Source organism: Lactuca serriola, chromosome 3 (genome assembly GCF_051521515.1).
Source record: "Lactuca serriola cultivar US96UC23 chromosome 3, Lser_US96UC23_V15, whole genome shotgun sequence".
NCBI classification, from domain to species: domain Eukaryota; kingdom Viridiplantae; phylum Streptophyta; class Magnoliopsida; order Asterales; family Asteraceae; genus Lactuca; species Lactuca serriola.
In genome coordinates this window covers 125,901,408-125,973,496 of record NC_136410.1, presented here as the reverse complement: position 1 = coordinate 125,973,496, position 72,089 = coordinate 125,901,408, and the positions used below count along the sequence as shown (strand labels likewise).

General features: G+C 38.9%; 1 protein-coding gene across 1 annotated transcript; it reads left to right on the top strand.

Moving 5' to 3' along the window:
- The first annotated feature begins 42,300 nt into the window (after positions 1-42,300).
- On the top strand, positions 42,301-43,622 carry LOC145095693 (uncharacterized). The gene is made up of 2 exons (XM_079033532.1): positions 42,301-42,612; positions 43,185-43,622. The coding sequence occupies exons 1-2, from the start codon at positions 42,301-42,303 to the stop codon at positions 43,620-43,622; spliced, it is 750 nt and encodes a 249-aa protein (XP_078889658.1).
- Positions 43,623-72,089: the final 28,467 nt, after the last annotated feature.

Sequence of the window (72,089 nt, the reverse complement as noted above, 5' to 3'; positions counted from 1 at the left end):
CAAGGCTAGGATCCAACACAATACTCTACAACCTAGAAGAGGGATGCCGTAATCTAATTGCAGAATATTTGAAGGTAGGTAAATGACGATTTACCAATTTCCACCATGAAAAACGAAAAAGAAATTTAAGTTTTAAATTAATTTAAACTCCTAGATCTTTTGAGATTCATTGAACCTTTCAATGGCATGTTTAATCTCGATTATGCTTTTCATTTGTGAATGGGATGCCGAGGATCACAAATAAGGTGTGAATAACCATGCGAATGTACGTGGTGCACCCAATGTTACTATCACCTATTCAATGTGTCGGTTAACCACACACACTCCATTGATCTATGTAAAACATCGAGTCACCCTTCGCTACCAATTTCATCCCCAAATTAGTGTGCCGGTTAACCACACACGCTCCACTAACGTTTGACAAGGGTACGAAGTGTAATTCCATGGATTAGCATACAATTTCACATTTTGCCTAAAGTAACTATGATTTGGGAATTTGTAAAAACATTTAGTTACTTTGTACATCATTATACTTATAATGGAAGGTTTTTGTCCTATACTACATGTTCGGCTAACGACCCTCCACTAGTCAAGAGTGCGGTGGGTAAGAGTGGATACCCATTTAATCGTCATTTTATTGGCAATTTCCTTAATCACCCCTTATAGACCAGCTTCATGAATGAGGCCTACTAACGGTAAGACTGACTCTTTACTCATATATATATATATATATATATATATATATATATATATATATATATATATATATATATATATATATATATATATATATATATATTATAGGGTATATTTTACACATTTAAAGTACTAAGTGGTCTAATTTAATTAATTATACTTTTAATTTAATTAAATGTAAACCAAAACTTTATGGATTTATTAACTCTCTTTTAATTATACATTTTAATTAATTAACAAAACCATAAGGGTGTAATTTGAACTTTTCAAAATACTAGGGTTTTAGAATTTAACATTTCAAAATTAAACTTTTAATCAACTTTTAAATTCTAAAACTTGAGGGCAAGTTTTGAACTTTTCAAAACATTAGGGATTAGAATTTAGATATTCCGAAATTAAACTTTTAATCAAAATTTAAATTCGAAAAATTGAGGGCAAGTTTTGAAACATTTCAAAACTATCTAGATCAAATTACAAATAATTAAATTAATCAAATAATTTGAATTATCTAACTTTGACCTAATTTAATTTTTCACAAGATAATTCAAATCAAAATTACAAATAATCAATCCTTATCTAATAAAACAAATAATTATCATAATTTTGACAATTATCTATTAATTTGATTAGAGTATCTATTATCATAACAAAAAATCTTATTTTTATTTGAATAAAGCAATTTACGGTAATTATCCTAAGCAAATTAAGGCAAAAATCTCGAAATTGTGCTGTCAGACTGAATTCACGAGGTGAACACACTGTGTTCACGACATGAGTCTGGTTTTATTCGAAAATCTGCTGACAGACTGAATTCACGAGGTGAACACACCGTGTTCACAACGTGAATCAGGTCAGATTCAAAATTCACAATTTTTTAGCTTTGAAAACATAATTTTGCATCTAATACAATAGAAACACACCCTAGGCTCTGATACGACTGTTGGGTTTTGAGCAATACATCATTCCTATGGTGTACATGCAAACCCTAATAGCTTTTGGATCTAGTTTGTCTAATGAACATGCAATTGAATATCCAAATCTATAAACCCTAGATCTATCATATAAGAACTGAAATAAGGATTACCTTTAATTGTTATATAGCAATAACAATCTAATCCTTGGCTTTAGAAAGCTTACTGCCGCAAGTGTTGCACCTCTAATGGAGTCACAAACACCACTAAGCAACAAGATGAAGAAGAGAAGATAAAAGAGGCTCCAAAACGTCAAGGAAACCCTAAGGATTCAGTCACACGTTTTTGGGGCTTAGGGGCTCCTTAAATAGGTAGGCAATTAGGGTTATCTAACAAGGAAACCCTAATTTGACTGCTTAAGCCCTAAGCAGCCCATGGACCCCTTCTGGAACATGCCTTGGACGATTTCTAATGGGCTTCCCCATACAATCCGTCCAACCTATTATTCCAAGGTGATCCAAAGCCCAATTGCAATTATCTTATAATTACAATTCCGGTCCCCTAAGTTTAATTAATCTCTTTTACCCATAAAATTAATTCTTGACTAATATTAATAAAACAATTTGATTTCTCCTTTAATATATTAATCTCATAATATATTAATAAATCATAATTAAACCTTATCTCCTTAATTCATCCTACAAGTTGCTATGGTGAAGACAACCCAAAAGGACCATGCTCATAATCGGGTCAAGTACATACCAAAATAGTTATGGACTTAGACACTAATCCAACACACACAACACCACAACTCTTGGAATAACTTTGAGAGAAGTACACTATCACTCAAAATCGGCTAGCCCTCTTGTTCTACACATAGTAGTAGTGCCGATTTTGCTAGCCATGGGGTCCTTTTATAGTTGTGTCACAAGTAGGGTTACACATGTAAACCCTAATTGACATGGCTTTCCATATTCCATGATCCATGGGCTTATAACCTCCATGGACTATCCATGGAGCACCTTATGGGTTTTAGCCCAATTCAATAAACGATGGATCCTTATCCCACTATAAAATAACGAATTATTTACACAATCAACCTCGTATATTTAATTAGTCTACTTTTGATCACCAAATTAATTCTTGATCCATACTAATTAAATTCTATTATTAATATATTAGAACTTATAATATATTAATAAACTATAAGTGTCATTTCTCTCATTTAGTCTATCCAAGTATTGCAATGCCATGCAACCCAAAATGGACCATGCTAACCGAGTCAAGTACATTCCAGAAATAGTTATGAACTTAGACACCTAATCCAACAGTCTCCCACTTGGATAAGTCTAATAACTATAACTACAAGAATGACTTCAGGACCCGATCAGCAATCATAGCTCTTTCAAGGTCTCGCGGAACTGAGACGATGATGATACGCCATTTAAGATAAATGATCATATAATCCTCTGTTCTAGATATCAGCTGGACAAATACATGGAACAATGTCTTACTTCTTGTGCAACAGTTTGTTTCCCGATTTCCGATTTGTTTGACATTGAACTTAATCGAACACATCAACTTAGTTCTGACCATTCCCAATACATAGGTCAACACAAAATCATCGAGGGGCCCAGATATCGCTTCTAATCCAAGAAGGAACAGATAAACTTCGACTCATAGGCTTGTTCTACTACTTGCTGAATCATACACAAAGGCACGTTTTATAGCATCGAGTTACCAATGCGTTTCATACAATCAATGTATAACCAACTCATATCTCTAGGTTTGAAGACTTCTATGATATTACAGTCTCACGGTCACTAGAGATAAATTCCATGAAGTGATACAAGTGAGCGTGGGTTGAATCCAATACTTAGAACTTATGAGCACTCATGAGTGTTGTAGCAACTCTTGATATGTCCAACATCTCAAACATCTACAAGCCAACTTCATTACAGTCTTGATTCATACATACTTCCAACATATGACCGATTGGGGATGGTTTGAATAACTTAGTCATTCAGGAAGAATGACCTAGTTATTCTGGAAGTCAAAATAGGCAAAGTGAAGGAGATATATAATAAAACAAAATTTTATTTATATATTAAAATGCGGATAAAGATTTTTCCTTACAATGCAACTTTAAATGAAAACTATGCTATTGCATATTTCCTAGCAATCTATCATAACTCCTAAGTAGTATCTCAAGAATCTGATCTTCGAACCATGCGATTGAAATCCATCTTCGCGATCAGATTCATCATACTTGTCCTTTAAGTTTCCTTCCCTTTTCTTGATCTTTCCAAACATCAAAATGTAAACGAGTCACATTTTGTATTAATAATTATCAATTAGGAACTTTACGGAGTAAGATAGTGGACTTACCTGAAGCAGAGTCAAACTTTTTGAATCTTCCTTCTCTCCGATCTTTCAGGTAGCCAGTGCAGCTTTGTAACCAACGCCCCTTCCTTTGGCAATAGAAACATATGGACTCTTTGGTAATGGTACATGGGACTATCTCAGACTTAGCCTTTCTCTTTACCATTTGGTCAACTGAGTTGACTATGGCCGATCCCTTTCCATTGGGAAGAGAAAGCTTTTCTGGATATTCAATGTTACCATTGTCAATGTACATGAAAGTTTGGGAAGTTAATCTTCCATTCAAATTTGGTTTATAGGTGCTCCAAATTATTGTTGATTCAGCAGTATCAAGCAAATAGGTAAGATCATCAAGGGTCATGTCATAGTATGTTACATAGTAGTCCTTAAAGAACTCACTATGTGATTTAGAAAGTGATTGAAGAACATAGTCAACAACCAACTTCCTCAAGACTTTGACACCCAACTCTCCCAGCTTGTCAATATGTGACTTTATCTCCTAGATCTTTTAAGAACTTGTGGGTTAGGGAGAATAACTGGAGGAGGTAGGAGAAGAGAATAGTGATTTCCATGATCCAACCACGGGACATTATCTTCATTAGGAATGCATGTTTCAAGAGATTTAGGAAGATCATAGTTGTAATCCAGGCTATAAAATATTTGAAGGTAGGCGAATGACGATTCACCAATTTCCACCATGAAAAACGAAATAATTTATTAGGTTTTAATTGGATTTGAAACTCCTAGATCTTTTGAGATTAATTGAACTTTTCAATGGAATGTTTCAATCTCGACTGTGCCATCTCAAGTTCTATGAATGGGATGTCGAGGATCACAAAACAAGGTGTGAATAACCATGCAAATATACTTGGTAACCTTAATATTTATCACTTAATCGATGTGCTGGTTAACCACACACGCTCCAACGATTCTATGATAAACATTAAGTTACCCTTTGCCTACCTTGTTAAATTCATGCTAGTGTGTCGGTTAACCACACGTGCTCCACTACCGACTTAAGCAAAGTGCAAAGTGTAATTTCATGGGTTAGCACCAAATTCACATTTTCCTAAAGTAATTAAGATTGGGAATTTATAAAAGGTTTAGTTACTTTATATTTATCATTATACTTATAATGAAGGGAGAATTATAGTCCTTGTCCTACACGTTCGACTAACGACCCTCCACCAGTCAAGGAACCGGTGGGTGAGAGTGGACACCCATTAAACTGCTATTTTATAGGTAATAACTGTATACCCCCTTATAGACCGGCTTCGTGAATGAGGCCTACTAAAGGTAAAACATATATATATTATTAATGTATAATATTAAAAAGTATAAGGGTTGAATTTTAACTTTTAAAGTTCTTGGGGTTGGAAGTAAAGTTTTTTAAAGTGACTTTACATGTTCCAAAACTTGAGGGAAAATTTTGTAACTTTCAAAACTTTTCAACTTCATAACATGTGAGTTAATGGTTTATTAAAATGAAAGACTCTTCATTTTATGTAACCTATGTGTTCATTAATGGAATTTAAAAGGAAGACTTTTGGTAATCCACAACTTGAGGACAAATTATGGATTCCATTAAAACACATCAACATCAAAAATTAAACCGTCAAACTATTTGAAAATAATTCCTATGATCTTGTAAACTCATATGAACATTCATATCAACAATTTCAAGAATCATAAAAAACACATACAAAACTTGAAATTTTGATAATAGCCATTGTAAATGGATTAGCATAACCGTTACTCCATCTAAAAAAAATTTTATAAGACCAAAATAGTTTAGGGTAATGTTTCTAGTCCATTTCCGACAGCAAAACTCAAAAATATGCATTCAGAGCCTACTACTCTTCGAGTGCAAGAACCTACTCGACAAGTAGGACGGAATAACACATGAACTCGGCGAGTTCACTCAGCAGAATGCAAAAATGTTGAGTTTTTTCAACAATTTGCATCAAGTATCAAGAAAACAAGCCTAGGCTCTGATACCACTGAAGGGTTTTGAGCATTCTAACACTCCTAAGGTGTACATGCAACCCTATAAACCTTGGATCTATGTTTTACTAAGATACATGAAAAATTGATTTTCCAAGGTTCTTAACCTAACTAGCATGACATGGGGGAACTTTGAAACATAAAAGCTAGTAGAAGAACATACATTTCTTGTTGCTTGGATTCCTTGTGAACCTTGTGATCCTAGCACCTCAAATGAGATGCCTCAAATGTTTCACACAACATCACAACTTTTGGAATAACTTTGAGAGAAGTACACTATCACTCAAAATCGGCTAGCCCTCTTGTTCTACACATAGTAGTAGTGTCGATTTTGCTAGCCATGGGGTCCTTTTATATTTGTGTCACAAGTAGGGTTACACATGTAAACCCTAATTGACATGGCTTTCCATATTCCATGATCCATGGGTTTATAACCTCCATGGAGCACCTTATAGTTTTAGCCCATTTCAATAAACCATGGATCATTAGCCCACTATAAAAGAATGGGTGATTTACACAATCAACCCCCTGTATTTAATTAGTCTCCATGTGATCACCAAATTAATTCTAAATTAATTCTTGATCAATAGTAATTAAATACTATTATTAATATATTAGAACTTATAATATATTAATAAACCATAAGTGTCCTTTCTCTCATTTAGTTTATCCAAGTGTTGCAATGCCATGCAACCCAAAATGGACCATGCTAACCGGGTCAAGTACATTCCAGAAATTGTTATGAACTTAGACACCTAATCAACAATATATATATATATATATATATATATATATATATATATATATATATATATATATATATATATATATATATATATATATATATAGGTGTTAGGGGTGAGGAGTGGTTAATGATCATAAGGCTAGGAGAGAGAGAAAAGAGCATAACTGTGTGTAAGTGTGTGAGTCTTGTGTAAGGGAACTTCATTCACATCATCAATTAAAACAAGATTCATATTATTCTTCTTCTCCTTCTTCCTCATTAGATTTGGCATCATCCGCTTGATTGGGATTCCGCACCATCAAGAGGATCTGATTGATACACAAGCGAATTGGGGACTTAAAAGTGGTATCAGAGCTTGGTTGTATCAATCAATTTGTCAGATCTGGAGCGTATTTGATATTATTTTTGAAGGATTTTTGCTTTTTTGGGTAGATCTTTGAAAAATAGTGGGGGTTTGCTCTTTGTGTTTTTCATAAAAACGAGTTTTTGATCGAGTTTTGGTGCAAAAAGAGGTGAAAAACGTTGTTTTTCACGTAATATGCAAAGTGTTCTCGGCCGAAGAAACATTTGCGGCTAGCGTTTCTTGGCGGTGGTTGTAATCATGAATTTGGGTTTCTCGGACGTTTACGGCTCAGTAGTGTTCCCGGTCAGCCTTGTTCTCGGTCAAGCAACACCTCGGCCCAGCAGCGTGTTCGGCCCAACGACGTTTCCGGCTTCTGAAGTTCTCGGCCTCGCACCTCGCACGTGTTCGGCCCAGCTCATGTTCTGATTTGGACATGCAGTAAATAAATCAAATGGGTTTTAGGGGTTGCAAGGATCGAACTCGCAACCTCTCGCATCATCAACCAGCGCCCCTTCCAACGAATCTTGCTTGCTAGATGTTATACACCTTCTGAATTTAATTCAAAAGGACTCAATTTTGAACCTAATTTCCCATTTTTAACATATTTTGCCCAAAAATCAATTTTTTAAATCTTAAAATTTCACTTTCAACCCTAAGTTTTTAACTTTTAATTTTTGACTTCCCAAATTGACTTTTGACCTAAATTTTGACTTTGACTTTTAAAGTTTGGCCTTTGACTTTCTCGTTTAACCTTCAAATTTTCAAATTTTCAAATTTTCAAATTTAGCTTTTTAGTTTGACTTTTCAAGTTTGACTTTTCAAGTTTGACTTTTAAGGTTGACTTTATCGGTTTATAGTCAAAGGGCATATTTTTTTAAACAATGAGTTCCTCAAAAATCCCGGTCACCGAAATTTCGTGTTCCCAAGCATGCATTAATAATGCTAAAAATTTACGTGAACACATTGATTTATTAAAAAGAGAAAATGGGAAACTTAAATATGAGGGGTACCAACTTAGGAAAGGCCTAAAACCATTAAAAGAACAACTAGAGGCCAAGACTAAGGACTTGGGAAATTACAGGTGATGGGATTAAAACAACTTTTAATCTATGAAGATCGATTAGATCTTGAACAAGTATATGAATATAAAGTAACAAGAACGCAATGATAAGAACAAAACAGCTTGAATCAAACGTGTCGAATGATTAAATAAAATCCTCAGAAGAGCTCGATTAAGAACATCAACTGTAGAGGATTAGAAGATTACAAGAACGATTAAAGAAAAATGTTGTACTCTGGATGAATCGCTATTTCGATAATCTCAGCAATCTTAACCTAATATGCATGCAAGCATTAAACTTATATACAATACATAAAAGGCTCTCGGTTGGACAGGCCCAAACCGGAGAATACAAGGCTAAACTAACGAGCCCAAAAGACGCAACATCAAATAAAACTTCAGCCCTACAATCTCCCCCTTTGCGTCAATTTGGAGCGAGACCTTCACTTCTTACTTGGGCCGGCAGCTGAAGCTGGTACCTTCTTCTTCACGGTGCTAAACAGACACTTGGTTATGGAGAGGATGGTCTGTCTAAACCGGATGTACCAATTGATCATATCATTGAAGTACTTGATGTCATCAGCCGAATTGTCCTTACACCGCTTGATGATTGATAAGACGTGTTCCAAGCAAACTGTGGTGTAAAGGTGTTTGTCAGCTAAAGCGAAGAGACATTTCTGTCCTTCGGCTCTAGTGAACATCACTGAGTTTCGCCTCGGATCTATCTTGCCCATTTGCATTTGATTCAGATCACTGGCCGATCCCACAGGTGCTACTTTCGGTTTCTTCTTAAAAACTGTGGCGACCTCCTGATCCATTAGGGCAACCTCCATGATGTAGCAAGCCAACATCCTTTTGACATGGTCTATGATGGGACCATATTTAGATTCATCTGTCAGCAGGATATTGTACAAGACTATCCAGTCATGAGGATTCAGATTCGGCAGATCCGCCAGGGAGATGATGTGGGCAGTTCTTGCAGATCCTCGGATGAGCTTGAACTTAACGTTTGTGAATCTCCCCACGGCATAAGGCTTCAGCACCCGAACATTAACAATCTTCTGGGCGCTCCAGGTGAGGTATTGAGGGCGAGCGGCCTCCAGGTAGAAGTCAATGAGCTCCCTGTCAAGCTCATCGTTCGGATGCGGGACTTCAAAAATGTTAGAGAAGACGTGGAAGATGAACGCCTTTCGAGTCAACGGCATATCAAACTGCGAATCGATAGAGTTGTTGCAGTCGAATGATATCACCGGTTCGAGCCATAGTATGCTTGGAGTCTCTATGGCCTCTTTTATCAAACGATCCCTGGTCCAGGCAGGAAAGAGCAACTTTCTGCTCTCAAGGAGATCGTGGGCTTCTTTTTGCTTTCGTTCGGCTTCTTCAGCCTAACGCGCCACATGACTGGCGTCGTCTTCAGCATTGCGACTGTTCTTTCTTTTTAACATGTCAGCAATGGTCTCCTTGTCTTCATCTTCATCTTCATCTCCTCCCTCTGCTATGTTTTTGCCCTTGTTCTTCACACCCGAACTCGAGCCATGACCAGTTGGGGGTGGTTCGGTTGTGTGATTCGCTTTGGAGGAAGGAGGTGGTTTCGATCCTTTCTTCTCATCTCCCCCTTGTTTCGGAATGGACACGAAACTCGGTAGGCCTTCAATTTTGCTTAAAAGGTCCATGGCCGGAGAGAGTTTTTCAGCGAGGGTACGCCTCACTGAGTGGTTAAGGATGGGGTCGTGTGCTTCCAAGATGTTTGATAGAGCTACGTGGACATCCGAAACACACGTCTTTATTACCTCCCTCTCGGATCGAAGAGCTTCCAATTGTTGCTGGGAGTTGGAAAGCTGCATGCTCTTGACCGTAAGGGTGGTAGTCTTACTCGCCAAGACGTCCATCAGAGAATTTTCTGCCGCAAGATCCTCTTGTAGCTTTGCCAGGCGGCCATCGATGGAGGCACGAAGTGCCGAGTTGTCGTCGCTAAGATGTTGTCTGAGAGTAGCGAACGATGACAGCTCCGTCGAGACAAACTTGGCCAATTATTGAACAACTGGTTCCAGAGTTGTCTTAGTGGCTTCGGCGCTCTCCTGCAAGGACTGCAGCAGGACAGAAGCGTCATTGAATAGTTTATCGACTTTTTCGGTCGCTGCCTCACAGGCGCGGGTGGAGGCGTCGATAGCAGCAGTTGCTGAGGCCACGGAATCATGTTGAGCCCTGGAGAAGGCGTCAACGATCTTCTGAAGGGCAGCTTCAGACAAAGATGACTGCTGGTTGGAAGAGGAGGCCAGAAGTTGATCAACCTTCTCGTTAAGCTCGCGAAGATGCTTCCGTGTCACTGGAGCATCATCCTCCTCATCACTCTGAACTTGAAACGGACTACAGTAGACCGAATCGAAGTTCATGTGATCACCACCAAGGTATTGATCACCGCCATCGGAGGCGTCTTCTGGAGATTGAGGTGGTGGTGAAGCTGGGGGTGTGATAGGTTTGGTTGGTTCAGGTTGAGTGGGTGGGGGGTTAGTTTCGGGTGGTGGTTGTGTATGGGTAGGATCGGTTGTATGTGTTTGAGTTTGTGGTGGTTTGGTTACAGGAGGGGTTTCGGTAACTGGTGGTGTTTCGGTTGATGTGGTGAATATGGGTGGAGGTATAGGGAATGAGGTTGGGGGAATAGTGGGGTTTATGGTGGGAATGGAAATAGGAATTGTGGGTGGAGGTGAAGGAACTGGGGATTGATGAAGTTCCATCTCTGGGGTTGGGGACCGAGGTGGTGTGTTGCCTCGTTGAGGAGATTCGTCTCCTTGTGATCCTTCAGAGTCCGAACTCCCACCTTCGGATTCTCTTGAAGAGGAGGGAATAACGAGCTTTCGCTTCTGTTGGGTCTTCCTCCTTTTCGGCTGTGGGGATGAAGCAGCCTTCGGTTGTTTTCGCTTCTTGGGAGAAGGTCCCTTTGGAGCTTTGGACACTTGCTTCCCCTTCTCTGCCTTTTTGCCCCTGGCCACCGGTTTATCGGCATCATGAATCGATCGCAGCATATCCGGTGTCAGTTCCCTCGGACCAGTTGGCCTAAACTCCTTGATCGTCCTGATCAGTCTGCTATCAGCGGGCACATCAGCATACATCGACTCCGGGATTGAGCCAATGAAAGAGAATTTTGATGCATCTGAGACGATGATCTTCTTGGTATGGAATGTACCAACAGAAGACATCGATGCACCGACAGCAGTGGGAACCTCAAACTTGTCCATGGCCCATCTTGTAATCAAGATCCAGAACCGGGCCAACGACACTTCAAAGTGTCGTGAAGATGAAGATAGGCTCTGGATGAGCTGTTGCCATAGGACCATTCCAAAGTCCAGATTAACCCTGTTGTAGATGGCATACATTATCGATAGAAATAGGCGACTAGCACCATCGGACCCTGAGCTCCTCTTTGACAAGCCCTTGAAAAGGACTGTAAATAAGCTATTCCACTGTGGCGGCAGGCAAGACTTCTTGAACTTGGCGACAGAGGTGAGAACCTCTGTGTATCCCATGTTGTAAAACATGTTGAACAGCATCCCAACCGGAATCGTGTCCAGATTGATTCTTGAAGGGTCAGCAGCAAACCCTAGCATTGTGCAGAACCGTTGTCGAGAAACGGAGGTTTTGTGTTCTGCAATTTCGAAAAATACCCGTTCTACGGCCTTATCGTAGTAAGCCGTCGCGTAGACCTGCGATAGGGCCACCATTGGTACAGTTTCAAGTCGGGATAGTGCAGGCGCAATCTGGGAGTATTTTAGGCATTCAATGACCGGCGACATGTAGGAATCGTACGCCAGTGGGTTAAGATCAATGACAAGACATTGTTAGGGTCGGATGGGGAGAATCTGTGAAGTTGCATGAACAGAAGAAGATTCAGCCATTGTTGCAGGTTTGGAGAAGAAGATGAACGGGAGAGTGTTTGGGAGTATTTGTGCTTTGGAAATAATAGAGGCAGTAAAGAGGTAAAAGGTGGTGTTGATGGCTTTTTATAGTGGGTGATAGGAGAGAGAAAAATCGTTTCAAATCTCTTATGGAAATACGAAGCGGGTTTTTTGAGTGACTGATTGGTGACAGTTGGGGCGAGCGAGGATCACGTAGGAGAGAGAGTGTCAGATTCCTAGGAGTACGCCGTCCAATAAGCACCGGTTCAGAGAAAGGAACCGTTTCCATTTCCACACGCGCCTCTAATGCCAGAGTGATGACGCTTCAATATCGCACACGCGTCCTTTAAGTGTCATAAAAAGCGCGGCCGTTTCAAATTCACGCGCCCTCCTTTGTACCGTCGTTTGAATTTCTATCCTTTTAACTCCCGCCGAGTCAGCAACTTTTTGTCTTATCCTCTTTTAAACGGCTGTTTACAATTAATGACCCACGTGGCTAATTTTTGACCACAACTTCATTAGTAACCATCCAGTAGTAATCCAGCCTGTAAAATAATTAGTAACGGAATTTTTGAAAATCTAGGATTTTCGTGCAAAGAGTGTAAAAGAAAAAGAAATAAAGCAACTCTTTTTAGGATAATCTGTGATGTCAATAATGACACGAAACTAATGATCCCGGGCAGGAATCTCTTCCTTCAAGGTCAGGAGAGACCTCAAAGTGTTAGTGTGGAATCCCGTTAAATTACGATCAAACATTTATTAATAAATGTTGAAAGGCTTCTTTTAATTAGGCTTATTAAGGGTGGTTTCGCTTTGATTCATCAATTCAATTCTTGATATAAGAACGAAAGTGAACAAAGTACTTGTGAGACCGGTGTAGTCTGTTGAACAAGTAGGTTGGAGTTGATTTTGTATTGGCTTTGATTAATATGAAATCTCATATGAAAATTTAAAACTGGATCCCTTGGGAAGAAATGTTATGGTGTGTAACAATTTCATGGGAATCACTCAAAAGAAAAATTGAGATTTCATGAGGGTACATTCGTCAATTCATTGGTGAAATCTTGATCAAATTAATTGGTCACCGTCAATTCGTTGGTGTTGAATTTTGGGTTTCACGCAGCTCGTAGTGGCACGAAACTAAGATCATAAACATAGATGTTGTGTAACCATAAACCTCAGTGGTAGTTTATGAGAGTCTCAAGGGTTACGTTGATGAAACGAATGTAATGGAGAAGGGTAATGGGGATGGTGTAAGAAAACATAGTACCTCTGCTGCGAAAATAAGGACCAAGCAGGAAACTCTTAACTCATGTGAGAAAAGAGTAAGGTAGCTCACGATTAGAATAAATATGTTAGCCTTATTGGAAAGACAAGGTTTGTGTATACCAGGTCATGAAGGCTATTATTCAAAATCTTATGAGGCTTGAGACACATACAGCAGCTTGCTTCTAGGGACACTTAAGTAAGTCATCAAATATATCCCCATAAACAAATGAGCACACACAAAAAAAATAAAATATTTGTGGAGTTTTGAAATTTAAAAAAAATAAAATTAAAATTTAAAAAAATAAGACTTAAAAATTATAAAGGAGTTAAAAAAAATACGATTTAAAAAAAACTTTGGAAAAAATTGAAAAACTGAACCCGAACGTTCGGTTGGGAAAAAGATGAAAAACCGAACCCGAGCGTTCGGTTGGTTTCGGTTCAGGAAAATTTTGAAAAACCGAACCCGAACCTTCGGTTGGTTTCGGTTCAGGAAAATTTTGGAAAACCGAACCCGAACCTTCGGTTGGTTTCGGTTCAGAAAAATTTTAAGAAACCAAGGAGTTTAGATATGCAATTTGGAAAAACTTTTTACACAAAGAAAAACAAATTTTGTACAAAGAAAATATACAACTCAGAAGAACTACATTTGAAGTAATGAGCGAGTCAGATAGTTGAACCGAACCCGAACGTTCGGTTGGTTTCGCTTCTTACGATTGAGTTTGAGAGGTAGTGTGGGGTACTGACTCTGATTCCATCATACCTAGCCCTTGCAATATTTTATTGAATGATGCTTCAGGAAGAGCTTTGGTAAAGACGTCAGCCAGTTGATCAGTGGTTCTTACGAAGTGAACTTCGACATTTCCATCTTCCACATGATCTTTGATGAAGTGATACCTCAGTGCTATGTGTTTGGTTTTAGAATGTTGCACTGGGTTATGACAGATCCTAATTGCACTTTCAGAGTCACAATATAGTGGGATCTTCTTCATATTGATTCCATAGTCTCGAAGTTGACTTTGGATCCAAATCACTTGGGATGTGCAGGATGCAGCGGCAATGTATTCCGCTTCGGCAGTAGACAGTGACACATACGTTTGTTTCTTGGATTGCCAGCTGACCAACTTCCCATCAAGAAATTGACAGCCACCAGTTGTGCTTTTACGGTCGAGTCCACATCCTCCAAGGTCAGCATCAGAATAGGCTTGAACGAAGAATCCTGAATTGGATGGATACCATAGACCTAAGGAGGTGGTTCGCAGGAGATAGCGTAGTATGTTCTTTACTGCCAGCATATGAGGTTCGCGTGGGTTAGCCTGAAATCGAGCACAATAACACACAGAAAACATGATATCGGGCCTGCTAGCAGTTAAATACATCAGAGAGCCTATCATTTGACGATAGAGCGTGATATCGACAGCCGGTTTGTCTAGAGATGGGGTAAGCTTGGTGCCGAATGCCATTGGGACTTTGACTTTTGAGTCTCCCATCATGCCAAAGTTCGCTAGGAGAGTCTTTGTCTAAGCTTCCTGATTGATAAAGATGCCTTCGGGTCCCTATCTTATGTTTAAACCAAGAAAAAAACTAATAGGACCCATTGAGCTCATTTCAAACTTAGTCTCCTTCAACTTTCTGAATTCAGCTGTTAAGCTGGGATTCGTGGAGCCAAAGATGATGTCATCGACATAAATTTGAACTATCATAAGGTGGTTACCTTCCTTTTTGCGAAAGAAGGTTGGGTCAACCGAACCTTGTTTGAATTTAGACATCTTTAAAAATTTTGTAAGCGTTTCATACCAGGCTCTCGGAGCTTGTTTGAGGCCGTACACAGCTTTATCCAGAATATAGCAATGATTTGGATACTTTTCGTTCACGAACCCAGGAGGTTGCTCCACATACACAGTTTCTTCGAGTTCTTCATTGAGAAATGCACACTTGACGTCCATTTGGAAAATCTCAAAGTTTTTGTGAGCAGCATAGGCCAGAAATATTCTAACAGATTCTAGCCTAGCTACTGGAGCGAATGTCTCTTCGTAATCTATTCCTTCCTCCTGACAGTATCCCTTGACCACCAGACGAGCCTTGTTCCTTATGACATTACCTTCCTTGTCCATTTTGTTCCTAAAAACCCATTTGAGACCAACAACCGAAGCATCTGGAGGCGTTGGAATGAGGCGCCAGACTTTATTCCTTTCAAACTCGTTCAGTTTGTCTTGCATTGCTTGAACCCAATCAGAGTGATCGAGGGCAGTGTTCACTGTCTTCGGTTCAACTTTTGATACGAATGAGTTAAACATACAAAACTCAACCTTTGAAAATAAGGATGTCTGTTTTGCCTTCAGTTGAGATCGGGTTAGAACTTTTTCAGATACATCACCAACTACTTGAGAGATGGGATGATCTCTGGTCCATTTGGTAAGAGGAGGGTAATGCGGATCGAAGGTTGGATCTAGTTCAGCGTTGATCATCTCTTTTGGCTCAGATTGGCTATCGTAATCAAGCGTCATATCATCATGCTCCCCCTCAATTGATAAGTCTTGAGAAACATGAGGTTCAGGGGTTTCTTGTGGTGCTGGACTTTCAGGCGTTGAAGTACCTTCGTTTGGAGGGGCATCTTCGGTTGGAGAGGCACCTTCGGTTGGTGAAGGACCTTCGGTTGAAGTTGTAGAGCGTGGCTCCCCCTGGACTTGTGAGCTTGGCTCCCCCTCGACATGAGAACTTGGCTCCCCCTCGACTGAAGCTTTGTTGGATGGAGATTCATCAGTGGGCGATTCTCCTTCATGCATTCTTCTTGCAGCATCTTCGACAATTTGCTTCATATGATCAACTTTGTTGTCAGCTGCACCTGCTTCTGAGAGAGAAGCTTTTTCCGGTTCGTCAAAGAGTTCCAGAAAATTCTCGTATAAATTGGCGATTGAGACTGTGACTTGTCCAGTTTGAGGAATGATTTCCCTGGCAGTGTCATCTATGGCCTGTAGCTTCTTGACATAGCTATCGTCGAAGGTCACATAGTATGTCTCTTCAATCCTTCTTGAACGTTTGTTTAGGACCCTGTACGCCTTGGATGTGAGTGAGTAACCCAGAAAGATTCCCTCGTCGGCTTTGACATCAAACTTGTTGCGGTGTTCTTTAGAGTTAAAGATGAAACACCTTGAGCCAAACACATGAAGAAATTTCACATTGGGTTTTCTGTTATTTATTATCTCATATGGTGTGAGCGTGAATCGCTTATTGAGATAGGACCTGTTCTGTGTATAACAAGCAGCAGAAATAGCGTCAGCCCAAAAATAAAGAGGTAAGGAAGCGAAACTTAGCATAGTTCGGGCAGCTTCACACAAGGATCGGTTTCGTCTTTCGACTATTCCGTTCTGTTGTGGTGTGTAGGGAGCTGAGAAATTGTGACTAATTCCCTTTTCTGCAAGAGACTCTTCAAACTCCCTATTCTTGAATTCAAGACCATTGTCGCTCCTGATGTTGCGAACGACCGTCTTGAGCTGGACTTCAATTTGCTTGATAAACACTTTCAGCTTTTGAGTCGCTTCAGATTTCAGCTTTAGAAAGAACACCCATGTAAATCGTGAAAAGTCATCAACGATAACAAGAATATACTTGCTACCACCGATGCTTTCGATAGATGAAGGACCACACAAATCGATATGAAGCAATTCGAGTGGTTCAACAACTTTTGTGTTGATTACAGATGGGTGACTTTGACGACTCTGCTTTCCCATTTCGCATGCAGCGCACAAATGCTCTCTGTCGAACTTGAGCAATGGAAGACCCCTAACGTGACCTCCAGTGACAAGTCGGTTGATATCTTTGAAATTGAGATGAGAGAGTCTTTTGTGCCACAACCAGCTTTCGTCGGATTGAGCTTTTGATAACAGACATATGGCTGGGTTTCCTTTGATGGGTTTCATGTTTAGAGGAAACATTTCCCCCTTTCGCTCTGACTTTAGAATCACTTTCTTTGTCTTTTTCTCTATGATTTCAGAACCTTCATCATCCAATGAGACTTTGAGACCTGTACCTCCAACAAGCTGAGATACACTGATGAGGTTGTGTTGGAGTCCTTCCACATAAGCCACCTTCCTTATTGTAAAGTCACCATTCGTTATCATCCCGTATCCCTTTATGGTGCCGAAAGAGTTATTTCCAAACTCAACGTTGCCACCATTTGCAAGAGATCTGTATTCCCTGAGCTCCTCTTTCCTCCCTGTCATGTGACGCGAGCAGCCACTATCGATGTACCATTCTTCGTCAAACTGCTCGTCACTTATAACCTGCCAAAATTAAGCAGATTTAGGAACCCAAAGTTTCTTGGGTCCATGTGAGCTTTTCATGGGAACGGGAATAGTAAGAGAGATTTCAACTAGATATGTTCGTTTTATTAGAGTTGTTTCATCTTTCCTTTTAATGGTAAAGACTTTTATTTTGTTAGCATTGGATGTGTTCGTTTTGGAATCTGGTTTGGATTCATCGACCTTCTGCTTTCCCTTCTGTTCAGCTGATGAATGAGGTTTTTGAGGAGAAGCGGGATTAGCTTTAGAGCAGGATGGAGATGAATTGGTGGAAGTAGAAGAATTAGAAGAACGAGAAGAGTTAGAATGAGAGGTTTTGGATGGAGAGGACTTCCTGGTTGGTGACTCTAGGTGACTCTTTTGCTTTTGATCATTGGAGGGACTGACCTTAGAGTCTTGTTCTCCTTTGACTTCAGAACTGAACCTCTGCGTTTGGTTGGAGTTGTTCTTGGAACCGAACCTTTTGTTTCAGTTGAAGTCCTTTTCAGAACCGAACCTTTGCCTTCGGTTGGTATGTTCTTGTGAACCGAGCCTTGGCTTTTGGTTGGTATTTTCTTGTGAACCGAACCTTGTCTTTCGGTTGGTATTTTCTTGTGAACCGAACCTTGGCTTTCGGTTGGTATTTTCTTGTGAACCGAACCTTGGCTTTCGGTTGTTGGAACTTTCAGGATTTCTTACAGGATTGTCTTCATACTTCAGATTCTTGTCTTTGTGTGAATAGTATGCATTCTGGAAGTGCCAGAATTGTTTCCTTTCAGAAAGGTTTTTCCTGTATCTTTGGTTCCTTTCTATCTTCTTATCCCTCATTTGCTTAGGTTGATGATGAACGTTCGCTTTCGTTTTTGTTGTCACCTTGGCTGGTTCCTTTTGAACTTCAGGATTTTAACTTTGAGCCGAGGGAGCAGAGGGAATATCCGAAGAAGATTCAGTTTGCACTGAGGAAGTGGAAGGATTATTTGATGAAGTTTCATTTTGAGCGGTTGGAGTAGAGGAAGTGTCTTCTCTCGCTAAGTGACCATTCTCCTAAGGAATATCTTTCGTACCACTGGTACTTGGCTCATTGAAGTTATCCGGCTTATTTAATGGTTCAGGGATGTATCTTCCTTTGCTCATCCAGGAGGTTCTTTCAGACAAGCCAACGGTTTCGTTTGCATTATCAATAGGAGCTTCCCAGAAGTACTCATCACAGCCATCAGCATTGTCTTCGTTAACAATAGCTGTGAGTTCAGCTGTTTGATGTTCGGTTACTCCAATCACCTTGTATACCTGATTCGGAGTGGTCCTGACCTTTTGATACACAACAGCTTTTTCTACTAATTTCAGGGACCTTTGTTGGGACAATCTAGCGAATTCCACAGAATTTTCAGAAATAAGATTTTTGTGGTTTTTAGTTTCGCTTTTAACAAATTCTGAGCAGTCGACCGTATCCTCTACATAAATTTCACTCATGTTTTCGTCCTCGTTAAGCTCAGATGCATTTTCAACATCGATTTTATTTTCTGAGCTTACGTTGACGTTTAGAGAGTCAAATTTTTGCATGGTTTCGGTTCTCAGTTTAAGTCTGTCATTTTCGTCCAAAAGATTTTTGATCATGTCCTTGTGGTCTTTGGATTTGATGAAGGACTCAATTTTGTCCAGTCCATACATATAGGTTGGGTTGACATCATCAGACGATATCACACTCTCACAATTGTAGGCTTCGGCATCGATTTCATCCTCCTTAAACTCTAGGAAGGGCAAAATCATGCGATGGATCTTTTGGCCTATCTCACAGTCTAAGTGAAGTTGAGTAATATTGGAATATAAACGTTTAGCAATTAAACAAAAAACATTTCGTTGTTTTAACAATTTTAAATTGTCTCTCTGCAAATAAATGTTTTCGTCTTTGACTTTAACTAATTCCGACTCTTTTAACTCAATCCACATTCGCCGCTCCTCACTCTTCGACGCCACCCTGCTTAATTGATCAGTCAGGTTGGAATTGGTGACTCGAGTTTGAGTTAAGCTACTATCTAAATGAGAAATTCTTGTATTAACATTTTTTAGTTCATTCTCATATGAGGATGGTGGTACTTTAGATGAAATAAAAACAGATTGTACCTTCTTTATCAGTTCATCGAGCTCATTGAACTGCTGGCTGAGTGGTTTGGCCGTAAAGCACATATCCTCCTGTACCTTCGATTCATCGCTTCCTCCATCGGTATTATATCCCCTCATTTGTGATACGTCAGTCACCATGAAGCATTTTCCTCCACTGCTTTCCTCCTTAGCCACATACGCCTTTCCATGGGTAGGCTTCCTCACTTCTTCATCTTCTGAGTCAGTAGACCAAACTTCTGTGCTACCGAACTCATCGTCATTAACCGAACCCTGCACAATAAGAGCATTAATAGAAGGGTTAGCTGTAGACTTCTTCTTTCTCAACTCATCCAATCTCTTCTGCAACACGGCTTCCTCATCATTTCCATCGTCCTTTTCGGCCATCTTCTTAAGAACACAGTCCTTAGCATAGTGGTTCTTGCCACCACAGTAGAAACAGCTTACTCCGGAATCGCCATCTGCCTTCGGTTCCTTCTTAGGCTCCTCAGCCTTCGGTTCATTGTTCGCTTTTTCAGAGCTGTAACTCCCCTGCCAGTTTCGGTTTTTGTTGCTGGGGAATCTCTTCTTTATGAACCTCTTAGGATTGGACACCATCATGGCATAATCCTCAGACGTGAGGTCATATTCCTCCAAGTTAAGCTCTTCATCCTCCATCACAGCTTTACTTTTAGATAGGAGGGCCAACGAACCAAGACTAGAAACAACGTTCTTCTCTTGTACCACAATCTTCTCTTGAGACTTTAGAATACCCACCAGTTTCGCCAAAGAGTATGATTTAAACTGCTCATGGGCTTTGACTGTGGAAACCACTGCTCTCCATTCAGACCTTAGTCCGTTCAAGAAAGTAACCTTCTGTTCGATAAGCTTTCTTTCAATGTCGTGTTTGATCATCTTGCTGAGAAGATGATTGAAGCGATCAAACGTCTGGGTCACCGTTTCTTCGGCCCCTTGCCTGAATTCTCCAAACTCAGATAGAAGCAAGGTTTGGATAGAATGTTCAAGATCTTCGTCTGTGGAATACAGTTCGCGAAGTCTATCCCATACTTCCTTCGCCGTAGTACATGAGTTGACCAGTCTGAATGTGTCTGACTGAAGGGCGAATCTGATCAACCTTAATGCCTTAATATTACACTGGAATTTGTCTTTCTCGTCTTGTGCAATATCCTTCACGTCCTTAAGCAGATCGTTGTACTCTTTTTGTGTCTTGATGATTCTGGATGTAGCAGAATGAGAAAACGGTCCATTGATGATGGCTTCCCATATGAGATAACCATTGTCCTCCGATCCAGTCACATAATCTTCAAAATGATGCGCCCATACTTCATAGTCATGGGTGTATAAGATTGGAATCTTTGTCGTCGAACCGATGCTGTTGGAAATATTAATAGGGTTTGATTGCGTTGCGTCCATAATGATCGTAAGAACCTGTTCAAAGATCAGACTTGTAATAAAGCAGATTAGGGCAAAACAATAAATATTAAGATACGTCAATTAAGATGACGGCTCAATAAATATCGATGATTGCGGAAAACCCTAATGGAAATCTTTTTCACAGAAAAAATGTGTATCGATTACACAGCCTCCTGCTCTGATACCAATTGATGAGATTAAAACAACTTTTAATCTATGAAGATCGATTAGATCTTGAACAAGTATATGAATATAAAGTAACAAGAACGCAACGATAAGAACAAAACAGCTTGAATCAAACGTGTCGAATGATTAAATAAAATCCTCAGAAGAGCTCGATTAAGAACATCAACTGTAGAGGATTAGAAGATTACAAGAACGATTAAAGAAAAGTGTTGTACTCTGGATGAATCGCTATATCGATAATCTCAGCAATCTTAACCTAATATGCATGCAAGCATTTAACTTATATACAATACATAAAAGGCTCTTGGTTGGACAGGCCCAAACCGGAGAATACAAGGCTAAACTAACGAGCCCAAAAGACGCAACATCAAATAAAACTTCAGCCCTACAACAGGCATAGTATAGTGACAAGTGTGTCCATTATAGATATCTTAAGAAAGATTTTGATGTTGTGACTGCCGAACTTGATGCATTAAAAGCAAAATATAATGATGTTGAATTCAACTTTAAGAAATTTGATGTATCAAGTGAGGTAGTTATGTCCATGATTGACAACTGTTTAAAATTTAAAGATAACCAACAAAAGGGTCTAGGGTTTGAAAGTGTTCCTCCTCCTTTCAATCATAGTTACACTTTCACCCCGCTGACTAAGGAAGAAATAGAAAATGAAGCACACCTTAATTATGGCCAACCCCCTACTCCATTTTCAGTTAAGACTGAACAATCAGGGCCAACTGAGGGTACTGAGATGAAGAATACTGATGGTTCTACATCTTGTGCAGGTAAAGTAGTGAATGAAGAGAACAAGGAGAAGACTATTGAACAAACCAATGTCTCCTTGAACTCTGAATCTGTTTCTTCAAATTTTGTTACTCCTAACAAACCTGATGTTGAGAAATACAGGCCACCAAAACAAGCAAAACCAACAGCTTGCTGCAAGTGTGCTTGTGGGAACAATCAGAGACAAGGAAAGGGTACGCCACTAGGGGCAGGAAGAAACAACTTCCCAGTAAAGAAAAAGACATGTTTTCACTGTGGAACACCTGGACACATTGCTAGAAATTGTCCTAATCGCACATATGTTCCCTACTACACACAAGGCTTGCAAAACGCACCAAGAGGGAGATTTTCCAAAAGAAACCCATTGAGGCCATGTTCAAACAATGGCGACTAGAATGCCCACAAGGCCAAGAATCAAAATCCCAAGGTCAAGAAGGAAATTCCGGCCAAAAAGGCCAATTCAAGATATGATCCAACAAAACCAAGACTGGCTAGGTTAAAGTCATCTCAACGGCCGACATCAACCTCAAAAGCAAGTGCCGAGGCACCCATCCGCTCGAACAAGAAATGGGTTAAGCCCAACTCCAAATGGGTACCAAAGGTTCAATCTCCCAAATCTTCTAATGACTCTAATATTTCTACATCTTCTGTTTGTTATAAGCAGGATATGTCATGGGAGTGAGTTCCTTGCAAAGATGATAAATGTCAACTTAGTTTCAAAATAGAATGGGATCCAAAGACCAACTGATCTCGCTCTGTGTCGGAGTAGCTATGGAGGCATATCATCAGACTTCAGTTTGTTGGTAGTGGTTTTTCCATGCACATGATAGGGGACATCTCTTAACTGTTCAACACTTAGAACTTTTTTTTGAGATTATGTGTCCTTTGCAGGAAAGGAAGAAAGGAAGGGATCACACATGGGATTAGTGCTTAATGACATGAAGAATTTTTAGATCTATTCTGAGATTATGCGTGCTGTTTTCAGACCTTCTGGATGCAAATTCAATCGGCGACTTACAATTTTATTTTTCTTCTCGATACTCCTGAGTTTATCTTAAACTGATTCATTTTGAAGACAATTATTTTCTTTCTTATAGTTTTTCTTTATTAGGTATTGTTCGGGAGGTGATATCAATAGAGTGATAACGGTCAGCCTAAACCAGTGTAAGGTATTGAATCTAAATTATCTAGACTCTGTGTTCAATGTGCTGGTAGGCTCGAAGAATTTGACAATGTGGATTTAGATAGGATTGTTTGGACTGATCATACGACGCTCGGGTAGATTGATCGGTGAGATAAACACGGGAACCCACGGGATACATTAAATTAATAAGCATCTAGAAACGTGGCTTAACTTTTCCTTGATGTACGGACTTATTTCCTTAATTCTGGTTCTGATAGGGTGACTGAGGGTTTTGATAAAATAGGTATGTAGGAAATTATTTTCTTGCTTTCTATCCGTCATTCATATGTTGCTTCCTCTGCGTGATTGGAAGAATCGGGCCTAGAATGCAACATATGCAACTCTATTTCTACGCACCTCCTTATCTATGAAACTATGTCTATCTATTAGCCATATGATGTCCCCTCTGCGTGATCGGAAGATCCGACCTGGGACACGGCATATGCACCTTACTATCGCTATAACCCTCTATCTCTGTTAGTCATATGTTGTCCCCTCTACGTGATTGAAAGAGATCCGACCTCGGACACAACATAGGCATCTATCTCAAAATCTAACTTCCTCCATAATAATTGTTTACTCACCTAAAGACAGGATTCCTTAGGAATTTCTTGATAACCAGGGTATATTGGGAAGTGGGGAACACGTTGTAGTGCACCTAAACTTGAACCATTTAGAGGTTGTTTGTAGATCTCGCTGCTTAATTTAAGTGGACAATGATACCCGTAGTCGTCGTCAGCTAAATGGTTTATTTAGAAAAGTTTGTCAATATTCTTCGTGTTTAAGAGGACCACAATACTGGCAATTGATCAGATCTATTCATGAAGGTGAAAGAACTGATAAACAAAGTTAAGACTATCTCACAACTTTGATCCCAAATATTTTTTTTGTTTTTGTTAAATTTGTTCACAGTTTTCCTCTATTCACAAATTTAGGGTGAGAATTAAAAATACCAAAAATCAAACAAAAATCAAAAAATTAAAAATCCAAAAATAGTTTTATATTCTGTTTTATTTCTTGTTTAGAAAAATCAAAATCCAAAAATATTTTTGTTTCTGTTTTTATTTTTCCAGAAAATATGAAAATTCAAAAACATTGTGTGCTAAATTTTCTTTTAGTTTTGTTTTGTCTTGAAAAGTAAATTCAGATGTAGACGAAACTCATGGACTCTATGTCGAAAGCCAAGTCTTCGTCTGTGATCATCGAAGAATTCTCATTAGAAGGAGCAAGAAATGAAGATTATTCTATCAACATTCAATCCTTCAACCCCAAAAGCAAGGTGAAGTTGTACTTGAAGATTATGTGACAGATTGCATTGAATCCTCCTCAATCAATTTGTTGTTATTCTTCTACCTATTAAAGTGATTCAGAAGATTAGATCTCTCTATTGTCCTCTCTAAAGATTCTCAAGCTGAAAGCGCCATTTTTCAAAAATCTCTACATGAATCCTCCTCACACAATGTGCGTTCAAAGACAAATTCTGAAGAAAAGCCCAAGTGCTCAAGATGAAGTCATTTATTGAAGATTCATCATGTTTATCTTGAATCTGTGAAGAAATCAAAGATAAATGTTGAAGCCATGCTTCAAATGAAGATTGACAAGAAAAGCTAGCTACTTTTTAGGGGGAGCTTGTTGGGTCAATTAGAAAAGAAAGCTATAAACCAAGGGGGAGATTGTTGGGTCTAAAATATTGGTTTATACTTTACTTTTCTAGGAAAATGTATTTTTTTGTAATGTAATATGTGTTTGTAGTTGTGTTCACGGCCCAGGTGGGTGTTTATGGTCGTGAACCCATTTACGGCCCATGTCCCCATATATATATATATATATATATATATATATATATATATATATATATATATATGTGTGTGTGTGTGTGTGTGTGTGTATACATATGTATATATACATACATATATATATATATATGTATATATATAGGTGTTAGAGGTGAGGAGTGGTTATTCAGCATAAAGCTAGGAGAGAGAGAAAGGAGCATAAGTGTTTGAATCTTGTGTAAGGGAACTTCATTCACATCATCAATTCATTAGTTATGGCATCATCTGCTTGATTGGGATTCCGTGCCATCAAGCGGATCTAATTGATACACAAGTGAATTGGGGACTTACACATGGGGCTTCAATGGCCATAAAGTTTGCACATTTAAGCCATGAAAGCCCTTCAAGGTCCTAGATCTAGAAGTATACTCAATTGGGATGTCCATTTCAAAAGGATCAAGATATTTGGACCAAAAACCCAATAAAAGTGAAAATGAGAGATCTAAGTAATCATTAAGCAAGTTTGAGACTTGCTTACCAAAAAATGACGAGGATGGGGTGAAGTTTTAGGATCTGCTCACTCCTTCTTGAGTCATCAAGCTTCTTCTTCTCCCATAAGCTTCATATACACAATTTTTCTCTCAAAACTGACTCACAACTCACAAGCTTACACAAGGCATTAGGGTTTCGAGATTTAAGGTTTGGGACTTGGAGGCTGTAAATGACGCCAACATATGGAAGTTTAGGTGTTTAAATAGGGTGCAAAACCCTGAAAATTAGTGTTTCACTCTACCAGTCCTATTTGTCGAGTTGAGGCTCTCAACTCGTCGATTAGATTTTACAACCCGCATCCAATTCCATTCCTACTCGAAGAATTTGGGGCCTCCAACACGTCAAGTTTCTATACAAATGTGAATAAACTTTTAATTAAATACATACCAGGCACCGGCCGTTACATGCACACTCCCAGTTTTATGATTGCTATAGCTTTTTATCAAGACTATATTGTTGGTTTTGTATACTACAACATCCTATGGTGCACATACAACCCTAGAAGCTTTGGATCTATGTTTTAACTAAATATCCATGCAAATGGTTTCCAAAGCTTTAAGCCTACAACTAGCATACAAATGATATAAACTACATAAAATACTAGTTAGAAGTTTACCTCTTTGTGTAGCTTGTAGAACTTGATGAATTTGGCCTTAAAGAGCTTAGCCCCAATAGTGTGGAAGCCTCAAAGGAAGTCACATCACATCATGGACAAAGGTGGAACTTGAGAGAGAATTCCATGCACCTAAAAACAGCCATGAACTCCAAGAACAAGCATGTAGGCATTTTATAGGTTAAGAGCATATATTTATATGTTGGATTGCAAGGGTCATGGGTATAACCCAAATCCATACCCATGGGTTTATGATCCATGGTTCATGTGGCCCAACTCTTTATGTATCCATACATAAACTTGGTCCAACATGGATCATTAGCCCAACACATATAAATACAACTAATTCTCATAATTTGTCCCCATATATTTAATTAGCCTCTTTTGATCACTAAATTAATTCCAAATTCATTCTTGATCAATACTAATTAAAACATATGATTTCATATTAATATATTATAGCCTATAATATATTAATAAATCATATATAACCTTTCTCTCAAGAGTCCATCCTAACAAATTGTCCTGATGATATGCAACCCAAATGGACCATGTTACTCTCGGGTCGAGTACATACTAATAATATTTATGGGCTTAGACATCTAATCCAACAGTCTCCCACTTGGATAATTCTAAAACTATTATTTCATATATGACTCCAAGATCCTGACTAGCAATCGTAACTCTTCAAAGCTGCTGTCAAACTATGACCTAGTCAATAACATGTCCATTAGATAAGGGATCTTATATTCCTCCATTCTACATACCATATGGACTTAGACATGGATTATAATCATTCTCTCTGTCCCTTAGTTGTTTCCCGATTTCCGATTTATGACGGCCGACTAATTGATCAAATTCAAATCAGTCCAGGCCCGTCCGAGCACTTATGTTTGTCATCACTAAATCATCGAGGGACCCACAGATATCACTGTTATCCCTCCAAGGGTAAAAGGAATGGATACACTTCAAGTCAAATGTTCTCTTGTACTTACTCATCAAATCACATACAACGATATGTTTTATAACAACCAAGTTACTGGTTGCGTTTACATATGTCAATGTGCAACCGACGCGCAATTACAGCTCACACGTCTCCATTTGAAGAATATAAGATATTATCGTCTAATGATCACTCTTGATAAAATACATGAAGTGATTCAAATGAGCGTGAGTTTAATCCAATACTCGAATCTCATTCCAGGAGAACTAATGAAAGCTGCAGCAACTTTTGCTATGTCTAAACACTTTAGACATCTATAAGCCCAATTCATGACAGTCTTGATTCATACCTACTTCCAATGTATGATTGACTGTGGAGAGTTTGAATAACCTAGTTATTCGGGAAGTCAAAACATGCAAAGTGAAACACAAGAATAATACTAATCCTATATGGCCCCAAGCACCTTTGAGAGTAAAGAAAACACCTTTTATTTAAACACCATATTGATTACTCATTATTCATTGTATAATGCTTCAAATAATCAACTTAATACTTGAACTCTAGTAATAGTCATGCCATGCTCCAAGCATGCACACTATGTTTGTCCAAACAATAGTTATACCATACTCCAAGTATGCACACTATGCTTGTCTATAATCCTTACTTTGTGAAATAGACCAATTGAATATGATTCTACTGATGCTCATTTCATAATCCCAAATCCTTACCGTAAATGTAAGAATACCAAATTGTTGTCATTTACTGTAATTTGTTAGATTATAAACTCATATGCAATGATCCTCTTGTAAAGACTATGCACAAAAGTCATAGAGACTTGGCAACAGACATTACAAAGTATTCCAATGGAGAGCAATTCCATGGAAACGAAGTCTCAATTTCAAAGTACATTCCTTTGAACATCCTTCTTGCATTAATTTTTCTAATATTACACAGACTTAATGAATAACTTCCACCTATGGAAACATTTCCACATTCCCATTTTGACTATCACTTCTGAACAAGAGTTGCCTCCTTTCAGAATATGTCAATATAGTCCTTTCAAAAATTTACACCATACTTCCAACTGTCCATGAGCAACCAATCTTTGGTAAACCTCATATTGTCCTTGAAAATTGCTTAATCGTTTTAGTCATATCCAATTGTAGACCTTTTCCCTTCTAAATGCCCTAGGCATTTGGAAAATTTAGATAGAATAAATATTATAGCACATGTAATCGATCCTATACCCAAGGCATACGATTCATGATGTCTCACATAAAGACATGATCCTAGACCACTCTTTTGCTACAATATTTGTATTTGCCATGTTTTCATAATTCGACTATGAAGAGGGATGTCGTAATCATAATCGAATTTTGAGAACGCAATACATATAGAATTTCCTTATGTTGAACCATTCCAACATAAAATTCAATATATATATATATATATATATATATATATATATATATATATATATATATATATATATATATATGCTTGACTAAAGATGATTAAAATCTCAATCTAAGTTTTTAGGATTGAAATGAAGTATAATTTCATCTCCCTTAATTATAGCGAAACAACTTTTTCAACCATTTCAACTTCATGAATTGAAACTTTATGCTCCCACTAGCATAATAATTATTATCTTACTAACATAACACTTATGCTCCCACTAGCTCTGACACGTATCCAAAAATTAGTTGGACTTCTAGAAATCAATACTTTATTGAGTTTCTTACAAAAGTTCAGATTTCTGATATGAGATGATTTGATAAGACTTTATCAAAATCATACACCTTTCCTTAGATAGCTCACATGTGTGTCTAAATGATTTGTAGAACTTTGAGAAGGGATTCTATAATCATAGTCTCAATTGCTTAGACCTTTGCAATTTTTGACAAGTCCTTGTTAGTGTGCCGGTTAACCACACACGCTCCATTAACGACTTTGAGAATGTAAATATCACAATTCCTATCTACCTAAAGTCTATTTAGCGAAAGCATTTCATCACCATCATTTTCATGAATTGGAGAGAAACCTTATCACACTTAGATTTAATGGTGTATGTGTTCCTATCCAAGTGAATTTGTCAAAACCATAATCACAAGACAAGGTTAATGACAAATCCAAACTCATATGGACTGAACTTGTGCAATCTTAACTTCTTGACACTTAGCAGCACAAGGGCCTACCATTGCTTCCAAGTTGTTATTCAAACAATTGAGAACTCATAGAACTCAGATGCATAGTCAACTTTAACTGGAAAGGGCATATAAATTAGAATATGTCAACACGATAGGTTACAAACCTCAAGCCGTATGCTAGTGATAAACAATATTCTTTATTCTTTATTAGTTCTTGAAACCTTTTCAAGATCTTTAAGACTCCCACTGACCTCTTGACATATAAGATTCTCTTGTCAAGAACCATTCCTTGTTAAAACAAATATTCAAGAGTTAGTGCGGATTCTTATCAAGATAAACACTTTACTCAATTGGTCTTAGTTGGTCTTTGTTTTATCCAAAAACATCACAACTTACCAATTTCAAATGTACAAGAGTAGAAAACATTTTACTCTACATTTGAAAAGTGTTATAAACCTTCTAAAGATTATATCAGTGAAGTTACAACCTTGTAGTATGACTCTAAGACTTGTTTTAGAACAAAGTATGATTCATCTTTTTTATTTTAACCATTTCAACAATCCACGATTCCTCTTCTTAGCCAAACAAATGCACTAAGATGTCCTTAGAGAATCAATTGTGATATGGTTTCAGAATCACTAAGATAATCATAAAACAAGATACCCAAGTACTCTCCCATCTTTTCGAATTGAAGACACTTTTATCTTTCTGCCTACTTTGATTCTTCTTATTCGTCCTGCCTTACATTGAAACTTTTCCAATGTGTCAGAATTATACTTAAACTTGTAAGTATAACCATATTTACTAAACTTCAGTAAATCATGACTAATAATGTTGTCGTTCTTTGTGGTGTACCCGATCAGCGTACAACCACTTGTACCCGATCTCCTAGTCCTTCACTTGACTCACATATACATATGAACAAGGAATTAGTCTTAATTTCCTGAAGATGAAAATTCTCATTCACCACACAATACAAGTTGCATGATTCCAAGTTTCTATTCAATTGAAACTTGGGTAATGAGAATCTTTCTTTATTTGGTAAATTATGATACTACCACAAACTAAAGAATCAAATCTATTTTATAATATTGCTATCAATGGAATCATATAAACAACAATTTTTCACAAATGCCATTGTAAGGAAACATAAAATAAGATAAAAATAAAAAAAACTTTTCCTTTATTTATAAAATTTGCGGAAAAACTTTTCCTTACAATGAAATTAAAAATGAAAAACATGTTGTTATCTATTCCTATGAAATCTATCATAACTTTTAAGTAGCAGCTCAAAATTCTGATATTCACGATCAGAATCAACTTACTCTTCTTTTAAGCTTCCTTTGATTCTCCAAAACATCAAAATGTAATTACATTACATCATGTATTAAGAATCTCCAAAAGAATTAGTTAGATAGTGGACTTTGCCTGAAGTAGAGTCAAACTTTTGACTTTACCATCCTTATGAACTTTCAAGTAAATTGGGCAGCTTCGCAACCAATTCCCCTTCTCTTGGCAGAACAAAACATATGGACTATTTGGGAATGGTACACGAGACTATCTCAGACTTAGCCTTTCTCTTTACCATTGGGTCAAATGACTTGACCATGGCCGATCCCTTATCATTGGGAAGAGAAAGTTTTTCTAGATTTCTAATGTTACCATTGTCAATGTCCATGGAAGTTTGGGAAGTTGATCTTCCAATCAAATTTGCTTTACTAGTTCTCCAAATCGTTGTTGATTCTGCAACATCAAGCAAATAGGTAAGATCATTATGGGTCATGTCGTGGTATGCCATATAGTAGTCTTTAAGGAACTCACTATGTGACTTAGGAAGTGATTGAAGAACCTAGTCAACAGCCAACTTCCTTGAGACTTTGACACCCAACTCTCCCAGCCTATGAATATGTGACTTCATCTCCAAGATGTGAGTGCACATAGACTTGCAAATATGGCTTGAGTGACCTTGAACTATTCAAGTCTTTAAACTTGTGGGTTAGGGAGAATTATTGGAGGAGATGGAGAAAGCTTGTTCCAAGAGATTTGGGAAGATCATAATTATCTGAACCAGACATCTACAATAGGAGAAATTCAAGTTAGTTGATTTAAGTCCTTAATATAACACCCAATATGAAATATTAAGGCTAGGACCCAACACAATAGTTTATAACTTGGAAGAGGGATGCCATAATCCAAGCTATAAAATATTTGAAGGTAGGCAAATGACGATTCACCAGTTTCCACCATGAAAACCTAATAGGGTTTTAATTGGATTGAAACTCCTAGATCTTTTGAGATTCATTGAACTTTTCAATGGCATGTTTAAATCTCGGTTGTGCCCTCTCAAGTTTGTCACTAGGATGCCGAGGATCACAAACAAGGTGTGAATACCCATGCAAATTAAATTGGTACCCTTAATTTTTGTCACCTAATCGATGTTTCGGTTACCCACACGCACTCCACCAATCTATGATAAACATTAAGTTACCCTTCGCCACTCTTACTAGTCCATGTTAGTGTATCGGTTACCCACACATGCTCCACCAATGACTTGGTAAGGTACAAAGTGTAATTTCATGGGTTAGCACCAAATTTACATTTTCCTAAAGTGACTAAGATTGGGAATTTAATAAGGTTTAGTTACTTTATAGTTATCATTATACTTTTAATGAAAGGAGAATTAATGTCCTGTCAAACCCGTTCGGCTAACGACCATCCAACAATCAAGGAAGCGGTGAGTAAGAATGGACACCCATTAAACTGTCATTTTATAGGCAGTAACCTTATACCCCCTTATAGACTGGCTTCGTGAATGAGGTCTACTAACAGTAAGACCGACTTTTTACTATACATATAATATATTAAACTTTTAATATTACAATAGTATAAGGGTGTATTTTAGACATTTAAAATACTTTGTGGTTTAATCTATTAATTAAACTAGACTTTTAATTTAATTAAACTCAAACCATATATTTATGGATTTAATAATACTCTTTTAATTAAACGCTTTAATTAACTATTAATAAAATCTATAAGAGTTAATTTGAACTATTCAACAAAACATCATAATTCCAATTATTAAATTCAAAATTAAAACCATTTAATTAATTGTTTAAGTTATGAACCCAAGAGTTTTAGAATTCAATTTTTTTTCATAGAATTTTTTTTTCAAATTCCAAAACTTGAGGGCAAGTTTTGTAACTCTTGAAAACTTATGGATTCCATAACTTATGGAGTTAAATGCTTGTTTTATGATGAAACTTTTCAAGTTCCATAACTTAAGAACAAGTTATGGAATTCTTTAAAACATTAACTCCAAGTTTTGTAACTCCATAAAAAACTTTGAATCAACTTTTTTTTTAAAAAACTTTCATATCCATAACTTATGGAGGTTTCAAAAAAACACTTTAGATCAAACTTTTAAAACTAATAAAATAATCATATCATTTTATCTTTTACCAAATTTGACCTAATTCAACTCATATAGCAAATGATTTAAATTTTACAAATAATTAGTTTTTTCACAAAAACAAGTAATTATCTTAAAATTTGACAAACTTCATGTTTTTTTTCTTTTTCTTTTTAACTTTGAAAATCAAACATTTACATCAATATAACAAAAAGCAACCTGACTCTGATACCACTGTTGGTTTTATATACTACAACATCCTATGGTGCACATACAACCCTAGAAGCTTTGGATCTATGTTTTTACTAATTTTACATGCAAATGGTTTCCAAAGCATTAAGCCTACAACTAGCATAAATATGATATAAACTACATAAAATACCAGTTAGAAGTTTACCTCTTTGTGTAGGTTGTAGAACTTGATGAATTTGGCCTTAATGAGCTTGGCCCTAATAATGTGGAAGCCTCAAATAAAGTCACAACACATCATGCACAAAAGGTGGAACTTGATAGAGAATTTCATGCACCCAAAAAACACCCATGAACTCCAAGAACAAGCATGTAGGCGTTTTTTAGGTTAAGAGCATGTATTTATATGTTGGATTTCAAGGGTCATGGGTATAACCCATGGGTTTATGATACATGGTTCATGTGGCCCAACTCTTTATGTATCCATACATAAACTTGGTCCAACATCGATCATAAGCCCAACACATATAAATACAACTAATTCTCATAATTTGTCCCCATAGATTTAATTAGCCTCTTGTGATCACTAAATTAATTCTAAATTCATTCTTGATCAATACTAATTAAAACATATGATTTCATATTAATATATTATAGCCTATAATATATTAATAAATCATATATAACCTTTCTCTCAAGAGTCCATCCTAACAAATTGTCTTGATGATATGCAATCCAAATGGACCATGCTACTCTCGGGTCGAGTACATACCAATAATAGTTATGGGCTTAGACATCTAATCCAACATATATATATATATATATATATATATATATATATATATATATATATATATATATATATATATATATCCTAAACAGTCTTCTATAAAAATGTATATCTTACGTAATCAATCGTTTTATACTATTAGGCGAAAATGGAATGTTACAAATCTCCCCCGCTTAAAACGTTTTTATCCCCGAAATGATGCTCCTAGCGCACCTAGATGTTATCTTATCGGAGTTATCAAGATCGGGTCATGATCTAGTCGACGTTGTCGCATCGACATTTCTCATAGAACTTCATTTTCTACCATTGATGTACTCTTGAACTCCTCACAAAGTTTTTTAAAACCAGGAACTTATCAGTCTGGAAATTCTGAATTTATATTTTACGATGAATGGTCAACTTCAGACTTGAAATGTTGATTTGTTCTTTTTACTAGGAACATAGTCGACTGGATATAAAGCGATTAGTTGAGGAAATTTATTTACGATATCATAACTGAATTTGCTTTTTGGAAGATGTCTCTAAAAGAATTTTAATGTATCCCTTAAAAAACACATGAATCTAAGTTACAATGGTTTCTTTACTATGTTTCAGGTTTCTATTATCCTGAAATTTAACAAAAACTACTTCAACAGATTTACTGACTTTAAAACTCTAGAATGAATGACAGACTTATTAAAAGGCTTGCTTATTTTGCAACCTACTAGATTATAATGAATATTAATTCACCATTAATCTTCTTGCAGGGCTCTAACTACTTCACCTATAACAAGCTGTGACTATTGCTCGCAAAATTTGTTCCTATACATGTTCATGACTTGTCGTAATATTAGCCTACTACTGGGTTTTGTTGTTTGAATAATCTTGTTATCATCCTTCCTTGATCACAACAGATCATCGCATCCTCTGAACCGACGATGTATCTCCTATGATGCCAAGATAAATCCTATATCTTTGAGGGTATGAACCTATCGGGTTCTCTTTAATATCTAAGCCATACCTAGAAATTTAGTTAATTACTAAATCCTATATGATGCTTAGGAGGAAAGTCCAACTTTTTCCTTGAGAAGCAAGAAGCTCATAGCCTATGGGTAATCTTAGCAGAAGACTTCCTTATTCTTTTACCATGAATAACTAAACCTAAACGAACACCTTCTATCTTCTCATGTTGCACCTTCCTAGTCTTTGTTGAAATTTAACCTTCTCTTCGCACTTTCTTCTTATGGGTCGGTTCTCTCCCACTTGCCTTCGACCCATTATAAATTACTACTTGTCACTGATCAAAGCCCGGCTGGCTTTGTCTCTATAATATGTAGCTTCTTTTAACTTTGAAGAAACTCATGCTTTTCATATCCAATGGCCTTCGAGGTTCTTATTTTTGTACTACCACTTGTGCCCAATGCAAGTGATCTTCACATAGCACGACCAAAAGAGGATAAGATCATGACAAGCACAATGTTGTCTTGAAATGTACTAACTTAATACAAGAAATAAGATGAAGTTAGCATCCCATCTTTATTATAACTTCATCATCATACATTTATTATATAGGGTTCTAGCTAAAGTCTTAAACATACTATTTATCTCTCTGATGCGATCACATTCATGCTAGAGCTGTTCCTCAGTCAGAATAACAACCGGCTATGAACTCTGACGCTTGCATTGCTTCCTCCGCCATAAGTTGAAAGGCACGCCCTTTGGATCATGGGGCTTCAACTCTGCCATTTTTTGCATTTGTTACTCTTAAATTTGCAGGTGTTGGAGCTTGTATTGCGCCTGATGGATTCAGAAGAGGCATATTTTGGAAAAAAAAAACAAGGCTCTCTAAGAGAACATCTTGGTAATCTCTGTCACCGATTCAATGGTCTGTTTGAGTGACAAATATTATTGAGCGATTCACTCCCTCTCTACTGGTGGAACATACTCTACCTTGAACTTCTCAATAAATTATTCCCATGTCACCTCACTCTTCTTAGTGGCTGAATAGTTATTGGTAACAAAGTTTCACCCGTCTTTTGCTCCTAGACATAGAAAAGTATGTGCATATCTGAACTTTGGGTACGTTGGACAAGAAGAAGTGTAGAAGCATCCCTCCACATCTGAGATCCACCTCATAGAAACAATTGGATTCCTGGCACCATGAATCTCAGGGGGTTTGGTGTTGTTGAACTCTCGACAAGGCATCTCATTCTATCCAAATGAAACTGTAGCAGTGGCTATTAGTTCTTTCTTAATAGTTCCAAACATTTTTGGAATTATATCTCTTAAATTTGTTGACACCACTTGCTCTCTTAATCATCACCATGATAGGGGCATAACGAGAATATGTTAACATGAATCAACTAACTCTAAAATGGTATTCGAATCCTCTGCATTTTCTTAGCAAGTTTGTGTCTTTTCTTGATTCCTGTATGGATCATATGCTTCCGGCAGTACAAACGTATACTACCTTCCACACCTATCCATACTAGATCCAAAAATAGCTCCAACGTTTCCAAGTCACTCCACTCGGTTATTAAGTAGGCCTATTCACACATACAATGTTTGAAGGACATAATTATTGCTTTCCTAAACATTACTAGGTTCTTGTGTCATTACCGACACCCTACCTTACGAATATATTCCCTATCAAGCATATATTAAACTTCCTAGACTATCCTTCTATGATTCTTTCCACTCCTTTCCATTATTGGCTGAGGAAGAAATTCTACTAATATTAACTAATTATCCGACGAATATGATTACATGCCTCTAAAATCAAACAGTCTGTCAAATGAAATATCTGAAACTACGATGGTTAGACTCAGATGAGTGCTTCTAAATAGCGCCAAAGCAAGCAATCTAAAACTACTTAATTTTGGGAGAATGCAACCTAACGTATTTGTCAAATAACTAATTAATATTAATATAGGTTCTAAGAAGCAAGTAACAAGCAAATCCCTAGACTATAAGGCATCTTCAGTATCAGGCAATTCTAACCTGATATTTCTAAAATATCCTTAGCCCACATACTAGCATGCATTTCTAACATTTTACATATTAGCAACATAGCAACTATTGATATTTTGGGAATCACTTTCCTTTATAAGCTTTGGGTGCCTGCACGCATTGTATTATTTCCTTTTTGTATTATTCTGTTTATGAAAAGATTTGTTAAGATATTCATATCCTCAATTTGAGTCTGGAATCACATGAATGTTCATCCAATTCTCTCAAACCAAGGCTCTGACACCAACTTGTATTCTCCTGGTTTTCAATCCAAATTTTTCATTTTTATTTATTAAAATATATCATATTATAATTACATTATGCGGAAACATGTTGTGAATGCGCATGTGTACATTCGAACCTTGCCCTTATCAAGGATCACTAAAGAAACTGAAAAACATTTTTATTTAACTTGGTAAGCATGAGGCTTCCTGAGTTCCCTAAAACACCATATACCATAATACATGTACATACATACAAATAATGGCTCACGATCTGCCAATAATATTTGTAATTATGGCCTACATGTAATTTTGTTAACATGGGTCTATGTGTGCTTATGGCCTAAACGCCATTTTTTTAACACTGGTTTATGTGTACCTATGGCCTTCACACCATTTTGTTAACACGCAGGCCTATAGGTTCCCATCCTCTTTAATCATTCCACCATCATCCCTTAACCCAAGTCCAATAACACAACAATTATGCACATAGAGATTTCAGATTCTATTAGTAGAGGCACATGTATACTGTATACTCTACCAGATAACACTTACACACATAGAGATTATTCTTTCAGCTCTACTCTATTAGTTCTTTATTTTAACATACATGGACATGTATTGTATATTAGAGTGAGATAACTCACCTGGACAATTATTTCGGTGATTTACAGCTATCTGTGTGATTCTATTGTCAATCCAACTGGCGGGTAACACGCTTTACAAGTATCAATCTATAATACTATAACTTATTAATCTAAATGGAAATATGGTATTGAAACCTAGATCTTTTAATAATCCTAATGAATATCGATAGTTCTATCAATTAAGGATAAGCTAAGCAGGATAGTTAGGAGGCAGGATCATCTCGGCATATAGTTTTTCTAAAATCCAACAACCAAGTCAACGTGACCACTCTAGACACCTTTCTTATAAGTAGAGCAATCAGCATTATGAATGGAATTACTGATAAATCTTAGTTACATATTCATAAAAACGACTATGAATATAAATAAAAATTACACTTAAAGCATAGCTTAACATATAGGGATTTTCTAGAAAAAATTTCTAGAAATTGCACTGGCAGAATCATGAATCAAGAGATTCCACTTATTTGGCTCTTAGAGACTCCGGAGCTTTGCTAGAACCTTAAAACTAAAGAGATTTTATGGCCAAAAGGGAGATAAATTTGATCGATAGAGAGAGAGAGAGAGGGAGAGGGAGGGAGAGTTAAAATGGTGCGAGGAATGAAAGAGACCAAAGACTTCAAATTATAGTAGGGGTACACTTCGGCACCAAAGATGCACATTGTGCATCTTGTAGGGGTTAGTGATGTGGCTTCATTTAGAGGGTGACACGTAGTAAAAACCTGGTGGGTTGCGTCCGGTTGTCTTTTGCACACCGCACAGCGCACGCGTAGCCATGCGATTTTCTAATTTTTGTAAATTACATAACTTCTTCATACCAGCTCCATTTTTTACATTCTTTATATCCACGCGTAGCTATTGATGATATTTATAACTTTCATTTAGACTCTATCAGCTAGTTCTCACTTTATTTTAAATTTATATTTTTAGTAGGCTTAGACTGTTAAAGCCCGTATGAAAATCATAATTCTCTCATATGAATTTTGTTCTCAACTGTCTTTATATCGATGAAATTATATTGATGAGATACTCAAATCTTGTTTAGAATGTTTTTTCCAACAATCGACAGATTTGCATATCGGTTTATGTGTTGTACATTGTTAAGCTGAAACTTCTAAAAATCATAACTTCCTCATAAGAAGTTAGATTCGGATGTTCCCTATATGCACGCTCTCGCTTTTATGACTAATACAACTTTTATCAGGAATAATTATCCTAAACAACCTTCTATCAAAATGTCTATTTTACGTAATCACTCGTTTTGTAATGTTAGGAGAAAATGGGGTGTTACATCCTCAATGTTGTTTGTTGCGTTTGGTGTTTGTTTTGTCAACTGGTCGCATGTTCCCTCTAAGTATTACAATGACATATGTGATTGTAGAAGGTCGTTCGTTTAGAGTACTATTCCAGTGCTGCAACGGGATGGGCTTTCAATTGATGCATGTTTTTTCCAAGAATTGTGCATACATCTATTCGTGGAGATCCTATGATTGTTAATCGCAGGCTTTATAAATTAGAGTTGAGTTGGCTCATACAAAAAGGATTGTGCTTGAAAAAACCCACAAGGGGGTCCATAGGGTGTTCATGGAACAAGGGGTAACTACAGTTTTCCAGGACAAAATCTAATTGAATTAGTAGGGGAGATTTGTAACACCCATTTTCCCGATTTGATCAATTGAAGACTTAAGGGAGTCTAAGATAAGCTTTTTGGAGAAAACCGTATTCGAAAACATGGTGAGTTGATGACCAAGACATGGCTATGACATCTAAATGAAGAGTGTTTCGAATGGGCACCACGATGTGGCAACCATATGGCCACGACATGGTGGATGTTGCAGCCCAAGCCCATGAAGTTTAGCATTTCCTCCATATTTAAGGACCATAACTCTAGGTTTATGTCATTCTCTTCAGCCTCCACCCTCCTAACTCAAAAAACCTAGCCCTCATTCGATTTTTCTTGTCGTTTATGTTATGTTTTTGATGTTTGAGGCATCGGAGTACATCTTGGGAGAATAAGGTGGTGTGCTTGTTAGCTAAAAGGGGTGTATCTACTTGGGATCTAGCATCTCCTGCATCTTGTGGAGCTTTGGAAGGTATAAAGCTTCCATCTTTATCATTCTTTTACTCATTTCATGATTTAAAGTCCTTTAAAGGGATGTTCTTGGAGTTTTGGGCAACTCTAGAACCATAGACTTGCTTGGTGCCATGTATGGGTTTAACTCGGTGGAAAAGTGTTAGGTCATGGTTTCCTTTGAACCATTTATGAGTTATGGTCATTATGAGGGATTAATGGACTAAGGGTTGTAGATCTTCCTTTAGGGGTGAGGTCCTAATAGATAACGTTGGAAACTTTGTCCAATAAGTCATTGAAAAGGACCAGATTTGAAGTTGAGGGCATAGATCTATAGGGATTAAGCTCTTAATGAATAAAAGACCAATTTTTCCTGTCGGCATGGTGGTATTCTGCATCGCGACTATTTTGTCTAATCATGCACACTTCATGGCTAAGAGCTCACTATGACATGGTGGTTGTTGACTTGGTTGATTATTGACTTATATTGATCATTGACCATTGGAGTTTGACCAATTAGACCTTAAGTCGCACTTAAAGGATTTGTTTGGTTGATTAAGGATTTATCTTTATTTTGGGATAGTCGGTTCGCGGGATTGATTAGTGAAAAGAAGCAAGATTGTTGTTGTGCTTCTCTAGGTTCACGATTTAGGTGAGTCTTCTTACTAAGCCACGTATGACATTATATATCCTTTTCATGTAACAAAAATGGTACTGTTAGAGTACATGTATGCTAGTTGACTAGGATAACTCCTTGTTATGCATGTGCAGTATAGGAAACTTGGTTTCATGGTATGCTAGATTTGTAGGGTTTTGTATGCTGAGTGTATGATACTGTTAAGTGTGATAACTTGTTAGGGTAATGATGGTATTGGTTGTTCATTAAATGGATGCCCTAGGGTTTTTATGTAATTTAATTTAGATAACCTGAGAACTCTTGGTCCAAAGCCTTATTGTTGGTGCTTGTTTAATTTAATGCTTTTGGGTAGGATCATCTGTTCGAATGTTTATCTGACTCCCAACTATATATGGCTATGTGTTCATAATGTGGTCGTCGGTATTAGTATTGACTTGTTGTGTATGTTGGATTGGACACGTGATATGAGTTAAGGTTGGGCCCGATATACTCTTTGGATTTGACATGTTATATGAGCTAGGGCTGAGCCTATTAGATGAGCTAGCGTAAGGTCATTATGTATGTCAGGCAGGTCCTGTTAGAGGAGTTAAGGTAGGTCATGTTATAATCTTTGGGATGAGCCTGATATGTATGTTTGAGATGGGCTAGTTATATATGTTGTATGCTTGTAATTAGGAGAGAATGTAGGTTGGAGTTAGAGCCAAGGACTCGTGCGGATGCACTTTATATATAATGGAAAGTGTGGTATACAAGGGAACTCACTAAGATTTATGTGTATAGTTGTGGATAAAATGTTTTGTAGGCTGTTCATGAGAAGAGCTCGGTGAGACTGTACACACACATTGAAGATATTAATTTCCGTTGTCTTTGTAATTCGACTATGATAACATCATGGTTTCAAATAAAATGTCATTTATTGTTTTTAAGTTAAAGGTTTTAATCGGTTAATATGTTTTTTAAATGAAAAACCTATTTGTAATTGTTAGGACATTACAAATAACATGCAAGTGTATTTAATTCACGACGTATAAACCATAAAACTTAAGCTATGAATAACATTTTTATTCAAATATTATAAAAAATAAGAAAACAAACTTGGTTTCACAACTTAATAACAGTTAAAACAAAAGTTGTACAAATTGTTCGTTCGACGATCGACAGGGTTAAGAGATTAATCAGTTTAGGTGAGGATTAACCAGTGATTAATTGGGGACCCTAAATTATTAATAAAAATATTTATAAACTTAATATGTTCTACGAAAACTAGTGTTTGAAAATTTAAAACATAGAAATTTTGAAAATTTAAAATATTTGGTATAATATTTGAAATTTTGAATATTTAAAAATTTAAAATATAAAATTTTGTATATTTTGGTATAATATCTAAAAATTTTAAAATCTGAATTTTTAAAATTGATCTCGCCTAGGGTTGCCAAGGACCGTTGAGGAGAGTTGAGGACCGCGTATGATATGGTCACCATTGTAGATGGAGGTGTGGTGGAAGATGTAGCCGCGTTCTGGTGTAACGTGGGTTTTCACTTTTATCAACATTCGAGGATCCCTAAGGGTTGTAATGCTTCCTTCTTCATGGTTATTCCTAAAGTGTGTGATCCTAAAATAGTTCGGGACTTTAGACCTATTATTTTAATTGGTTTCCAATATAAGATAATTGGTAAACTCTTAGCTAATTGATTGGTGGATGTTATTGGATCTGTGGTGAGTCTAGAGCAGTCTGCTTTAATTAAGGGCAAACAGATACTTTATGGTCCTTTCCTCCTTAATGAGGTGGTTGCTTGGTGTAAGGCTTCTAAAAATCCATTTTTGATATCTAAAGTGGATTTTGAAAAGGCTTATGACTCCCCCTCTTATGATTACCTTCTTGAAATTATGGGCATTATCGGATTTGGTCAGAAGTGGTGTGGATGGGTAATGGAATTTCTTAGATCTGCTAGAGCTTTAGTGTTGGTTAACAGTTCTCCTACGCAAGAATTCTAGATTTAGAGAGGGTTGAGATAACTCGATCCTCTTTCTCCTTTTCTTTTCATCTTGGCTATGGAAGGGCTTCATGTTGCTCTTAAAAGGGCTCAGATGGCGGATGTTTTTAGAGGCATCTCTATTGGTGATATAGAGATTTCGCACCTCCTTTATGCGGATGATCCTATTGTGCTTTCACCTTTGAGTCTTGATAATGCTTCCCATCTTATTTGTATATTTCGATTTTTCTTTCTGGCTTTGGGTCTCAAAATTTATCTGCTTAAAAGTAAATTGATTGGCGTAGGGGTTCCCTATTCGGTGGTTCTGAATGTGGCTAGATATGTGGGGTGTGGGGCGGATATCCTTCCTTTTGTCCATCTTGGAGTGCTGGTGGGTGATAATATGGGTCGGCCGAAGGCTTGCTCAACCATTATTGATTGATTTTGTGGTAAACTTGCGGTGTGGAAAGCGAAATCTATTTCTATTGGGGGTCGGTTTACTTTGATCAAGTCTGTTCTTGGATCGGTGGGAAGTTACCTTATGTTTGTGTTTCTTACTCCTGTTACCGTTCTTCACATGTTGGAAGTTATGAGAGCTAATTTCTTTTCGGGGGGCTGATTTGGAGGAGACGAAGATGCATTGGGTGAATTAGAACAAAATTCTAGCTTCTTATCAGGATGGTGGTCTTGGTGTAGGAAGTCCCTTTGTTTTTAATAGAGGTATGGTGTTTAAATGGCGTTGGTGATTCTTTCATGATTCTTAGCTTCTTTGGGTGAGAGCGGTTAAAAACATTATGGGTTTGATGGTGATCTTGCTACTTTGTCTCCTCGTCGGTCATATTCAGGACCGTAGAATAGTCTCATTCGTAAGATTGCTAATCTCAAGGATAGAGGATAGATTTCCTCAAACTTTGTCCGGCTAGAGTTGGAGAGTGTGCTCTTACTAGTTTTTTTCATGATAAGTGGATCTCTGATAACTCTCTTGCAACGACTTTCCATAGAGTCTTCGCGTTGGATGTGTATAGAGGGAAATCTGCGAAAGAGAGATTTCTTCTAGGATGGGATCCGGGTAATCTTTGTCAGTTAGCTAGAGGTGGTATTGAGCAAAGTCAATGGGATGCGTTTATAGAAGTGGTTCAGAATGTTCGTATCTTTGATAGATCTGATAGATTGGGTTGGCTCGCCGTTGTGTCAGATATGTTTTCTGTTTCCTCATCCAGTACCTTTATTGATTCTGATACTCTTGCTGATACTGATATTCGGTGTGATACTCGTTCGAACAATCGGGTTCCAATAAAACTTAATATACTGATGTGGAGGATCAAACTTGCAGGTATTCTAACTAGGGAAAGATTGTTTAATCGTGTTGTGGAGGTGCAATCAACCATGTGTCTTATGTAGTGCTGCAGTGGGGGCTATTAATCACCTATTTGTTGGATTTAGAGAATTATTGGAGATTTCGATTTGTATTGCTATTTGGTGGGATGGTCGTCTGCCGGATAGGTTTGCTATTGATGATATCTAATGGGTTTTATACATAGCAAACAATCTTATGTGTGCATGCAACCCTAATTTTGAGGATCTATGTTTTCACTATTTGACATACAAGCATTGAACACAAAAACCAAAAACCCTAGGACATTACTATAATTTTCGAAATTAACGTAAAACTAGGGTTAGGACTTATACCTTGATTGTTATATTGTAATAACAATCAAATTATTGAAGATCTTAAACTTTGAGAGCAAGTGTCACAAGTGTCACACCTCTAATGGCTCACAAACACACCAAGCAAGAGGATGATTATGAGAGAGAGGAGAGAGAGGAGGTAATTTCTCAAAATTTGGGGTCTTCTAAGGTTTCTTGAAGTATCGCCGAAATCCATAAGGGGTTGTGTCCTTTATATAGTTGTTGGTTGCTTAGAGCCAAAGCTAGGGTTAAGATAAGGAAATCCTAATCCCTTTGCTTAAGGCCTAAGCAGCTTATGGATCCTCATCCTTAAGGCCTTGAACGAAATTTCTAGGGAATTCCCTATAGAATTACGTACATCCCTTCAGAATAGTCCAAGAGCCCAATTCCACAACTAATAATAAGTTTCAAAACAACCCTTGTACTTTTAATTAATTCCTTTAATCCCAAAATTATTCCAAATTAATTTTTGATTAAATATCAATTAATAATATGATTTCTAATCAATATATAATTTCCATATTATATTAATAAATCATTTATTTCAATTTATTAATCAAATTAATAAATTCTTCCTCTTCCTCAATTGATCATCCTGTCAAGTTGCTAGTGTGAAGGCAATCCAAAAGGATTGTGCTACTATCAATTCAAGTTCATACCAATCATAGTTATGGGCTTAGACACCTAATCCAATAGTCTCCCACTTGGATAAGTCTAATAAGTATAGTTGCAAGTATGACTTCAGAAATTGACTAGAAAATTATAGCTCTCAAAGCCGTTGTCGAACTCTGGCCTAGTCAGTTACGTGTCCTTAGATAAGTGATCAAATATTCCTCCGTTCTACAAGAAATCGTAAGGACATGAGACATGGATTATAATCAATTTCTCTATCCAAGATTTATTTCTCGATTTCTGATTTATAATGACTGATATCAAACTACTAACTGAACACATCCATTCAGTCCAGGCTAGGCCAAGCGCTTTAGATTTCATCATCAAATCATCGAGTGGCCCATATATATATCGCTTTTTCCTGTCATGACAAAAGGAATGGATAAACTTCGACTTATATGCTTGCACTATTTACTCATCAAATCACACACAACAATACGTTTTATAACATCAAGTTACTAATGCGTTTATGTATTATCAATGCACAACCGGATTGTAAACAACAACTTATATATCTCCGTTTCAAGAATATAAGATATTATCGTCTCAAAATTACTCGTGATAAAATCCATGAAGTAATTATCTATGCGTGGATTTATCTAATACTTAAAAACCCCATTTTCAAGTACTCATGAACATTGCAGCAAAACCATTGCTATGTCTAATCTCTATAGACAAACTACAATTCAATTCATGACAGTCTTGATTCACTACTTACTTCCAAAAGTATGATTGACTGTGGATGTTTGAATAATCCAATTATTCGGAAAGTAAAACATGCAAAGTGAAACACAATAATAAGCTAATTAACTATGGTCTCAAAAATATTGAATATAAATATAACACTTATTATTTAGTCACCATATTAGTTATACTTTAGTAATTGTATAATGTTTCGATTAATAAACTAAATTCTTTAATTAAACAATAAGCATACCATGTTCTAAACGTGCATACTATGTTTCTCTATGGTCCTTCCTTTGACAACATATCAATTGGACATAATTCCAATGATGCTGATATCGCAATTCCAAATCCTTATTACAAGTGTGAGAATTCCAAATTCTTGTCACCACTAAATGTGTTAGATTCTATGTGGCATCCCCAATTTCACGGCCAAAAAGACCAATTTGTTTATGCTTAATTTGAAAATCAGAGTATACTTTTAAAGAAATATGTTGTGGAATTTGTTCCCAAAAATATGATAAAAAATTTATCAAAGCATTTCCGAAGAAATTTATTTTCATTATATTAAAAAAATCGGGATGACATTGTCAATAAAGATCAAAAGCATAAAGAGAAACAACATAGGTCTTACAACATCTATTTAGTCTAGTGGCTTATACTCCATTAATCTCTCATCAGACCATCACTCATGTGCTCTCTTGCCACTACCTATATACAAGAAACTGAGTGAGTCAGGCTTAGGAGCCTGGTGAGCATATAGGGTTTTCAACCCACAATAATTAGGTTCATTAATTTGGTCAAATCATTCAACCCGGTTATCCGTTCACGTTATGCTCACCTTACGTGTCCCTAGAGAATCTATTATAAGGGGCCTAGCCTAAGGATTTTCATCGAGGAGGACAACATTTCTTAGGGAATTCCTCAGCAATTCATCTCAAATAAGACGACCATGAGGGGGATGGAGTACACCTGGTTAACACATAGTTCAAATAAACACCTACAGGTTATGAGCCTGCTAGCGTTCCACTAGACTGTCTAGAATAGTCTGTGATCGTCATGTATACCCCGCTCGATGATTGGATCATCGTAAACATCGAGGCCTCTCATCATTTTATTTCATCACACATAAACTATTTCATCTACCCATGTTTTACCCAACATTTTCGTAGATATAAAGTATGTATACAGTGTAAATCATTTAAAACATGTATAAATCATTCATCCAGCATACATATCAAGAACACAGATAATATGCACTCATAGCACGTAATTTATATTAAATACTTCATTTCTATGTGTACGATGAAATTAACTATACACTCACTTGTTAAGGTGGTGATTCCAACTTGGACAACGCTTCGCTTCTTAACAATATAATTTCCTTCGACGAAACCTAGTATTGTTAACACTAGATTTTAGTCTAATATTTATAGCGACTAATTACGAGTGTTATTATTTTATAATTATTAAACAATACTTATCAACCACTATGTACAGACAGGGGCCAGACATGAAACACCGGAGGGCAAGACCATTTTGGCATTATAGCACTTTTGAAATCCAACAACCCTATGTGGCCCTTCAAACCAGATTCCCCATACTGCGAGTAGTTAAAATATATTATAATAACACTTTACTTAATATATTTTTATAATATATATTTTTTATAAGTTCATAATAACGATAATAAATTTAAACCTAAACTATAATTAAAGTAGGGTAAGCATAACTCACTTATTGGAAGGCTTGCTGGAAACCGGACTCTATAGGGGCAGAACTTTCTGAGCCGAAAAACACTTTTTCTCACAGCCTTCTGGCGCTCCAGGGGCTTTCCTCTAGCACATAGAAGATACTAGAGGTTGGGAGGGCTTAGAAAGAATTTAGAGAGAGAGAGAGAGATGTAGAGAGAGAAAGAGAAATGGCTTTGGTATGGAAAAGAATGGAGACCCTCGCATGGTGTTTATAGATGGGCTAGGCTCGGTTGCGTTGGGCGTACTCCTCGGAGTACGCTGCATGTACTCACTACGCCTTGCGTACGAGACGACGTTCCACATAAGAAGGGACAGGTGGCGAGATTTGGGTGGGGCGATGTGGTTGATCCGGAGCCATGATTTGCAAGACCACGGGGTGTACAGTTTATGTACGTGGGGCGTACACTGTCCCTTATAACACCCTTATCAATTTTCTAAATTCCGTAACTTTCGCATACGAGCTCCACTTTCAACGTTCTTTATATCTATGCGTAGGTAGAGACGTACTCTACAACTTTCATTTAGACTCCGTCGGCTAATTTTGACTTTATTTTTAAAGTTATATTTTTAACAGGCCGGGACAAGTAAAGTTCGTTAAAAATTCATAACTTTGTCATCCGACGTCCGTTTTCGTCTGTCTTTTTATCACTGAGCTCCTATTATCGAGATCTTCGATTCTCATTTAGGTTGCGTCGGCTAAAAATCGGTCGATCTAATATTCGAATTTCGGGCTGCATACTGTTATGCCAAATCTTAGAAAAATCATAACTTCTCATAAGAAGTTAGATTTGGGCGTTCTTTTTGTGCATACTCTTAGTTTAACGTATACTACGACTTTCATTTAAATCACTAAGGCTAAAAAGTACTTTATCGTAAACTCACTTTTTATGTCACACAACGTCGTGTCGGTTTTGTCGCAAAACTTCGACAGGTCATAACTTCTTCATTATAACTTGGATTTCGGCATTCTTTATATCTCCGGAATCCTTGTCACGGCCACTACAACTTTCTTCGTTTATCTATTATTTAATTTTTATGCTTATTTTCATTCTTAATTAATTATATCTTATAAATAAGTATAATGCATATAAAATCACATACTTCATATAATATTCAAGTAATTCCTTTTTATTATTTCAAAATTGGTTACAATTGTTGACCCTAACTATTACATCATCATACTAATGTTTAGCCTAGAAACATGAGCGTTACAGTCTAACCTTGCATTCAATATCCTTTTGTGATGACGTAACATCAAAATCACTGATACTTAGCCAATGATGTCACAAAATGCTCCATTGAAACTTATTACTTCAAACAGTTTCATGGTAAAGAAGTCGAAAATTCAAGATAATTCCTTGAACACCTTCTTGCATTAAGGTTCCAAACTCACATATAGATTCTAATCATCAACTCCCCTTATGGAAACCTTTCCATATTTCCATACGACAATCACAACTTAATGAGAATAAATTACGAATAAGAATCACTTCCACTCAGAATTATGTGAATATGGTCCGTCCAAAAATCACTATACTTCCAACTGTCCACAAGCAACCAATCCTTTAAAATAAGCTCAGAATGTTCTTGACAGTTGTTCAATAACTTCAGTCATACCAAGTTCTAGTCCTTTTCCCTCTTAATTCCCTAGGCATCTGGAAAATCAGAACAAGTGAATATTATAGCATATGTAATCAATCCTATATCGGATGCATATGGGATTCAATGCTTAATGTCATAGATAAAGACATGATACTTTATCAGTCGCTTTTCTATAATATTTCCATATATAGAATTTACTATGTTTAATCATTTCATCACGATATTCATATATGTCCTTGACTAAGTTCTTTCAAATCCAAACTTTTAGATATGAAATGAAGTATAAGTTTCCTCTCCCCTAAACCCTTTTGTAGCGAAGCAATTCCCAAATATTGCAATTTTGCAAATTTGAAATCTTTGTTTCCTACAACTAGTATTGCCAACCTGCAATACTTAGCATAATAATTATGCTCCCACTAGCATAAAAATTAAGGTCCCGTAAACTTCAACTAGTATCTAGAAATCAACTGGGCCTTTTAGAAATCAAGACTTTTGACTTTCTTAATAATGTTCAGGTTTCAGATATGTGGTTTTTTAATAAGTCTTCAGGCAGACTTCTCAAGATCATACACCTTCATTATATAGTATTTGTGTGTGTTGAAACCCTTTCAGAACTTATAGCAATATGTACTGAACGTACAAACTATTTGTAACGTCCCAAAATTCAAGACTAAAAAAAGTTTCTTTTAATAAATATTACTTAAAGTAAAATCATCGATTCAAAACATAATCAAAGTAATAGTTTCCAAAACACATGTTCGTTATCAGAGTAAAACATTCCCAGGCTGACAAATCTATGGTGTGTGCCATGCAATCACCCCGAGCTCCATCATCCGCTACCGGAAGTACCTGAAACCAAAACTGAAAATCGTAAGCACGAAGCTTAGTGAGTTCCCCAACCTACCCCATACCATGCATAACCACATACTGCACATACTGGGCCACGCCCGCTATCCTGGGCCTCGCCCCTACCTCGGGCCTCGCCCGCTACAACGACCCCGCCGCTCCAGGCCCCGCCTGGCTTCGAGCCCCGCTCGGATACATATTTGTTTCACTTAGGCCTTGCCTGTCACAGGGCCTCGCCCACTAACATATAATAGCATGTAAACATATCACATCACATCACATAATCTAAACACATGCTAACGGATCTTGTCCTAAGGCCTCACCTATCTCTGGGCCCCGCCCTTGTCCTGCTACTGATGAGTCATGGAACCCATCCATACTCCTGCTGATAATGAGGTACGGGCCCAGCCTACCCTCACTCCTTCCCTAACTTGGGCCTCGCCCCTGCTCTGCTGCCAACGAGATGTGGAACACCATCCACACTCTGCTATTGGTGAGATACGGAACCTCGCCTACACTCACCTCCCTACCAGGAACATACAAGTATCACACAGACAACAAGTATAAACTATCACATAAACCATTCCTTGGGCACCCGCCCTCTATCATTGGACCTCGTCCCGAATATCATACTAGCATACTGTGCCTAGGGCTAACCCCCGGGTCTTCTACTCATAATTACATGGGCCGGCATTGTGCCCGTAGACCCATTCATACAAAAGGAAACTCACCTGCACTGGCTGAACCGGCTGATGAACCCACTAGCTGCTGCCCGACAACTCTCTGAACTCCCGCTCCACTCGCTCCCCGAGCTACGAATATCAATGCAACACTGAGTCTAACTGACCCCCGACAGGCAACCAAGTCAACTCTGGTCTAAGTCAAAGTCCTGGTCAAAGTCAACCTTCCAGGTCAACCCTACTCGCTGAGTCCACATACTGACTCGCCGAGTTCATATGCTCCGGGTCCTTCCATTCGCGACACAACTCGTCGAGTCAGTCGATGACTCGCCGAGTCCAATGATTTTCGAGTCCTGACCTATCCAACTCACTGAGTCTCCACCCGACTCACTGATTCGAGTTTCAACTCGAAGGGTTTGGGGTTCCACGACCTGACTCGCAGAGTCCAAGAGCAGACTCGCGGAGTACAAGGCAGTCTTCATCCAACTCGCCGAGTTGTTCTTCCAACTCGCCGAGTTCATGCCCAACTCCATCCGACTCGACGATCTGTTCATCCCACTCGTCGAGTTCCTCCTCATCTTCATGATACTCGCCGATTCCACTCAAAGGACTCGCCGAGTCCATTCAGATCTCCATACATGCAGAGGATTTTGAGTCATGCATGGACTCCAAACTGTAGATCTACCCTTCCCAAGCCCATTTCTCACGTAAAGTTGCAAACTTTACATATAGAGAAGGAGATCTAGGCAAAATACACCACAAACTAGGGTTTAAGGCAAAGAGGCTCCATAATCAACTCAAGGGCTGCTACTTTATGCTTCTCAAGACCATAATATGCTTAGATCTGAAGTAGCAACTTCAGATCTGGCTTCTAACTCAAAATAATAACATTATGGCTAAAAAGCCCCAACAACCACACATAGATCTAGATGCAAAAAGGGCCCAGGAACTAGTTTATACCTCCAAAAGCTCAGAAATGTCTTCCCAATCCCGGATCTGCAGCCCCCTTCTTGGACTCTCAAGATTCTTCTTCTTTCTCCAAGCTTAATGCACACTTGAAGGCAATAAATGGCTCAATCAATCGATATGACAGCTAGGGTTGGTATCCAGGGCTAAAGAGGCAATAAGGAACCCTAGGAAGAAGATTAAGATGTTTATATAGGCTCCAAGTCCCGAATTTAGGGTTTTCCACGCACAGACCAGACTCGCCGAGTCACCTTGGCCGACTCGCCGAGTCGGTCACTTACTCCTCGACCCGGATCCCACTCGGACTCGCCGAGTTCCTCCTTGGACTCGCCGAGTCGCCCCTTAAAATTAAGGTTTTGTTTCCTTTCTTGGCCTTTAAAACTTTGGTTGTTACAACTCTCCCCCACTTAAACTAAACTTCGTCCTTGAAGTTTACTATGGCCCACCGCCTGCGATCTGCCAGTAATACCCAACCAATTATTCCAACACCAGCTGCCTTCCCTCACTGGCCTTCCGATCGGTCATTCTGACTAACATTAATCCTTGCAGATAATCATCTCGGGTCAACCCTGACCCTGAACGTTCTGGAACGCAACTTACTCAACCGACATTTCTTCTGGTACTCACCGAGTACTGCACTGAACCCATAGGGGTTCTCCACTTCCTTCCTTACGCAATTTCCTTGCCTCCCCAAGGCAATGCTCCATAACCAACTATTTCCTCTGCCGCTGTGAAGACCCTATCTTCACCAATTCTATTACTCCCGCTACTTCCAGTACGAGTCATTATCGCCAGTATCCACTGGGCATTTCTTTCTACTATACTTTGGTGCTGAGCACCTCACGATCAACTAACCGATTTCCACCATACGCTGCATACTCGCACTGCCACTGACTGGCAATTCTGCTGTTCCTCTTCTGACTTCCAGATGAACTGAGACCACCCATACTACTCAATCTATCATGCCATTCAGGCGCTACAATCCTGGGATCCTAGATCCCCTATCTTGACACTAAGGTCCTTACCAGGTCCCACCTGTGCTGCTAAAACTCACGAGCCTCGCCCACGGGTCCCACCCGCCTCTAACCTCCTAGTCCCACTAGTCTAACCACTCTCGCTCGAGCTTCGCCCACGAGTCTCACCCAACCATACTACTAAGCAACCCTGCTCTCAGGTCTCACCTACACTGCTAATCTCATACGGGGCTCGCCCACGGGTCATCACCCAACTATATTCTGGAGCAGCGTCTCCCAAGGTCTCACCTCTCTAGCGATATACAGGCAAACTCCCTATCATTCTCATCCACTACCCATTCCTGACCCCTACCTGATCGCTAGGAGATAAGGGCCTCGCCCCAACTCTGCTAATCGAAGCTACCAAGGAATGCTACGGCTTACCCGTAGTCTTACATCACCATCCATTGCTGACTACTAGTGAATGCTACGGCTGTCCCGTAGTCTTACAACACTTCCACCACTGACTGCTAGTACAAAGGCACCCATGTGCCATTAGCTCTCAGGATCCTCTTTCCGACTCCCTCGAGTCCTACGGGCGATCCACAACCTGAATTCCCAACCACGCACTAACCATTACCATCACACGCACTAGCTGATGGGGAGTTTCTCAAACTCCCAACCCTGAAATCCTCAATCCATCAAACGCTGAACTACTTCATTTCCTTCTCGGAGGTCGCGCACTCATTCTGGGTCTACGTGCTCCTGCCTTTGCACACTCGAAGGATTCTCCCCCACTTCGATCCTGCTTACCCCTTGTTACTCAATACTCAAGAAGGAATCCCAATCCTTGCTACCATTCCATACTCAGTCGGTTGAGGAACCCAAGCTTACCATAGCTAGGGATCTAACCAATCCATCTCTAACACTATACAACTCCGATCTAGCGAGACATACCAAGTCTCTCCCAAGCATGCTACAGTTACTACATCCTTTGTAACCTTCCCCAATAGGGCACATCCCCTCACTACCATTCGAATATCCAAGGTATGCAGATGGCATATAACTCGATCACAATCAACCGCTCAAAAAATACAATACTCATACCGATAATGATGCAGCACCATGACAATATAATCATGCACAAATAAAAGAACTGAAAACAGAAATTGCATACCTGCAACGTCCGGTGCTGATCGCGCCTCTAAGGTAGTCATCTGAAGAGCTCTGCCTCCTACCGCAGGCGCCTCTGCACGGCCCTGACGGCCGTCTATGATCCTCAAAGTTGCAGGGGCAGGTGCCATCACCCGTCCTGCTGAAAAAAAACTGGGGCACTGGGCCTTCTTGTGGCCCCGCTGGTTGCAGTGTAAACATAACAGGTCTGATACCTGTGAGGTGGTAACAGTACAATCCCTGCTGAAATGACCAGTACTACCGCACTTGAAATAGCCAGACTCACGACCGCTACCACTCCTGCACGCGCCCCCGTGCACTCTCCCACACTTCCCACACCGGCTGCGGTCCTGATAATCCCTCGACCTCGAATCCGATCCCTTAAGCCTTTTGCCCGAACCTGCAGCTACCTGAACCTCATCCGGCTTCCTCTTCCGGATCTGCTCCAAATCGATTTCCCTCTCTCTAGCCCGAGAAATCATATCTTGGAGCGTCTTATAGCTGGATCTGCTCACGAACTCCCTGATGTCATCCCTCAACATCTTATGGTATCGGGCCTTCTTCATCTCCTCATCCACGACATACTGCGGTACAAGAAGAGCCCTCTCCCTGAACTTGGCGGTGATCTCTGCCACAGTCTCAGTGGTCTGCGTCAAATCCTGAAACTCCCATGCCAACTGCTGCACCTCAATAATCGGCGGAAACTCCGCCTGGAGCCTTGCTGAGAAATCGCTCCAAGTCATTTCGTCCAACGCGACATCATCCCCCAAAGCATGACCAATCTCCTCCCACCAATCCCTCGCTCTGTCCTTCAGAAGACAGGAGGCGAGTCTGACCTTGTCCCCCTCAGGACACCGGCTCGTACGGAATGCGTTGGCAACATCAGCCAACCATCTGCTGCTAGCGATGGGGTCCCTAGCCCCATGATAATCTGGTGCTCCGCAAGCCCTGAACTCTCGAAATGTCAAGGTACGCGCTCCCATCAATGCCATCATCTCAGTACGGAAGGCTCCCAGCCTCTCATCTAAAATCTCCAATATACCCTCCTTGACCATGCCAAAGATCACAGGAGTCTGATCCAGAATACTGTGCGTAACCTCGGCAGATATCAACTCCCTCATTTACTCCTCGAGCTGCTCGACCCCTGAACCCGAGCCTAATCCCTCTCCGGCGCCTGATCCGCCCGCTGGTTTCTATTGTAACTTCACCATGCTGAAAATATACCACAACTACTATCAGAATACTCATCACTGATGCGAGATCAACACACCCTACCAGGTTCCCGGTCTTGTCTCGGCCTTTCCCGAGTCGAGTACGGATCCTCTGCTTTCAGTAGTACGGGCCCATACTACCTTCCACATCTATCCGTACTTTCCTCAGGAATTGCTTTGACTCCACCAGGTCCCTTATCCACTACTACTGCTCCCAGCACTATCTCATCCTAGGCTTACCCTAGGAAAACCTCTGACTCAACTCAAACCAGTCCTCAGCTGTTGAAGGTCTCCTTGTGATGCCAATTAGCCATCACCTGGATACCATCACATGTGACGAGGCTCAGATAATCCTTCAAGTAAAAGAATCGTCCCTACAACGGTTGGACTCAAACAAGAGCTGCGCAATAGGACCAAATCCAGCACTCTGAGATTATTCAACCCTGATCACATGTGATGTGGCGTATCCAGTTAATGGCTAACTCCCATCACTCAAAATCCCATAATGCACAAAGCAAGCAACATTCGAACAAGTGGAAAATCTAACCATAACAGACTCATGCAATCATATCCACATAGCAAGAAACTGAACTAGCATGCAACACAAACTCATAGATCCGCACAAACTCATAAACTCAGGCATAACCTAACAGGTTATCCTACTACTGTCTAATCAACACTATCATGCAGCTCAAAAGCACAAATAACAGGCAAATAAGGCATCATCCCTAGATCCTTAGTCCTATTCTAGCATATTGTTCTATTATCTGATAATCATAACATAAACTTGTATGGGTATTTTGGGGTACTTACTTGAGCTCGATTGATTGCATGCACCACACCCTTTTTCTCTTTTCAAAGTTCTTTCCTTTTTGAATTATTTTTGCTTTTCTAAAACTGTTTTCTTTCCCAAAACTCTCTTTTACAAAACAGTCTTTTCATTTTGAAAACTTCTATACCAATCCCTCAGTTTGAGTTCAGACACGCTCGAGAGCATGTCTGAATCCCTCAAACCAAGGCTCGGATGCCAACTTGTAACGTCCCAAAATTCAAGACTAAAAAATATTTCTTTTAATAAATATTACTTAAAGTAAAATCATCGATTCAAAACATAATCAAAGTAATGGTTTCCAAAACACATGTTCGTTATCAGAGTAAAACATTCCCAGTTTGACAAATCTATGGCGTGTGCCATGCGATCACCCCGAGCTCCATCATCCGTTACTGGAAGTACCTAAAACCAAAACTGAAAACCATAAGCACGAAGCTTAGTGAGTTCCCCACCCTACCACATACCATGCATAACCACATACTGCACATACTGGGCCACGCCCGCTATCATGGGCCTCGCCCCCTACCTCGGGCCTCGCCCGCTACAACGGCCCCGCCGCTCCAGGCCCCGCCTGGCTTCGAGCCTCGCTCGGATACAGATCTGTTTCACTTAGGCCTCGCCTGTCACAAGGCCTCGCCCACTAACATATAATAGCACGTAAACATATCACATCACATCACATAATCTGAACACATACTAACGGATCTTGTCCTAAGGCCTCGCCTATCTCTGGGCCCCGCCCTTGTCCTGCTATTGACGAGTCATGGAACCCCGTCCATACTCCTGCTGATAGTGAGGTACGGGCCCAGCCCACCCTCACTCCTTCCCTAACTTGGGCCTCACCCCTGCTCTGCTGCCACTGAGATGTGGAACACCATCCACACTCTGCTATTGGTGAGATACGAAACCTCACCCACACTCACCTCCCTACCAGGAACATACAAGTATCACACAGACAACAAGTATAAACTATCACATAAATCATTCCTTGGGCACTCACCCTCTATCATTGGACCTCGTCCCGAATATCATACTAGCATACTATGCCTAGGGCTAACCCCCGGGTCTTCTACTCATAATTACATGGGCCGGCATTGTGGCCGTAGACCCATTCATACAAAGGGAAACTCACTTGCACTGGCTGAACTGGCTGATGAACCCACTAGCTGCTGCCCGGCAACTCTCTGAACTCCCGCTTCACTCGCTCCCCGAGCTACCAATATCAATGCAACACTGAGTCTAACTGAACCCCGACAGACAACCAAGTCAACTCTGGTCTAAGTCAAAGTCCTGGTCAAAGTCAACCTTCAAGGTCAACCCTACTCGCCGAGTCCACATGCTGACAAGCAGAGTTCATATGCTCTGGGTCCTTCCATTTGCGACACGACTCGCCGAGTCAGTCCATGACTCGCCGAGTCCAACGATTTCTGAGTCCTGACCTATCCAACTCGCTAAGTCTCCACCCGACTCACTGATTCGAGTTTCAACTCGAAGGGTTTGCGGTTCCGCAACCTGACTCGCCGAGTCCAAGAGCAGACTCGCCGAGTACAAGGCACTCTTCATCCAACTCGCCGAGTTGTTCTTCCAACTCGCCGAGTTCATGCCCAACTCCATCCGACTCGACGAGCTGTTCATCCCACTCGTCGAGTTCCTCCTCATCTTCATGATACTCGCCGATTCCACTCAAAGGACTCGCCGAGTCCATTCAGATCTCCATACATGCAGAGGATTTTGAGTCATGCATGGACTCCAAACTGTAGATCTACCCTTCCCAAGCCCATTCCTCACGTAAAGTTGCAAACTTTACGTATAGAGAAGGAGATCTAGGCAAAATACACCACAAACTAGGGTTTAAGGCAAGGAGGCTCCATAATCAACTCAAGGGCTGCTACTTTATGCTTCTCAAGACCATAATATGCTTAGATCTGAAGTAGCAACTTCAGATCTGGCTTCTAACTCAAAATAATAACATTATGGCTAAAAAGCCCCAACAACCACACATAGATCTAGGTGCAAAAAGGGTCCACGAACTAGTTTATACCTCCAAAAGCTCAGAAATGTCTTCCCAATCCCGGATCTGCAGCCCCCTTCTTGGACTCTCAAGATTCTTCTTCTTTCTCCAAGCTTAATACACACTTGAAGGCAATAAATGGCTCAATCAATCGATATGACGGCTAGGGTTGGTATACAGGGCTAAAGAGGCAGTAAGGAACCCTAGGAAGAAGATTAAGATGTTTATATAGGCTCCAAGTCCCGAATTTAGGGTTTTCCATGAACAGACCAGACTCGCCGAGTCACCTTGGCCAACTCGCCGAGTCGGTCACTTACTCCTCGACCCGGATCCCGCTCGGACTCGCCGAGTTCCTGCTTGGACTCGTCGAGTCGCCCCTTAAAATTAAGGTTTTGTTTCCTTTCTTGGCCTTTAAAACTTTGGGTGTTACAACTCTCCCCCACTTAAACTAAACTTTGTCCTCGAAGTTTACTATGGCCCACCGCCTGCGATCTGCCAGTAATACCCAACCAATTATTCCAACACCAGCTGCCTTCCCTCACTGGCCTTCCGCTCGGTCATTCTGACTAACATTAATCCTTGCAGATAATCATCTCGGGTCAACCCTGACCCTGAACGTTCTAGAACGCAACTTACTCAACCGACATTCCTTCTGGTACTCACCGAGTACTACACTGAACCCATAGGGGTTCTCCACTTCCTTCCTTACGCAATTTCCTTGCCTCCCCAAGGCAATGCTCCATAACCAACTATTTCCTCTGCCACTGTGAAGACCCTATCTTCACCAATTCTATTACTCCCGCTACTTCCAGTACGGGTCATTATCGCCAGTATCCACTAGGCATTTCTTTCTACTATACTTTGGTGCCGAGCACCTCACGATCAACTAACCGATTTCCACCATACGCTGCATACTCGCACTGCCACTGACTGGCAATTCTGTTGTTCCTCTTCTGACTTTTCAGATGAACTGAGACCACCCATACTACTCAATCTATCATGCCATTCAGGCGCTACAATCCTGGGATCCTAGATCCCCTATCTTGACACTAAGGTCCTTACCAGGTCCCACCTGTGCTGCTAAAACTCACGAGCCTCGCCCATGGGTCCCACCCGCCTCTAACCTCCTAGTCCCACTAGTCTAACCACTCTCGCTCGAGCCTCGCCCACGGGTCTCACCCAACCATACTACTAAGCAACCCTGCTCTCAGGTCTCACCTACACTGCTAATCTCATACGGGCCTCGCCCACGGGTCATCACCCAACTATATTCTGGAGCAGCGTCTCCCAAGGTCTCACCTCTCTAGCGATATACAGGCAAACTCCCTATCATTCTCATCCACTACCCATTCCTGACCCCTACCTGATCGCTAGGAGATAAGGGCCTCGCCCCAACTCCGCTAATCGAAGCTACCAAGGAATGCTACGACTTACCCGTAGTCTTACATCACCATCCATTGCTGACTGCTAGTGAATGCTACGGCTGTCCCGTAGTCTTACAACACTTCCACCACTGACTGCTAGTACAAAGGCACCCATGTGCCATTAGCTCTCAAGATCCTCATTCCGACTCCCTCGAGTCCTACGGGCGATCCACAACCTGAATTCCCAACCACCTACTAACCATTACCATCACACGCACTAGCTGATGGGGAGTTTCTCAAACTCCCAACCCTAAAATCCTCAATCCATCAAACGCTGAACTACTTCCTTTCCTTCTCGGAGGTCGCGCACTCATTCTGGGTCTGCGTGCTCCTGCCTTTGCACACTCGAAGGATTCTCCCCCACTTCGATCCTGCTTACCCCTTGTTACTCAATACTCAAGAAGGAATCCCAATCCTTGCTACCATTCCATAATCAGTCTGCTGAGGAACCCAAGCTTACCATAGCTAGGGATCTAACCAATCCATCTCTAACACTATACAACTCCGATCTAGCGAGACATACCAAGTCTCTCCCAAGCATGCTACAGTTACTGCATCCTATGTAACCTTCCCCAATAGGGCACATCCCCTCACTACCATTCGAATATCCAAGGTATGCAGATGGCATATAACTCGATCACAATCAACCGCTCAAAAAATACAATACTCATACCGATAATGATGCAGCACCATAACAATATAATCATGCACAAATAAAAGAACTGAAAACAGAAATTGCATACCTACAACGTCCGGTGCTGATCGCGCCTTTAAGGTAGTCATCTGAAGAGCACTGCCTCCTACCGCAGGCGCCTCTGCACGGCCCTGACGGCCGTCTGTTATCCTCAAAGTTGCAGGGGCAGGTGCCATCACCCGTCCTGCTGAAAACAAACTGGGGCACTGGGCCTTCTTGTGGCCCCGCTGGTTGCAGTGTAAACATAACAGGTCTGATACCTGTGAGGTGGTAACAGTACAATCCCTGCTGAAATGACCAGTACTACCGCACTTGAAATAGCTAGACTCACCACCACTACCACTCCTGCACGCGCCCCCGTGCACTCTCCCACACTTCCCGCACCGGCTGCGGTCCTGATAATCCCTCGACCTCGAATCCGATCCCTTAGGCCTTTTGCCCGAACCTGCAGCTACCTGAACCTCATCCGGCTTCCTCTTTCGGATCTGCTCCAAATCGATTTCCCTCTCTCTAGCCCGAGAAATCATATCTTGGAGCGTCTTATAGCTGGATTTGCTCACGAACTCCCTGATGTCATCCCTCAACATCTCATGGTATCGGGCCTTCTTCATTTCCTCGTCCGCGATACTGCGGTACAAGAAGAGCTCTCTCCCTGAACTTGGCGGTGATCTCTGCCACAGTCTCAGTGGTCTGCGTCAAATCCTGAAACTCCCGTGCCAACTGCTGCACCTCAATAATCGGCGGAAACTCCGCCCGGAGCCTAGATGAGAAATCGCTCCAAGTCATTTCGTCCAACGCGACATCATCCCCCAAAGCATGACCAATCTCCTCCCACCAATCCCTCGCTCTATCCTTCAGAAGACAGGTAGCGAGTCTGACCTTGTCCCCCTCAGGACACTGGCTCGTACGGAATGCGTTGGCAACATCAGCCAACCATCTGCTGCTAGCGATGGGGTCCCTAGCCCCATCATAATCTGGTGCTCCGCAAGCCCTGAACTCTCGAAATGTCAAGGTACGCGCTCCCATCAATGCCATCATCTCAGTACGGAAGGCTCCCAACCTCTCATCTAAAATCTCTAATATACCCTCCTTGACCATGCCAAAGATCACAGGAGTCTGATCCAGAATACTGTGCGTAACCTCGGCAGATATCAACTCCCTCATTTGCTCCTCGAGCTGCTCGACCCCTGAACCCGAGCCTGATCCCTCTCCGGCGCCTGATCCGCCCGCTGGTCTCTCTCGTAACGTCACCATGCTGAAAATATACCACAACTACTATCATAATACTCATCACTGATGCGAGACCAACACACCCTACAAGGTTCCCGGTCTTGTCTCGGCCTTTCCCGAGTTGAGTACGGATCCTCTGCTTTCAGTAGTACGGACCCATACTACCTTCCACATCTATCCGTACTTTCCTCAGGAATTGCTTTGACTCCACCAGGTCCCTTATCCACTACTACTGCTCCCAGCACTATCTCATCCTAGGCTTACCCTAGGAAAACCTCTGACTCAACTCAAACCAGTCCTCAGCTGTTGAAGGTCTCCTTGTGATGCCAATTAGCCATCACCTGGATACCATCACATGTGACGAGGCTCAGATAATCCTTCAAGTAAAAGACTCGTCCCTACAACGGTTGGACTCAAACAAGAGCTGCGCAATAGGACCAAATCCATCACTCTGAGATTATTCAACCCTGATCACATGTGACGTGGCGTATCCACTTAATGGCTAACTCCCATCACTCAAAATCCCATAATGCACAAAGCAAGCAGCATTCGAACAAGTGGAAAATCTAACCATAACAGACTCATGCAATCATATCCACATAGCAAGAAACTGAACTAGCATGCAACACAAACTCATAGATCCGCACAAACTCATAAACTCATGCATAACCTAACAGGCTATCCTACTACTGTCTAATCAGCACTATCATCCAGCTCAAAAGCACAAATAACAGGCACATAAGGCATCATCCCTGGATCCTTAGTCCTATTCTAGCATACTGTTCTATTATCTGATAATCATAACATAAACTTGTATGTGTATTTTGGGGTACTTACTTGAGCTCGATTGATTGCATGCACCACACCCTTTTTCTCTTTTCAAAGTTCTTTCCTTTTTGAATTATTTTTGCTTTTCTAAAACTATTTTCTTTCCCAAAACTCTCTTTTACAAAACAGTCTTTTCATTTTGAAAACTTCTATACCAATCCCTCAGTTTGAGTTCAGACACGCTCGAGAGCATGTCCGAATCCCTCAAACCAAGGCTCTGATACCAACTTCTAACGTCCCAAAATTCAATACTAAAAAAAATTTCTTTTAATAAATATTACTTAAAGTAAAATCATCGATTCAAAACATAATGAAAGTAATGCTTTCCAAAACACAAGTTCGTTATCAGAGTAAAACATTCCCAGTCTGACAAATCTATGGTGTGTGCCATGCGATCACCCCGAGCTCCATCATCCGCTACCGGAAGTACCTAAAACAAAAACTAAAACCCGTAAGCACGAAGCTTAGTGAGTTCCCCACCCTACCACATACCATGCATAACCACATACTGCACATACTGGGCTACGCCCGCTATCATGGGCCTCGCCCCCTACAACGGCCCCGCCGCTCCTGGCCCCGCCTGGCTTCGAGCCCCGCTCGGATACAGATCTGTTTCACTTAGGCCTCGCCTGTCATAGGGCCTCGCCCACTAACATATAATAGCACGTAAACATATCACATCACATCACATAATCTGAACACATACTAACGGAGCTTGTCTTAAGGCCTCGCCTATCTCTGGGCCCCGCCCTTGTCCTGCTATTGATGAGTCATGGAACCCCGTCCATACTCCTGCTGATAGTGAGGTACAGGCCCAGCCCACCCTCACTCCTTCCCTAACTTGGGCCTCACCCCTGCTCTGCTGCCACTGAGATGTGGAACACCATCCACACTCTGCTATTGGTGAGATACGGAACCACGCCCACACTCACCTCCCTACCAGGAACATACAAGTATCACACAGACAACAAGTATAAACTATCACATCAATCATTCCTTGGGCACCCGCCCTCTATCATTGGACCTCGTCCCGAATATCATACTAGCATACTATGCCTAGGGCTAACCCCCGGGTCTTCTACTCATAACTACATGGGCCGGCATTGTGGCCGTAGACCCATTCATACAAAGGGAAACTCACATGCACTGGCTGAACTGGCTGATGAACCCACTAGCTGCTGCCCGGCAACTCTCTGAACTCCCGCTTCACTCGCTCCCTGAGCTACCAATATCAATGCAACACTAAGTCTAACTGACCCCCGACAGACAACCAAGTCAACTCTGGTCTAAGTCAAAGTCCTGGTCAAAGTCAACCTTCAAGGTCAACCCTACTCGCCGAGTCCACATACTGACTCGCAGAGTTCATATGCTCCAAGTCCTTCCATTCGTGACACGACTCGCCGAGTCAGTCCATGACTCGCCGAGTCCAACGATTTCTGAGTCCTGACCTATCCAACTCGCTAAGTCTCCACCCGACTCACTGATTCGAGTTTCAACTCGAAGGGTTTGCGGTTCCGCGACCTGACTCGCTGAGTCCAAGAGCAGACTCGTCGAGTACAAGGCACTCTTCATCCAACTCGCCGAGTTGTTCTTCCAACTCGCCGAGTTCATGCCCAACTCCATCCGACTCGACGAGCTGTTCATCCCACTCGTCGAGTTCCTCCTCATCTTCATGATACTCGTCGAGTCCACTCAAAGGACTCGCCGAGTCCATTTAGATTTCCATACATGCAGAGGACTTTTGAGTCATGCATGGACTCCAAACTGTAGATCTACCCTTCCCAAGCCCATTCCTCACGTAAAGTTGCAAACTTTACGTATAGAGAAGGAGATCTAGGCAAAATACACCACAAACTAGGGTTTAAGGCAAGGAGGCTCCATAATCAACTCAAGGGCTGCTACTTTATGCTTCTCAAGACCATAATATGCTTAGATCTGAAGTAGCAACTTCAGATCTGGCTTCTAACTCAAAATAATAACATTATGGCTAGAACGCCCCAACAACAACACATAGATCTAGGTGCAAAAAGGGTCCAGGAACTAGTTTATACCTCCAAAAGCTCAGAAATGTCTTCCCAATCCTGGATCTGCAGCCCCCTTCTTGCACTCTCAAGATTCTTCTTCTTTCTCCAAGCATAATGCACTCTTGAAGGCAATAAATGGCTCAATAAATGGATATGACGGCTAGGTTTGGTATCCAGGGCTAAAGAGGCAGTAAAGAAACCTAGGAAGAAGATTAAGACGTTTATATAGGCTCCAAGTCCCGAATTTAGGGTTGTCCACGCACAGACCAGACTCGCCGAGTCACCTTGGCCGACTCGCCGAGTCGGTCTCTTACTCCTCGACCCGGATCCCGCTCGGACTCGCCGAGTTCCTCCTTGGACTCGCCGAGTCGCCCCTTAAAATTAAGGTTTTCTTTCCTTTCTTGGCCTTCAAAACTTTGGGTGTTACACTATTTCTTGCCATTTCTTACAATTCGAACTATGAAAAGGGATGTCGTAATCATATACGAATTTGAGAACGCAATTATCACACCTGCTAACCATAATGATATTAATTATATTTAAAATATACTAGAGAAAGTGTTTCCTCATAATCATTTTCATGAACTGGAGCGAAACCTTTTTCCACCTAGATTTTATGGTGTATGCGTTCCTATCCATGTGAATTTATCAATTCTAAAATCAATTTTTGTTTTCCTTTCATGAACTGAACTTTGCTTATTCTTAATTTCATTCCATCTGGTAACACAAGGGCCTACCAATTCTTCCAACTTGTCAAACAACTTGCTCATATTGATCAATGTACTGTCACTAACCAACATGCTCTGCCTTTTGCAGTCAAATGAGAACCATAGAACTCATAAGCATTGCCAACTCAACTAGAAGGTGCACAGAAACAAGAATGTGTCAACACGATTGGTTATTAACCTCAGGTTATGTGCTTGTGATAACTAAAAGGTTTATCTCGATTGACTCTTGAAACTCTTCAAGATTAATAAGACTCCCACTGAATTCTTGACATATTAGTTTTTCTGTTAAGGAACATTCCTCCATAAGCAAAAAAAATATTCAAAAGTTTTCATGGATTCTTGTCAAGAAAACATCTCATGAAATTGGTCTTAGTTCATCTTTTGTTTTAACCAAAACATTACAACTACTAATTCCAAATGTGCTAGAGTAAGAAAACATTACTACTCCACATTTCATGAGGTGTTATAAACCTACTTAGTTTGAAATAGGCTTCAAGATACAATTTGAAGTTACTAGACATTACTATAAAACTTGATTTGGAAACGAAGTATGACTCATCTCTCGATTAAACCATTTTAACAATATTTGATTCCTCTTCTTAGTCAAATAATTGCACTAAGACGTTCTACGAGGATCAATTTGTGACATGGTTCCATAATCATTAAGATGATCATAAAAATGATACTAAAGTACTATCCTTTCTTCTCAGATTAGAGAAAGTTTTATCTTTCTGCCTAACAGATTTTTAATATTCGTTCAACTTCTCTTTGAGAACTTTTCAAAGTGTTAGAATTATGTTTAATCTTATAAACACAATCATATTTACTGAACCATCAGTAAACCATGATGAATAGACTTATCGTTCTTTGTGGTGGATCTAAATAGTCCACATCAGTGTGTACTAGATCCTTTAGTCTTTCACTTACTCACATAAACATTTAATCAAGGAAATAATCTTAATCTTCCAAAGATACATATTCTCATACATCACACAATTCGAATTGTATGATTCCAAATTTCTGTCCAATTGAAACTTGGGTGATGAGAATTCCTTTTTCACTACGGGAAAACGACACCCAACATCTCCATTCTATCAATGTGCGATTTCATTTTCAAAAATGCACACACACAAACTTTCCATATTGATGTATACTTGCCAATAGGGCTTGAGTGACTTCATATTTTTCAGCTTGAAGAAAAACGTGGCTTAGGGAGAATTATTGGAGGAGGTGGAGGAAGAGTTGGAGAAACATGATTTCCAGTTCCGCCATTGCTTAAAGAAGGGAACATTCTTTCACGTTGATCAACATGTGGAAGATCTTCTTCAGAGAACGAAGAAGACCAATGTTGTCAGAACATGACATCTATAATAGGAGAAAAGATAATTCAAGTTAATTGATTTTAATCTTTGCTTATTAACACAAAATTTAAATCAAGGCTAGGATCCAACTAAATAATTCACAATTCAGAAGAGGAATGGCGTAATCCAATTGCAAGTTATTTAAAGGTCGGTAAATGATGATTTTCCAATTTCACCATGAAAAACGAAATTTGAACGAACTATGTTTTAAATGAAATTCCTAGATCTTTTCAGATTCATTGAACTATTCAATGCAAGTTTATTCTTGATTATTCCCTTTCCATTTATGACTGGGATACCGAGGATCACAAACAAGGTGTGAATAACCATGCAAATTAGCTTGGTACTCTCGATAGCATTTATTATCTAATTAATGTGCGATTAACCACATACGCTCCATTAATCAATAATAATTAACGAGTCTCCCATTCCCAACAATATTAGTCCCATATTAGTGTACCGGTTAACCACACACGCTCCACTAATGACCAAAAAGGTGCAATATGTAATTTCATGGATTAGCATCAAATTCCCATTTTTCCTAAAGTAACTAAGAGTGGGATTTTAGAAAATAGTTTAGTTATTGTTTATCAATATACTTTTAATGAGGTTATGTCCTATCAAACCCGTTCGGCTAACGACCCTCCACCAATCAAAGGAGCGGTGGGTAAGAGTGGATACCCAATGGCGGTCATTTTATAGACAACTTCCTTAAAATCCCGTTATAGATCGACTTTCTAAATGAGGCGTACTAGCGGTTTGACTGACTTAGCCTTATACATATAATATATATTAAACATTTAATTATATATATTGTATAATTTATATTTTAAAACATTTTAAAATATTAAGGGTTTCATCTTTTAATAAATTAAAATTTTATTTAATTATATTTAAACATTTTATGGATTTATTAATTATCTTTTAATTAATCACTTAATTAAATCCATAAGGATTTATTTTAAACTTTTCAAAATACTAGGATTTTAAATAATCTTTTAAATTTTGAAAATTAAAAACATTTTAATCTAAATTTAAAAGAAATTGATTTAATAATTATCAAATAATTAAATTATTAAATCAAATAAGGATTATCTATTGAATTAAACAAATTAATTTTAACCTAATCTTTATCCCATGGATTTCGAAAATATGGGTAGGGATATTTCAAAATCTATAATTATCTAATTAAACTATTAACAAGATAATTACCAAAAATAACTACCTACTAAAAAACCCTTGATTTTCGAAATCTATTGCATGGAGTGGAAGGCCGACAAGGCTTTCAACCTTGCCTAATATTCAAACACCCTAGGGTTAGAAAACCCTAGATTTCGATTCCATGGTGGCCAAAGGAAAGGATTTGAAAACCCTTTGGGATTTTAAAAAAAAACAGGGTTCTTTAACCCTAATTTGCGAAAATTAGAGGCCCTAGGGTTTAATAGCCACAAACCCTAATTTTTTCCAATTTAATCAATTGTTCCAAATCTAAATGAAAATAACAAATCATATGCTCTGATACCACGGATGGATTTTATATATAGAAAACAATCATATGTGTGCATGCAACCCTAATTTTCAGGATCTATGTTTTCACTATTAGACATACAAGCATTAAACACAAAAATTAAAAACCCTAGGATGCTAGTATAATTTTAAAAATTTACATCAAATTAGGGTTTGGATACATACTTTGATTTTTATACTGTAATAACAATCAAATCCTTGAAGATCTTAAACTTTGAGAGCAAGTGTCACAAGTGTCACACCTCTAATGGCTCACAAACACACCAAGCAAGAGGTTGATAATGAGAGAGAGAGAGGAGAGAGGAGGTAATTGCTCAAAATTTCGGCTCTTCTAAGGTTTCTTGAAGCATCACCGAAATCCATAAGGGGTTGCGTCCTTTATATAGTTGTTGGTTGCTTAGAGCCAAAGTTGGGGTTAAGATAAGGAAACCTTAATCACTTTGCTTAAGGCCTAAGCAGCTCGTGGATTATCATCCTTAAGGCCTTGAAGGAAATTTCTAGGGCCTTACCTAGACAATTTCTTCCATCCCTTGAGAATGGTCCAAGAGCCGAATTCCACAACTATTACTAAATTCCAAAACAACCCCTGTACTTTTAAGTAATTCCTTTAATCCCAAAATAAATTCCAAATTAATTTCTGATTAAATATCAACTAATAGTATGATTTCTAATCAATATATAATTTTCATAATATATTAATAAATCATTTATTTCAATTTATTAATCAAATTAATAAATTCTTCCTCTTCCTCAGTTAATCATCATGTTAAGTTGCTAGTGTGAAGGCAATTCAAAAGGATAGTGCTACTATCAATTCAAGTTTATACCAATCATAGTTATGGTCTTACGCACCTAATCCAACAATCATAAGGTGGGTTGATTCTACAAGATTGAGGGTTGGTCGAAGAAAAGCTTTTGACGCGGTGATTATCTCGACTTTTTGGTTTCTTAGGATTTTTAGAAGTAAATCTGTTTTCGACCCGACTATTCCTAGGAAATCCGATCTCTTTGACGCTATTGTAGAGAGGACATTTTTTTGGATTTCTAATAGGTCTACCAAATCTAGGATCGGATGGACTTATTGGCTTCATGATCCGATTCTAGCTTCTATTTTGATGTACTTGTTGTTTTTCTTTTTCTAGCTTCTTGCTAGTTTTTTAATAAAATCTTTTGTCATTCTAAAAAAAGAGGAGCGTCGAGGATTGCCAAGCCCGAATTTGACCAATACTGATCAATTTTCGGCAAGCACTCCTAATCGTAATCGGCTGCAGACCGCCAAACGATTAATCATCGACTAATCGGCCACCAAGGCCGATTTCTGGAAGACTGGTTAAAACTAAGATTAACAAAAATAAGCAAAAAAATGAGAGATTAAAACATGGTGGCTGATTTCTGGAACATTAGCTAAAACTAAGATTAACAAAGATAAGCAGCAAATGAGAGATTAAAACATTAAATCACAACTTAACAAATGGAAAATGATATGAAAAACACTAAGAAATTCTCTACATACACAAGATCTATACATAGAATGCATGGAATACATCTGATCTAATGTGGATCTAGTGTTAGGTAGCATATCTAGCGTAAAAACTCTATTTATATCAAGTTCTGTTTCTGTAGTGGTCGGAGAAAGAGACATATTAGTTCTCCAGTGGTAGGAGACAGGTGGATGTGGTGGTTAGTCGGATCTAACATGAAAATACACAAAAACATCAGATGTATTGAGATTTGATGCAGATCGGGTGGTTCACTGGAAGGGAATAGAGAAATAGATGGATATGGTTGTAGATCTCGAAAATAGAGGTAGAGAATGATAAAGGTGAAGTCGTCGAAGAATGTATCATTTTTTGAATAGATGTCAGATATAGAACAGAACAAGGCATGTGAACTCTGAAGAGAGTGAGGCGACGACGATGTCAGATCTAATCTGAAAATACACAAACACATAAGATCAGATGCACATCTGGTGATTGATCGGAGAGAAAGAAGGAAAGAGATAGATGAGGTTGTACATCTAAAGATGTGGATGCAGATATGTGTAGTAGTCGGAGAAGGTAATGTCACTGAACTTGATGTGATAGAATATCAGAGCAAGGTAAAAGAACATTGGCAGAACAGTGGTCGCTGGTGGTGATGGTATTTGGGTTTGTGCTTTCTTCACAAAAGGTGGAAGAGTTTGAGAGATTTTAAAAATTCAAAGGGTAGATTTGATTGTAAATATGAATGGTATGTGTCTTTATAGAGTTAATGTTAAATTTACAAAAATACATTTAATAAAATGATTCTTAAATATTGCTTCTCCTTTGATTTTAAACACACACACACACACAGAGAGGAGGATTCAATAGAAAATACATAAACTCTAAATACCCTAGAAATATTAATCGAAACACATAAAAATAAAATACTTGAGAGTTTATGCATTTTCTATTGAGCCCCCAATATATATATATATATATATATATATATATATATATATATATATATATATGTGTGTGTGTGTGTGTGTGTGTGTGTGTGTGTGTGTATAGATAGATATATATTCGGCAAGAAAGACATAATTGATAAAAGAGTAAGAAGTGTATCATTTGCAAGATTTTTGGTGAATCATTAGATATATAAAAATGATCTGATTCACAAAACAAATCCGATAAAAATGCATCGATGATTAACTAAAGTTGTTCGAAAAATGTTTCATATATATATATATATATATATATATATATATATATATATATATATATATATATATATATATATATATATATATATGTAACGTCCCAAAATTCAAGACTAAAAATTTCTTTTAATAAAACATTACTTAAAGCAAAATCATCAATCCAAAACATAATCAGAGTATTAATTTCCAAACATATGTTCATTATCAGAGTAAGACATTCCTAGGCAGTCTAATCTATGGTGTGTGCCATGCGATCACCCCGAGCTCTTCCCTCCGCTATCGGAAGTGTTGGGTTTTGAGCATTCTAACACTCCTAAGTGTACACGCAACCCTAAATACCTTGGATCTATGTTTTCTCTATTATACATACAAATATGAACATCCAAGGTATTATCCTAATCTAGCATACAAAACAATGAATATAACAAGATATAATACATACCTCTTTCATGTAGAAAGTCTTCATGAAGGTTGGGTGCCAAGTGCCTCAAGTGTGACACCTCAAATGGTTCACACAACACCAAATACACTTGGAATAACTTTAGAGAATTCTACACTTCATGAAAATCGGCTAGGCCTTCTTTTACACACACTAGTGGCCGATTTTGGTGAATAATATGATGCTTATATATTGTGTTACAATTAGGGTTACACCATGTAAACCCTAATTGTCATGACCTTTCATTTCCATGACCCATGGGTTATGTAACCTCCATGGAGCATCCTATGGATTTAACCCAACTTGATTATCCATGGAGATTTGGCCCACTATATAAGTTATGGATGATTTGCACAATCAACCCATATATTTAATTAGTCTTCTTTTGATCACACAATTAATTCTAAATTAATTCTTGATCAATACTAATTAAATATTATTATTCTCATTATTAATATACTAGAACTTATAATATATTAATAATCATATGTGTCTTATTTCTCTCATTTAGTCTATCCAAGTGCATGATGCCATGCAACCCAAATGGACCATGCAAGGTCGGGTCAAGTCTTACTAATTATAGTTATGGACTTAGACATTAATCCAACAGTCTCCCACTTGGATAAGTCTAAAACTATTATTGCGTATGACTTCAAGAATCGACTGGCAATCGTAGCTTTCAAAAGCTTCTGTCGAACTCTAACCTTGTAGATGAATTCTGACCTTTGTCAATGACTTGTCCAATAGATAAGGGATCATATATTCCTCCATTCTAGATATCATATGGACTGAGACATGGATTATAATCATTCACCATGTCCATTTGTTTTTTCCCAATTTCCGATTTATGACGACTGACTAAGCGATCAAATCAAATCAGTCCTGGCCCGGCCGAGCACTTCCATTTGTCATCATCAAATCATCGAGGGGCCCACAGATATCGCTTTTATCCTAAAGGTAAAAGGAATGGATAAACTTCGACTCATATGGCTTGTTCTACTACTTGTTGAATCATACACAAAGACATGTTTTATAACATCGAGTTACCAATGCGTTTTTGTGCAATCAATGTACTATCAACTCATATCTCTAGGTTTGAAGAATATAAGATATTATCGTCTCATGATCACTCGTGATAAAATCCATGAAGTGATTCCAATGAGGGTGGGTTGAATACAATACTCAGAACTTATGAGCACTCATGAGTGTTGTAGCCCTTTGTCCAACATCTTAGACCTCTACAACCCAACTCATGACAATCTTGATTCATATCTACTTCCAACATATAACCGACTGTGGATGGTTTAAATAATTTAGTCAAATAGAACAATGACCTAGTTATTCTGGAAGTCAAAACATGCAAAGTGAAACACAATAATAATCGAATCCATTATGGTCTCAGAACTTATGAATATAAATAAAACACCTTTTATTTATCACCATATGATTACACATTATTCATTGTATACTGTTTCAGCTATCACTTTATTCTTGAATTTAAAACAATAGTTGTCCCATGCTCCAAGCATGTACATTACGTTTTCTAAACACTAGTCATGCCATACACCAAGTATGCATACTATGTTTTTCTATGATCTTTACTTTATGAAATAGATCAATTGAACATAACTCCAATGATCCTCTTTCATAATCCCAAATCCTTACTGCAAATGCAAGAATTCCAAATTCATGCCATTAACTGAAATTTGTTAGATTCTAAACTTATATGCATTGATCATCTTGTAATGATTATGCACAAAGTCAGAAAGACTTGACAACAACCATTACAGAGCATTCCAAAGGAGATCAACTCCTTGGAAACATCCTTATTGCATCAAGTTTCCTAATCTTACACAG

Bases quoted from the DNA above. Each gene is read 5' to 3' on its own strand.
- LOC145095693 (XM_079033532.1), top strand. From the start codon at position 42,301: ATGGAAGGGCTTCATGTTGCTCTTAAAAGGGCTCAGATGGCGGATGTT. The intron at 42,613-43,184 runs GTGGGTGATAAT...TTTCATGATAAG, and splicing joins TTGTCCATCTTGGAGTGCTG to TGGATCTCTGATAACTCTCT.